This window comes from Plecotus auritus (assembly GCF_963455305.1).
Source record: "Plecotus auritus genome assembly, chromosome: 4".
NCBI classification, from domain to species: Eukaryota; Metazoa; Chordata; class Mammalia; order Chiroptera; family Vespertilionidae; genus Plecotus; species Plecotus auritus.
The window spans coordinates 136,217,596-136,278,543 of record NC_137775.1 but is presented as its reverse complement, the minus strand read 5'-3'; the positions used below and the strand labels follow the sequence as shown (position 1 = coordinate 136,278,543).

Here is a 60,948-nt window from a genome sequence, read left to right as displayed (position 1 = left end):
GGGGGGGCAGGCCTGCAGGGGAGAGCAGTTGGGGGAAACCAGGCCTGCAGGGGAGGGCAGTTAGGGGTGACCAGGCTGGAAGGGGAGTGGTTAGGGGGTGATCAGGCTAGCAGGCAGAAGCGGTTAGGGGCAATCAGGAAGGCAGGCAGGTGAGCAGTTGGGAGCCAGCAGTCCTGGATTGTGAGAGGGATGTCCGACTGCCCGTTTAGGCCTGATCCTACTGGGATTGGGCCTAAACGGGCAGTCGGACATCCCTCGAGGGGTCCCAGATTGGAGAGGGTGCAGGCTGGGCTGAAGGACAACCCCCCCATGCACGAATTTCGTGCACCTGGCTTCTAGTATATTTATAATGACTAAATAGTTTGTGGCTAGTCTCACAGCTCAGGAATGTTTCCTCCAGGACCTGGCAACCATCTTTGAAATGCAAACAACCAGGAAGATAGTGTCCCTAACACCCAGTTCCTGTGTAAGTGTAGGAGCCTAACTTTTTTTTAAGGGATTATAATGTTATTAAATTATCTGCAAACCAGATGGGCTGCCCAAAATGGCGTCAGCTTAAGACCCTAACTTTTGTGGGCACCTTGCTCCAATCTGTAAGACTATTTCCTCTCCTAAAGGTGTGGAAATTTGTTTCTCCTCTGGATAAGCCAACACAGATTTTGTCTCCCCAGTTACCCTGATAAAGTTAGGATGTGTGACCTTGTCAAGTCCTTGTCAAGTCCTCTCATTTGAGAATATGCTTTTTAATGGGTTGTCCTGGCTTGACGATATAAAGGGGAGATTCCTTTCTGTCTTTGCAATCTTAGTGCATTGCCTGTAAAGTGCATCACATTCTGGATTAAAGCTTATTTAATAACAAAGCTGTTTCCTAATCTGCTACTTTTGTGGAAAGACTTCTGGGTTGGGAGTTTTTTGTTTTTTCCTCCTAATTATATTTCCCCAATAGTTGAAAGCAGCCCAGAAGGACAGAGACCCTTGTTCAATGTTGAGTGTTGTAAGACCTTTAATTTTTGCTTGAGGCCGCCAGGATCTGAACATTCATTTATTTGAGTAGGTGGGGTGCGACATAGAACAGTGATTGATACTGGTAGACTATGGGCAACTGTATTTAATTAACCAATCTAAAGCCTATGCCTTCGTGGCAGGTTAGTAGCACACTTAGAAACACGTTGCTTTCTATAAAAACAAAGAGCGATAAAGCTTTTTGAAAAAAAGGTGATGTATACATCATATCAAATTATATCTTATCTCTCCACTGCTTTTTTTCCTAACAATCTTGGGCCATATACTGCTCCCCTTACCGCCGCCCTCGCAGCGCCCCGCCCCTAATCCCCTGTCCCAGCTCCTCCCAGCAGCCGGGTCCACGGAGACCTCCGCCCGCTGCTAGAAGCAGCTCCCGCCTACCCAGTCCCCGGGCCTTCGCGGTCAGACTACAACTCCCAACATGCCACGGGGACCGCGCGGGTCACGTGGGCGTCCGGAAACCCTGGCCGCAGCACTGGGGGTGAGGTGGCGGCGGAGGCGGGCAGCGGGCAACGGGACCAAGCGGAGTGAGCGGAGCAGCTGGTCGGAGAGCAGCGATTACTGCAGGTTTCGGGTGCGCGAGCCGCGGCTGCAGGGCGCAATCCTAGAAGGGGCAGACGGCGGGGTGGGGGCGCCGCACGGGAGGGCAAGTCCCAGGGGTTTCCAGGAGTCGGAGGGCGAGGCGGAGATGCCGATGGTGGCGGCCGGTGGGTGTGGCGCCGCGGGCCGGCCGCGCACTCCTTCCACCGCGGTGCCTGGCTCCTCGGCCCCCCTACCCTCGCCCCCGTGCTGCGGGCCTGGCGGGGCGGGCGAGGACGGCAGCGGGAGGTCCGGGAGGCCCGAGGGCCGCGCGGCGGGGGCTCCCGTGCGCCTCGCACTTTGCCCGGTGAAGGTGTCCTGTCCAGGCAGGACGGGGAAGCTTTTGGAAAGGGTGTACAGAGGCCAAAGAGGGAGAAGGGTGTTAGCGGGAGACCTGGGTTTTGTTTTTTGGTGACATGGTCTCAGTCAAGGAATCTGGTGGTATTACGTATTCGTCATTCCCTCGGTATTCTTATTTGCAGATGTGGTCTGTTTATTCTCACTTTTGACAAGAGGACAATGGGAATGTGTCCGCGAGGCTTTCTGAAATACGAGATTGTGGGTGAAGTCATGGCAGCTTTTACTGAAATGTTTATAGGGAGGAGAATATGTTCCTGGGATGAGCAAAATCTCATTCGTAATTCCAACCTTCTTTCTTCAGTGTCTTGGTACTTGAATTATTTCTTTCCCATTCTTTGGCTGATTACTGTGTGTCCGACTCTGTACTAGTCTATACTTACCTCATGTGATCTTTTTTTCTTTTATTTTTTCATGTGATCTTTAAATGAGAAATTTGAGGCTCAAAGAATTTAATTAAGTGGAGGGTCTTGGGTTCCAACTCGAACTTTATGCTTTTTTGTGGGTCACACGTGGCTTCAGGTGACGTCATTCTTCTGTTACTTTTTGATTTCCACCAAAATACCCAGAAACAGCACTCTAAAAGTAAAGTCAGTGCAATATTTGTTGCTCTCTCGCTGTTAGGATCAAGTATCACTGAAGGTTTTATTTTGTCTCTATTCATTTGTGATAATGAAATGCCACAGCAATGACCATTAACTAGAGTATAAGTCATTTGCCTAGGAGAGGGAAATATTTTATCTTGAAAACTTGTTGTCTTTGGAATGTGTTCAAAATAGGTGGGAAGAATGTGGTTTGGGGAACCTAGGATAAGATGAGAGAATTTACAGATAAGTGCTAGGTATTTCACATTTGTGGTAATGAAACAATTTGAGAAGAGAGAACAATTACAGGAAGACTTGAGTTTTGAATGAAAGGATTTATGTGTTACAGGTAAACGGCTTCAAATGAGATAATGTGGGATAAAAAGACACTTGTATAAATGTTGAGCATTGGGGTGCTAAATTACAGCATATACAATACTGTCAAAATAGGTGAACTCAACTATCCATTTAAAAGTTTTTCACCTATCTCTCTATACTTTGAATTCACATAATATTTGTACTTTGCACATGTAAAAACCGAAGTCTAGAAAGTGAAGTAATTTCTCATCTAATGTCCTCATTTGAGAGTAGTGTGTAAGAGAACCACTATTACTAACAAGGTGTATTTTTTTTCCCATCCTGGATTTATAGGTTTTAAGTTTAAGGTGAGATATGTTATATTTTAAGGTTTTCCTCGTATACAGTATAACCTAGGGGCTAGGGTCAGGTCTAGGTTTGATTATTCGTGTCATCTTTTGAGAGAAAGATTACTTTCTTTTTTTTAAAAAATATATTTTATTGATTTTTTACAGAGAGGAAAGGAGAGGGATAGAGAGTTAGAAACATCGATGAGAGAGAAACATCGATCAGCTGCCTCCTGCACACCCCCCACTGGGGACGTGCCCGCAACCAAGGTACATGCCCTTGACCGGAATCGAACCCGGGACCTTTCAGTCCGCAGGCCGACGCTCTATCCACTGAGCCAAACCGGTTTCGGCGAGAAAGATTACTTTCTAAAAATCTGTTTTCTCATCTGTGCGATGTTATGAGAACTAAATGCATTAATGCATGGCAAGTGCCTAGCACAGTGCCTGGTACTTTGAAAGCCTTCAGTGTTGGCCCTCAGTGAAAGAATCATTCATGCAACACATCTTTACTTATCGTTCTAAATGTTCTGCTAGGTGCTGGGGATAATAGCCTCGGACTTAAGACAGATAAGGCCCCTGCTTTGATAGAACTTACGGATGAACAATAAAGGGGTAAACAAACCAGGTAATGAGATTGGGAGAAATGTTATGAAGGGAAGAAACAGATGAGATAGGTAGCAGTAACTGAGGGAAACCATTTTTTTTCTTTTTTTGATGAAAGTTCAAATCAATTTTTAAAATTGATTTTTAGAGAGAGTGGAAAGGAAAGGGAGAGAGAGAAACACTGATATGAGAGGGAAACATCAATCTGCTGCTTCCTGCATGCCCCCTTGGGGGTGGGGGGAATGGAGCCCGCAACCTGGGCATATGCCCTGACCAGGCATTGAACTGGCAACCTTTTGGTGAATGGGAGGTCGCCCAGCCTACTGAGTCACATTGGCCAGGGCTGAGGGAGGCCATTTAAAATAGAGTGATCAGGATAGGTCACTTGAGAAGATTACTTTTGAGGACAAGCCAAGAAAAGGAAAGAGCAAGCCATTTGCAAAGAACCAGGAGAAAAACATTTCAGGCTGTGAAACAGCAAATGCAAAGACCCAAAGCAAGAAGGGAGCTTGGTGGATTTAGGGCCAAGAAAGGGATGAGTGTGGGGAGATGCGAGTGAGTGTGGAGGCAAGGTGCTGGCGAGGGTGGAGAGCGAGGTGGGCAAGGAGTAGGCAGGGAGTGTGCAGCACCTCCCTGGCTACTGGTGAAGGGTTGGGATGTCCTGTAGACTGGAATGTGGCAGCTTTGTAGATGAGGATGTGGATAGACCCCCCAACCTCTGATAAGTGAAGGAGAAAATGGTGCAGAATAGTGTGTGTCACATGCCATCTGTGTATGTGTGAATGTGAAGGCCTATGCTGCAATGTGTAGGATGCAGAAGCAACGGTGACGAGAACAGGGAGCGAAATGTCACTGTTATACCCTTTGCTGTCTTTTTTATTTTTTAACCTTTTTTTTTTTTAAATCCCTTTGCTGTCTTTTGAACTTTCCACCTTATGCATATAGAACCTATTGAAAACTAATACGATAAAATAAAAAATAAGCCCAATCTCTCAGTCATTGCTTAGACAGCCCCCTCCTTTATCCTTGGGCTCTTTCTGTCAACCCCAGCTGTCAACTCTACTGCCCTCCATCCCTTAATCTTCCTACTATTCAGGCTTGATGGCCATGGCAAAGAGGTTTGTGTTTTTATCTGAGTCTTGGAAAACCATCAAAGTGTGTTAAGCAGAGGAATGACAGCTAACGTATACTTGAAGATGTATTTCTGGCCGATGTGTGGAAAATGATAGTGGGGGCAGGGTAGATGTAGAAACAATGAAACCCACACAGGAGGCTGTGTGGTTGGCTTGGTGGGGGATATGGTGGTTTATCTTACCGATAACAGGGGATGGAGAGGAAAGGTTGGACTTGGGATGTATTTTGGAGGTCATAGGGACTGAGCTTAGTAATGTGGAAGCTGAGAGAAAAGGAGAAATGAAGGACATGGAGCAATGGTGACACCGTTTGTTGAAGTGGGGCATACTGGGGGAGGAATTGGTTTGGAGGGAGGATGAAGAATGATGTTTCAGGTGCAGGGAGGGGTATCACGTGGTTGGTTGCTGTACTGTCGGGAACCCTGGAGTGTCTGAGTTAGAGCTATAGATCTGGGAGTCATTGACCGAAACCCTGGTACTCAGTGGAGGAGGAGAGAGAGAATGTTGGAAGTTTAAAGGGAGAAGTGTGACTTCGCTGTCTTCGAGGGTGAGAAAGCAAAATGATTAGGGAAGTGTAGGCTTGCTGGGCAGTATTGCATGTCCTTTGAGGTTTGTGGTTTTGAATCTAAAAAGTGAAACCAGCCAGAATGTGTGATTTTCTTCTGGCAAAACTCAACTGCTTGGGTGCAGGGAAGGAGCACAGAGGCAAGCAAGAAAAAGAGAGTCCCATAGGGAGATGGTTCAGATTCTAAGTTGGTAAAGAGGAAGGTATTGGATAATGGAAAAAATGATGTCGTGACCGAATTGGGAGCCTTGCTGAGGTAAGACGACTGTTGGAGTGGGCAGTATGAAAGAAAGCAGTTTTCTGGAAGGAAGGTGTTTGAAATCCAGTTGGGGAGGTGACTCAGTTACTGGCCATGGCAGGGACCAGGTTTGATCATGGGGTAGGTTTTCATTGTGGGGTAGAGGCAGAAGTTGGTGGTGAACAGGACAGGAATGTGATGGATTAGCTCCTGGATGTTGAAATGAGACGCAGGCGGTGGTGGGAGGAAGCGCAAGGCAGGAGCCATCTGCAGGGACAGGGCAGTGGTAGGAGATCAGACGATGACAGCTGTCAGCACAGTGGGCAGTAAAGCCCAGGGCATGAGTTTCAAAGAAGCTGGGGTTTCACAAGGAGGAAAAGAGGGTATGAGAAAAAGATTGCTTCTCCTTGAGAGACCTCAGAGGAGGCAGGGTTATCTAGGGCAGGCAGGAGTTGGCTATGATATAACAAAGTTTATTAACCGCATATCTATATTCCTAGAGAGCATGGTAACAGGTTGGGGTTGGGTGAAGACGGAGCCACATGAGATGTATGCTGGATGCTTCAGGTCTGTTATCTCCTTTCCTGCCAATCTTTCCCCTTTCCACTCTGTAATCCCATAGTCTTATTAATACAAGACAACTTTAAATTTTGTTGTTTGGGTTGGAATGGACTCTAAACATCAACAGAAAGTGAAAATTTTAGAAGCTTTTATATTCCAAGGCAGTCTTTATAAGGGAGAGCTTGCCTTCTATCTGGACATGTTACATGTGAAGCCATATTTTATTATGCATTGAAATATGTTCCATTCTGGAAAATACCTTGTATGGGTGATATGCTAGAACCCAAAACAAGCTTCATTATAAATCAGATGAGTTAGTGATATGAACTTGCTTTGAAAAGTGAAACATGTTCAGTGGTTGTGGATCCTCTGTGATGGGAAGGATCTTATTTTTAATAAGGTTTTTTTTTTTTTTTAAAAGATAATTCTTTTTTTTTTTTAATATATTTTATTGATTTTTTTTACAGAGAGGAAGGAAGAGGGATAGAGAGTTAGAAACATCGATGAGAGAGAAACATTGATCAGCTGCCCCCTGCACACCTCCCACTGGGGATGTGCCCGCAACCAAGTCACACGCCCGTGACCGGAATCGAACCTGGGACCCCCCAGTCCGCAGGCTGACGCTCTATCCACTGAGCCAAACCGGTTTTGGCGTAAAAGATAATTCTTATTCTCACATGATAGTTGTATCAATTGACTATTCAGTGTCCATTGAGAAAATACTAAATGACAACCTACTGTGAATTCAGAAACACTGAAATGAGTTTTGATTGTATTATAACAGCATTTACATACACTTGAAAAATTTAGACATCTGTTTATATTTAGAGCAGGAAAGAAAGTGGTTTTCAGAAAGTAGGATGTGCTTGATGGATTCAGATTTGGCAAAAACTCTGTGTGCTTCCCTAGAACTCATAGATTATTAGAAATCACTGCTGTGATGTAGGGTATAGAAGTGCAAGGTATTATAATTACGTAGGACCGGATGTTATAGTAATATTCATTTTAAAAGTCATTCTGCCAGTAGCAGGTGAATATTTAAAACCACTTTCTCCATGTACTTATTAACCCTTTTCTCCCCCATCACTGTAGCCAAGGAAAAGGTGGTTTATTTAGAAAGTAAATCTAGCCGAAACCGGTTTGGCTCAGTGGATAGAGCATCGGCCTGCGGACTGAAAGGTCCCGGGTTCGATTCCGGTCAAGGGCATGTACCTTGGTTGTGGGCATATCCTCAGTGGGAGGTGTGCAGGAGGCAGCTGATCGATGTCTCTCTCTCATCGATGTTCCTAGCTCTCTATCCCTCTCTCTTCCTCTCCGTGAGATATCAATAAGATATATTTAAAAAAAAAAAAAAGAAAAAAAAAGAAAGTAAATCTAGATGGTCCAAAACAGCTTGTTAGTCATTAAAGCTATTAATGTAACTGTACACAACCTGAAATATACAACCATTATTGCCGAAGTGATGTAATCCTAACTTGTTGGAGTGTATATTTTTGGAATTATTTTCCCTGATAAATTATTGAATTTCATAACCCATAACCTTTCCTGAAATACTCAGCACAGTGTTTTGAGGGGTGAATGTGTTCAAAGAGCTATTCTTTATGAAGAATGGCTGAAGTTCCCAGTTGTGCCACTTGGGTCGCATGTTTAATTTTGGGAGTGGAGATAAATTTAGCAGTAACGCTAATAGCTCTGGTTTGGTAACTTTCTGGAATTACAGACAGCAGGTTTATTTGTTACATTTTGTAAATGGAATTTTACAGTCTTACTCAACTCATAATTTTGTTAAAAATTTTCAGGGACAATGGTTAAATGAAGTTAGTTACATTCTGCTGATGTGGGATTAATCCTGGGCTGATCAGTGACTAAAATAATTACATTAATTCTTTGCATAAATTGTTTATTTTAGTTTCATAACTACTAGAGATAGGCCATCTGCAATTCATAGAGATTAACTTGTCAAAGGACTCACAGCCAGTAATTGAAACAGTTATAATGTTTATCAAGAATGGCCTTTGGCCTTAGCCAGGTGGCTCAGTTGGTTGGAGCATCATCCTGTGCTCCAAAAGGTTTCGGGTTCGATTCCCGGTCAGGGAACATACCTAGGTTGTGGGTTTGATCTCCAGTCGGGAGTGTACTGGTTGATATTTTTCTCTCCCTTCCTCTCTCTAAAAAATCAACCAAAAAAATATACTCAGGTGAGGATTAAAAAAAATAAAGAAAGGACTTTCGCCTGGGTCTTGCAGCATTTAAACTTTGGATACAGCACCAAGCTGTGACTAGTGAAAACGGGAGTATAATAGCAGTTACAGGGAGCACAGCTTGAAAGCAATGCCCTGTGATTTGCTAATTTAAGTATTGGGAACTTTTGAGTTTGTCTTCTACCTTGACTATTGTAGTGCATTTATCATTCAAGTCATTTTGTTAATTTAATTTTTCCTAATATGCAGGTCAATTATAGGACTTTTTCAGTGCTGTTGGATGTTTCCCTCTTGATTATAAAAGTGATATACACATTTATTGTAGAATTTTTAGGGAAGTATATAAAAAATTAAAATTAATCCTAATCCCACTACTTAAGAAGAACTAGTATATTCCCTACTTATTTGTAAATAGTATGTAAATATGAATGGGGGGAAAAGGGGACATATGTAATACTTCCAACAATAAAGAATTATTAAAAAATAGTATGTAAATACGGAGTTCATTATATTTATACTTTTCATTTGACATTTTCTCATGTTATTAAAAAAAGTTAATTCATCATGTTAAATGATTATAAAATATATATATTTTAAATTTCTTTATTGATTAAGGTATCACATATTTGTCCTCATCCCCCCATTCCCATCCCAAACCCCTCCCCACGCATGCCCCCGCCCCCCTGTTGTCCATGACCTCTGGTTAGGCTTATATGCATGCATACAAGTCCTTTGGTTGATCACTCCCCCTTACCCCCACCCTCGCCTACCTTCCCTCTGAGGTTTGACAGTCTGATCGATGCTTCCCTGTCTCCGGGTCTGTTTTTGTTCATCAGTTTATGTTGTTCATTATTTCCCCTAGATGAGTGAGATCATGTGATACTAGAAATACACTAATAGGAACCGAAAATGAGACAAGCAATAATGGTTATGCTGAGAGGCAAATGAATCAGTCTGTAGTGAGTTTCTTTCTGGGCCAACAGTTCTTTTGAGTCCCAATTTCAATGTCAAACAGTTCCTTATGTGTACATGTCAGCATTGATATTTCAGTTCTGGATGGTGGACAAATGGTGGTAATGCAGGTCCGACCCTCTCTGGTTTAGTCCTGGGCAACCTGCAGCAACGCACAGCTGCTGACTGCTAGTATGGCAAGGCGTCGTCAGCATCTTCCATCTCTGGACTGTTTCTCTTCTGTCTTCATTGCTGGAGCAGTCCTGTCAATTCCTCTCTGTTGCAGGAATCCACATGGTCTTAGAGTTGTTTTCTGAAAATATACAAACATATTCTCGACCAAAAGTTAATAAAGGAATCTTTTCTATAAATTTGACTTGGGATCCTTTTTCATTTTTTGCCCAAACAATTTTCCTTTGGCTTGTTTTGACACCATGTGTGTTTTTCATGGGTGTCTTGCTGTTAGCATTACAAATGAAAGTTAATTTTCTAAAGTAAAAATTTTCTAGATGTAATTTACTTACAGGGTATTTTTCCTTACATGATATTCTTCTACTGTCCCCCCTTTTTTGATTTAAATATTAGGAGGCTTTTGGAAATTTTATAATGTAGTCTTGATAGCTTTTAAATTTTAATTTTTTGCACTAAAATATGACTGCTTTAGGTTCATTACATGTTATGCAATTTTACCATGAGATGAACTACCAATAAAAATTTTACTTAACACTTTAGGAACAGCTTTTTGTCCAGTACCATTAATTTTTCTAGAATATTCGCTTATTTCACTTAGCCAATTTAAATTAGTCTGAGAACTTGACTACTATTTTACTGTCAAATTTAATACTCTAACAACAATCTTATTTTACCCTGTAAATATTAGTGGAAAGGATTATTTGCCTTCTTGAGTAGGCCCTGAGCATTCCTGGTGCTAGGTTGGATTTAGATATTAAAAACCCACTTCCCCACACCATGGGTACAAGACAACTCAAACAAGTCTTGTTGCAGTGAGAGGGCAGCTGCTGTTGGCCAAGTCTCTGTCTGTTATCTGGGTCCCAATTTGAGCTGGGCATGGGAAGCGAAGCAGCCATGGGTGCAGGAGACCTCCCTCAGAAGGGGGATTATAAAATATTTGGCCACATGGATATACTGTAATTTAATCATTCCATTTTTTTTTCTGATCAAAGTTCTTTTTTTTTAAATTTAATAAATCTTTATTGTTCAGATTATTACAATTGTTCCTCTTTTTTCCCCCATTGCTCCCCTCCACCCGGTTCCCACCCCACCCTCTGCTCTTACCCCCCCCCCCCGCCCCCCACTGTCCTCATCCATAGGTGTATGATTTTTGTCAATCATTCCATTCTTATTGCATATTTAGGTTGTTTCTGCAGACTCATAACTGGAGACATTAAGTTAAGATGCTAACTTTATGCTTCATTAACTTTGGTTGTGACAGCATGAATGCAGCTTTTATTTTCTAATTTATTTTATTTTATTATTATTTTAAATATATTTTTATTGATTTCAGAGAGGAACGGAGAGGGAGAGAGAGAGAGAGAAACATCAATGATGAGAGAATCATTGATTGGCTGCCTCCTGCATGCCCCCTACTGGGGATTGAGCCCCCAACTGGGGATTGAGCCCCCAACCCAGGTATGTGCCCTTGACTGGAATCGAACCTGGGACCCTTTAGTCCGCAGGCCGATGTTCTGTTCAACTGAGCCAAACTAGCCAGGGCATGGATGCAGCTTTTATTTTTATTTTTATTTTTTTTTTATTATTTTTTTTTTTTATATATTTTATTGATATTTCACAGAGAGGAAGGGAGAGTGATAGAGAGCTAGAAACATCGATGAGAGAGAAACATCGATCAGCTGCTTCCTGCACACCTCCCACTGGGGATGTGCCCGCAACCAAGGTACATGCCCTTGACCGGAATCGAACCCGGGACCTTTCAGTCCGCAGGCCGACGCTCTATCCACTGAGCCAAACCGGTTTCGGCATGGATGCAGCTTTTAGAGATGACTTTTCCTTTGAAGTAGTGGAGAGATGGCATAGGAGTGGCCCTGCGTCTTTCCCCTATTCTCTAAGATCAGGGGTGGGCAAACTTTTTACTCGAGGGCCACAATGGGTTCTTAAACTGGACCAAAAGCATGGATGGAGTGTTTGTGTGAACTAATATAAATTCAAAGTAAACATCATTACATAAAAGGGTACGGTCTTTTTTTATTTCAATAGTTTTATTCATTTCAAACATTTTAACAAGAAGAATGTAAACACTAATTATTATAATTTGAAACTTCAAAAAATGGAGGAATCATTGCACAATAACATACCTTATATTGAAGATGGCAAAGGCAAAATAAAATTGCCTAACAAAGGAAAGGTACAAAAGCCTTTCAAATTAAACTTAAATATAATAAAATAATTTAAAACTAAAACAAATAGAAAAGAACAAAATGTGTAAACAATAAATTAAACATTTTCTTTAGTGCAACTTCCAAATTATGCCCGGGACGTAGATGTAGATGGCAATGTAGACTGGGTTGAAAGGTTTTTGGTCTTTAAAACATCAACTTCAGTGGGAACAGTGTTGTTGGTCTCCTTTTTAGCTAATGCTCTGATACTGTGCTCTCCAGGGGCGTGTCTCCCTACATCACCACGATAACGTGTCTACGCAATCCCAGGGTGATGTCGGGAGACGCGTCCGCGGGCATTACAAGGAGCCTCTGGAAGATTGAGAGGTTGTTCCTTCTACTGAATGGGCGGATATAAATCCGCCCACTCAGAAGAAGGAGCTGTGGCCGTGTTTCCCGACGTTGCCATGTTAACACTGCTGCTGGTGAAGGAGCGGAGGGGAGAGCAAGAGAACCCTCCGCTCTTTCGGCTCTGCGGACGGGATAGAACAGCCGAACGGGCCGGATGCGGCCCGCGGGCTGTAGTTTGCCCAGGGCTGTCTAAGATGGACACAATTTCATTTCTTTAAAATAAAGTAGATCCTTGCCATGACCAGGTGGTTCAGTTGGTTGGAGCATTGTCCTGTATAGCAAGGGGTTGTGGGTTCAATTCCAGGTCAGGTTCGGGTGCATATGGGGGGCAACTGATCGATGTTTCTCTCTGTCTCTTTCACCCTCCCTCCCTCCCTTTCTTTCTCTCTAAAAACACCAATAAAGCATATCCTTAGGTGAGGATTAAAATTAAACAAACAAATAAATAAAATAAAAAAGTTCCTTTGACACTTGGTAAAAACTAACTTTGTTTATTAGACCTGAATGCATCTTGTATTTCTTTAGGAATAGATCCCTGGAAATTATTTTTGTGTCAAAGACACTTTTTTGTTGCTGTTGTTTTTAAATATATGTATTTTTATTTCATAGAGGAAGGGAGAGGGGGAACATCAGTGATGAGAGAGAATCATTGATTGGCTACCGCCTGCACACCCCCTACTGGGGACCAGGCCCACAACCCATGCACATGCCTGACCGGGAATTGAACCGTGACTTCCTGGTTCATAGCTCAACCACTGAGCCTTGCTGGCTGGACTGTGTCAAAGACTCTTTTTAAAAAAATATATTTTATTGATTTTTTACAGAGAGGAAGGGAGATGGATAGAGAGTTAGAAACATCGATCAGCTGCCTCCTGCACACCCCCTTCTGATGTGCCTGCAACCGAGGTACATGCCCTTAATTGGAATCGAACCCAGGACCCTTCAGTCCCCAGGCTGACGCTCTATCCACTGAGCCAAACCGGTCAGGGCTGTCAAAGACTCTTGATGAACTTGGCCAGATTGTCTTCCTGTAATACTGTACTAATTTTCACTTCCATCAACAACATATGAGAGTTCAGAAATCATTGGACTTTGAGCTGCATTGGCCACAATCTATTGTGTTTTTTAAAATGTATTTATCTTTATTGTTGAGAGTATTACAGATGTCCCCCAGGCCACAGTCTGTTTTAACTATGCAAACATTTTCTTGCCTTTATTAGCATTTTTTATATTCCTAGTGAGATATTATTTGGTAAGTTTAATAGCCATTTCATTTCTTTTGAATTGTCTATTCATTTCCTTTGCTCATTTTTTTTTCTGTTAAAGTGGGTGATTTTCTTATCAGTTTGTATGAGAGTTCTTCCTATTAGGGTGTAACCTTTGGTCAGGGATTCCTTTTTTTTAAAGGACTAGCTAACTGCTGTAAAACGTAATTATCCATCTGGTTTTCTGGTGTCAGCTAGCCCACATGATTTTTCTTTCGAGGCCTGGCTGACTGTAAGCCTAAATAATTCAGTTTTTGGATAAACTGATTAATGTTAATAACGTTTTGCCTTTCCAGAAAGAAGAAATGGTGTAAGCCATTCACTATCCAAATTTTAAGGTCAAAGACTGGAAGGAAGGTCAGGAAGAACATGGCCTGGCCAAGTATTTTTCAGAGAGGAACTCTGCTGTCCCGGTTCAGCCATCATCATGTTGTCGTGTTCCTGCTCACCTTCTTCAGGTAAGCGGTTTGCTGGAACTGTTGCTGTTTTTTCCTTTCGAGGGAGATACTTACTGCATGGCGAGTGTCTCATGCAGGAACTTGTATGGACTTATCATGAAATAGACTAGTTACTCCTCTTGTACTTCTTGATAGCTCTAATAAAGTAGTTCTTGGGGGCTCTTTTGCCTGTATTTGGCAATGTCTGGAGACATTTTTGGTTGCCATGCTATTTGCATTTAGTGGGTAGAGACCAGGGGTGCTGCTAAACATCCTACAATGCACAAGACAACCCCCCACAAATAGAGAATTTTGGGGCCTAAAATGTCAGTGGTGCTGTGGTTGAGAAACCCTGATCTAATATAAAGTCCTATATTTGTTAAAATGAGGAGCTTGAGAACAAAGGGTGTGCATGTTCAGGGACCGCCCTATGCCCCCTTGAGTAGTAAAAATGGTATGAGACAGTTGTGAGAAACTCTGGTAACTCATGTGAGGTCCTTGACAAGTCAGTGTGACTAAAGAATTGTCCAGCCGAAACCAGTTTGGCTCAGTGGATAGAGCGTCAGCTTGCGGACTGAAAGGTCCCAGGTTTGATTTCGGTCAAGGGCACGTACCTTGGTTGCGGGCACATCCCCAGTAGGAGGTGTGCAGGAGGCAGCTGATCGATGTTTCTCTCTCATCGATGTTTCTAACTCTCTATCCCTCTCCCTTCCTCTCTGTAAAATATCGATAAAATATATTAAAAAAAAAAAAGAATTGTCCATGTTTGTGATTCTGTGGCCCTCAGTGGCCCTCTGTAGTGGTCTGTTGATGACACAAAGCAGGCCTTTTGGTGTTAAGGGCATGTTACTCATAACCCTGTGACTCAACTATTTTGATTATTTTTTCTGAATAGATTTTTTTCTTTATTGAATGTACCACAAATGAGGATGACGGTTTTTTTGTTTTATTTTCAAGTAGAAATTAGGAAAATGGTTCTCTAATTATGTAAGAGTTGATAGGTAGTTTTAGATGCTTGGTTTAGGGGATATCCATTTGTGAGGGGTGGGAGGAAGCAGTAGTATGAGGAAATGCAGGACCCAAAGAAAAAGCTACTGCCCTGGCCAGTGTTGGTCAGTGGTAGGAGCGTCAGCCCTTGTCCCTAATGGTTGTGGGTTCGATTCCCGGTCAAAAACACAGTACTTGGGTTGTAGATTCCCTCCCCACCCCTGGTTGTGACATGTGGTAGGCAACCAGTCGATATGTCTCTCTCATATTGATGTTTCTCTCCCTTCTCCTCCCTTCCACTCTCTCTGAAAAGCAATGGAAAAATATCTTCCTGTGAGGATTAACAAATAAAAAATAAAAAAACAAAAAGCTACTGAATGGCTAGTGCAATGAGCAGCCAGTGTTTGTTAAAGACTTAAAATTTTTTACAGAACTACAACCATAATTTATTTTAAAATATATTTTTATTCATTTCAGAGAGGAAGGGAGAGAGATAGAAACATCAATGATGAGAGAGAATCACTGATCGACTGCCTCCTGCATGCCTCCTACTAGGGATGGAGCCCACAAACCAGGCATGTGCCCTGACTGGGAATTGAACCATGACCTCCTGGATCATAGGTCGATGCTCAATCACTGAGCCATACTGGCTGGGCCAGAACTGAACATAATTTAAAGTGGGTTGGGATCAGTCACATCTCCATCTTCTAGAACCAGGGATAGATTATGAGTGAACATGGGGGCTCATATTGAAGAAGACTAGTTAATTATTTCTTTTGCTTAGCAGAGACTATTTCAGTTGATAGTCCTTATAAAGCAGTATTTCTCTTTTTCTAAAACTGAAAGAACAAAGAGGAATATGTCTGTGATTTTATTTATTTTTTGTTCGTGATTTTATTTTATTTTACTTTATTTTAAATATATTTTATTGATATTTTACAGAGAGGAAGGGAGAGGGGTAGAGAGCTAGAAACATCTATGAGAGAGAAACATTGATCAGCTGCCTCCTGCACACCTCCCACCGGGGATGTGCCCGCAACCAAGGTATATGCCCTTGACCGGAATCGAACCCGGGACCCTTCAGTCCGCAGGCCGACGCTCTATCCACTGAGCCAAACCGGTTTCGGCTGTTCGTGATTTTATTAAAGGACGTTTTCTTTGCTATTCATTCAGCTGTATTTCTTCTCTTTTGTAGTTATTCGTTGCTCCATGCATCAAGAAAAACATTTAGCAATGTCAAAGTCAGCATCTCTAAGCAGTGGACCCCGAGTGCTTTTAACAGATCGATTGAACCTGTGGAGGTTAGTAGACCAAAGTGCTGGGATGGATTTAAGGGAACCGTTCCTACCTCTTAATTCTTCCTAAGGTCTCTTATTTGTTTCATTTGCTTAGGACTCTGAAATGGCTTACAATTTCCTGTGGCATACAATCCAAATTCTTCTGTCTAATTTCTTAGCTTGCCCTGATTCAATACCACTTCAATCAGCTTATTTCTCACTGTTTTGAAATCACACAATTCTGGCTAGGCCATTTTTTCATTGAGTTTCACAAGTACTATGCTTATTTCTGTGATTTTGCTTATGTTCTTTTTTAAGTTCATTTACCTTCTTTCCACTTATCAAAATTGTGCTTTTCTCTTTGTGTGAGGATAAAATGTCACTTTTTAAAAAATAGAGTTTTTTTCTTGCTTCTGCTGTGTTTTTTTCTAAACTGTGCACACTATGTATTGCATAGTTTAATGTCTCAGTATTTGCATACTCTCTGATTGATTCATTTTTTTATTTGTATCTTGCTTAAGTTCAGAGAGTATGCAGCCCAGTTCCTTGTACTCACATGGGCCAAGAACATTCTTTGATGACGGGGACAGAGATGCTGTCTTTTACCGCACCCTATCTCAATACACAATTCCGTTACACTCAGTCTTTACCACGTTATTTGAGTTCTGCTTATGTAGAATTATAGCTACTTATTTATATTCTTAGCATGTTATATTTCTTAAGAATTATTTCCCTGATTTGGACCAATTTAAAGTTGACAGATCTAAAGGTTATATACTGCCCCCCAAATGTAAATGAGTTATTCAGGCAATTGCTTATTGTGGGTCTGTCTTGCATAACCCTGTTCTAGGCACTGAGGACACAAAGAGTAAAAGCCTAGAGGACAAAACAGAGAGCCTGTCCTCATGGAGCTGATGTTCTAGTGGAGAGGCTCCCGAACAGTTTTCCTGAATTTAACTTGATAAGTTCCTGGTAGGAACTTCTATTATTATTCTTTAAATGCATTTTTATTGATTTCAGAGAGGAAGAGAGAAAGAGAAACATCCGTGATGAGAGAGAATCATTGATCAGCTGCCTCCTGCACGCTCCCCACTGGGGATCAGGCCCGCAACCCAGGCATGTGCTCTTGACCAGAATCAAACCTGGGACCCTACAGTCTACAGGCCAACGCTCTATCCACTGAGCCAAACCGGCTCGGGCCTGATAGGAACTTTTAAAAGGAAAGGTGTTCAGAATAGAGAGCTGGATTTCTGATGGATGCTTGACTTGTGCTGTGTGCACAGCGAATCCCTCTAAATCAGTGATTCTCAACCTTTCTAATGCTGCGACCCTTTAATACAGTTCCTCATGTTGTGGTGACCCCAACCATAAAATTATTTTCGTTGCTACTTCATAACTGTAATTTTGCTACTGTTAATGAATCGTAATGTAAATATATGTGTTTTCCGATGGTCTTAGGCTCTACAGCAGCGGTTCTCAACCTGTGGGTCGGAACCCACAGGTTGAGAACCGCTAGCAGGGTTCTCAAGAACCTGCTGGGTTCTCTTAGAACCTGCTGTAGAGCCTAAGACCATCGGAAAACACAGATATTTACATTACGATTCAAAACAGCAAAATTACAGTTATGAAGTAGCAACGAAAATAATTTTATGGTTGGGGTCACCACAACATGAGGAACTGTATTAAAGGGTCGCGGCATTAGAAAGGTTGAGAATCACTGCTCTAAATGATCATTGACTGACTCATCACAAACCTTCAGGATGGACTGGCCTCAGAGAGGTCATGCGCCCTAACCTCCCAGACAGGATGGCGTCTTTCTTTGTGGTTATTGAAGATGACCACCTAGCTTCTGTTGAAACCTGTAGGGAGAAGAACCTCCCTATTTTTCTGAGATGCACAATTTTTTTTTTTATCAACTTTCATTATTAGGAAGTTCTTACTCCTATTGACATAAAAATGTTCTGCTGTTTAGTTTTGAGCCATGTACACGAAGTCTATCCCCACTGCATGAGGCCTGTTGAATATCTGATGAAAGCCTGTCTTCTTAAGTTCTTCTTGTTTAGGTAAAACATTCCTGGCTCCTTCAACTGTAGTTTAGTGACACTGAACACTAAATGTGGTATTTCAAGTACAGTCTGTATAAACACAGAACAATAGGGTTTGATTGAGGCACTACATTTCTGGTTGTACTGCCTAAGGCTGCCTTTGTGTTTTATATAACTGGGTTGGGGGTCCCTAAGACCACTCCCAGGTTTGATGATTCGCTAAGAAGATTGACAGGACTTAGCATATAGTTGTATTCAAAGCTGTGGTTCATTACAGGTGAGGGAATACAGAGCCAAGTCAGCAAAGGGGGAAAAAAAAGCGCATAGGGTGAGGCCTGGAGGAAACGGCACAGGCCTCCGAGAGCCCTTTTCCAGTACTCACACAGGGTGTGCTTAATTCTTCCAGCACAAGTTGTGACAACACAGGTGAAAAGTTGTCTACTAGGAAAGCCCGATAGAGACAGGGTGCCCACGATTTTTATTGGAGCTGGTCGTGGAGGCACTCTGCTTGGCACATACGAAAATCCCACACTCTCAGAAGGAAAGCAGGTGTTACGCATAAACCACATTGTTTGAACAGTAAGCCAGTCTTAGCAGGGAATTATGGGAACCCTCTGGGGATCCAAGTTTCCAGGTGCCAGGCAAGGGCCACCAGCCTTGCAAGTAGGTCTTTTTAAGGATAGCAGTCTCAGGCGTGTTAACTCTTTCCTGCCAGGAACCATGTTACATTATTAGCTTGTTTAGAACTGGCATTAACTTTTCTGCTTAGATATTTACTTACTCTGCTGCTAAGATAGGTTTCACTGTGGTGCTGTTTTAGAACTGTGGATTAAGTAGTTTGGATGGGTTGGTTATGTAGAAGTCAGGTGCTGACTCATCCAGGAGAGCTGTGTGCATGTGGACCTGCCTCATGGAGAGCAGTGCTGACTTTCCATTCTTTCTTTTTTCCCCCAATTTTTATTTTATTGTTTAAGGTATTACAAATAGTAGTACATATGTCTCCTTTTTTCTCCCCATTGACCCTCCCCCGGCCTCCCCTACCCCCTGTCTCATGCCCTCATCCTGCCCCCACAGTGTCTTGTGTCCATTGGTTGTGCTTATATGCATGCATACAAGTCAGTCGGTTGATCTCTTTCCCCCCCTCTCCCCAACACTCCCCAGCCTTCCCGCTGTAATTTGACAGTCTCTTCGATGTTTCACTGCCTCTGTATCTATCTTTTTATTCATCAGGCTATAATGTTCTTTATTAGCCATAAATGAGTGAGATCATGTGGTATTTTTCTTTCATTGCCTGGCTTATTTCACTTAGCATAATGCTCTCCAGTTCCATCCATGCTGCTGCAAATGGTAAGAATTTTTTCTTTTTATAGCAGCATAGTATTCCATTGTGTAGATGTACCATAGTTTTCTAATCCACTCATCTGCTGATGGGCATTTAGGCTGTTTCCAAATCTTAGCTATTGTAAATTGTGCTGCTGTGAACATAGGGGTGCATATATCCTTTCTGATTCGTGTTTCTAGTTTCTCGGGATATATTCCTAGAAGTGGGATCACTGGGTCAAATGGGAGTTCCATTTTTAGTTTTTTGAGGAAACTCCATACTGTTTTCCACAGTGTCTGCACCAGTCTGCATTCCCACCAGCAGTGCACGAGGGTTCCTTTTTCTCTGCATCCTCGCCAACACTTGTCGTTTGTTGATTTGTTGATGATAGCCATTCTGACAGGTGTGAGATGGTACCGCATTGTCGTTTTGATTTGCATCTCTCGGATAATTAGTGACTTTGAGCATGTTTTCATATGTCTCTTGGCCTTCCTTCTGTCTTCTTTTGAAAAGTATCTATTTAGATCTGTTGCCCATTTTTTTTATTGGATCGTTTATCTTCCTTTTGTTAAGTTGTATGAGTTCCCTGTAAATGTTGGAGATTAAACCTTTATCGGTGATAACATTGGCAAATATGTTCTCCCATACAGTGGGCTTTCTTGTTGTTTTGTTGATGGTTTCTTTTGCTGTGCAAAAGCTTTTTATTTTGATGTAGTTCAATTTGTTTATTTTCTCTTTAGTTTCTATTGCCTTAGGAGCGGTATCAGTGAAGAAGTTGCTTCGGCATATGTCTGAGATTTCGCTGCCTGTGGATTCCTCTATTATTTTTATGGAGGAAACGCCATACTGTTTTCCACAGTGGCTGCACCAGTCTGCATTCCCACCAGCAGTGCACGAGGGTTCCTTTTTCTCTGCATCCTCTCCAGCACTTGTCGTTTGTTGATTTGTTAACGATAGCCATTCTGATAGGTGTGAGATGGTACCTCATTGTCGTTTTGATTTGCATCTCTCGTATGATTAGTGACTTAGAGCATGTTTTCATGTCTCTTGGCTTTCTGAATGTCCTCTTTCGAAAAGTGTCTATTTAGATCCTTTGCCCATTTTTTGATTGGATTGTTTATCTTCCTTTTGTTAAGTTGTATGAGTTCCCTGTAAATGTTGGAGATTAAACCCTTATCAGAGATAACATTGGCAAATATGTTCTCCCATGCAGTGGGCTTTCTTGTTTTGTTGATAGTTTCTTTTGCTGTGCAGAAGCTTTTTATTTTGATGAAGTCCCATTTGTTTATTTTCTCCTTAGTCTCCAAAGCCCTAGGAGCTGTGTCTGTAAAGATATTGCTATGACATATGTCTGCAATTTTTGCTGCCTATGGAGTCTTATAGGAATTTTATAGTTTCCCGTCTTACATTCAAGTCCTTTAGCCATTTTGAGTTTGTTTTTGTGTATGGTGATTTAGTTTCATTTTTTTACATGTATCTGACCAAATTTCCCAGCACCATTTATTAAAGAGACTGTTTTGACTCCATTGTATGCTCTTGCCTCCTTTGTCAAATATTAATTGAGTATAATGGCTTGGGTCAATTTCTGGGTTCTCTATTCTATTCCATTAGTCTATATAACTGTTCTTGTGCCAGTACCAGGCAGTTTTGAGAACCTTGCCTTGGTAATATAGCTTGATGTCTAGTATTGTGATCCCTCCAATTTTGTTCTTCTTTTATCATGATAACTGTGGCTAGTCGGGGTCTTTTTTTTTATTTTTTATTCCAGATGAATTTTTGGAGAGTTTGTTCTAGATCTTTGAAATATGCCATTGGTATTTTTATAGGCATTGCATTGAGTCTATAGATTGCTTTAGGTAGTATGGACATTTTAAGAATGTTGATTGTACCAATCCATGAACATGGTATGTTCTTCCATTTGTTTATATCTTCCTCTATCTCTTTTTTCAATGTCCTGTAGTTTTCTTAGTACAGGTCTTTTAAGTCCTTAGTTAAGTTTATTCCTAGGTATCTTAATTTTTTTGGTGCAATGGTAAATGGGATTTTTTTTTTAATTTCTCTTTCTGTGAGTTCATTATTGGTGTATAAAAAGGCCATAGATTTCTGGGTGTTAATTTTGTATCTTGCTACATTGCCAAATTCATTTATTAGGTCTAGTAGTTTTTTGATGGATTCTTTGGGGTTCTCTATGTATAGTATCATGTTATTTGCGAATAAGGACAGTTTTACTTCTTCTTTTCCAATTTGTATGCCTTTAATTTCTTCTTCTTGTCTGATTGCTATGGCTAGTATTTCTAGTACTATGTCGAACAGGAGTTGTGAAAGTGGGTATCCTTGTCTTGTTCGTGTTCTTAGGGGAAATGGGTTTAGTTTTTGCCCATTGAGTATGATGTTGGCTGTAGGTTTATCATATAGGGCTTTTATTATGTTGAGGTATGATCCCTCTATTCCCACTTTGCTGAGAGTTTTTATCAAGAAAGGGTGTTGGATTTTGTCAAATGCTTTTTCTGCATCAATTGATATGATTTTGTGATTTTTGTCCATTTTTTCTTTAGACTTTCAAACCCAGGGTTTTTTTTCCTGAAGACTACTGCCGGGAGTGCAGAGGTGGCATGTACCCTTCACTCTTCCTGTGCTTGAGTCTATAACACCTTTACTCCAGCTTCCCTTTGAGACTCTTTCTTGTCTGAAGTGGAAAGGAACTTAGTGGCAGAAGTATATGTAAAATGAGTATGCACTCTAAAAAATATTTTGTTTACATATATTGTTAAACATTTCTTAAATGCCTTAAATAGCATCATCAAAAAGTATTTATTATAGCTTTTATTTTCATTTTTTCCCCCCATTGATTTTTTTTAGAGAGAGTGGAAGGGAGGGAGGGAGGGGCGGGGGGGGGGGGAAGAGAGAGAGAGAGAGAGAGAGAGAGAGAGAGAGAGAGAGAGAGAGAGACATGGATGTGAGTGAGACACATTTTTGGTTGCCTTCTGCATGTGACCTGACCAGGGCCAGGGATTGAACCTGGAACCCAGGTACGTGCCCTTGATGTGGAATCGAACTGGAGAGCCTTTGGTGTGAGGGCTGACACCCTAACTTCTGACCATACCAGCCTGGGTACTTTTTTATTTTGTTTTGTTTTTTTACAAACCCTTGTGTCGAGGGCTGACTTTCAATAGGTCGCAGCGAGGGAGCTGCTCTGCTACGTACGAAACCCCGACCCAGAAGCAGGTCGTCTACGAATGGTTTAGCGCCAGGTTCCCCACGAACATGGGTGCTTTTGTTTTCATGCATAGCTATCTTAGGTGCTTTACAGAAAATTAAGCAGACGCAGTCTCTATACCTTGAGAATTTATAATGGATTCCACTGACATGGACAAACATTGGAAATGCCAAGTGAAACTAGCATGAAACCTATGTTTATAGATAATAAAGAGGTAATGGCTAAATCTAATATTTGAGGACAACTTGACTGAAAATTGTAAACAAAAATTTGTTCTATTAAATTAAAAAGTCTTACCTCTTTAGACAGTATAGTCCTTCCTTGAGAATGGTGTAAGAGCCCTGGCCAGTGTGGCTCAGTTGGTTGGGCATCATCCTGTGCACTGAAAGGTCACTCACTGGTTCGATTCCTGGTCAGGGCACATTCCCAGATTTCTAGCTCAGTCTCCTGTAGGGGACGTGCAGGAGGCAGCCAATTGATGTTTCTCTCTTTCTCTCCCTTCCTCTCTCTGTAAAATCAATGAAAACATGTTTTTAAAAAAAGATAAAGAAAGAGAGAATAGCGAAAGAGATTCTAGAGTTCTCTTCAGGAGAAGGATGCAGGGTTCAGGATGTCCTCAACATTCCATCTCAATCACATTCAGAGTTCCTGTCCCTCAGATTCTTACCTTAGACGGAGAACAAACCCCTGAACTCAGGTCGCTTGAGCTCACCTTCTGTGCACCAGGAAGCTCTTTCATGTCAGTGGTTCCCCCACCTCCGTGCACAGCCCTTACTCTGTGACAAACATTCTCACTGTGACCTTTTGAATGTGCCCACAATGTCATGCTTCCAGGAAGTGTCTCAACATGTAGCAATTATAGTGACTTAGCACGGCGCCTGCCCCCACAACACAAGAAAACCTTACGTATAGGCCGGTACATTCACATAGTAATTGTACATGCTTGTAGGACAGCTTGAATCACTGGAGCATTTGAAGATTGAACTGGATCTTCATTAAACATTGGACGATTCACTAAGTGCACTTGGACCATTTCTCGCCTACTGGTATAATCATCTTAATCGGAGAGCTATATTATGGACCTAAACTTTCTTCATTAGGCTTTTTCTGTTAACCTATTTTCTGACTCTTTTTGTTAGTCCTACTTTGTTGTTTTAGTTTTTGGTTCTGTTTTGTTTACACTTGTTAGTAGGCAAACAGAAGTGTACTATTTCGGCTGAATTCTGGCAGTGAAACAGAAAAAAAGCTGTTTGCAGTCTGTCAGTTCCTGGGAAAGCCACGTCTTCGGGAGTTTGATGGCTTCCCCCAAGAGTAAAGAAAATCCTGAAACTTGCAGCAGCTACTTGAGACCTGGGTCTCTAGGTCACCTGGGTGTGTGCCCAAGAGGGCTTAATCCTGGGTCCTATTGAGCCCAGATGGCATCAGGGATCAAAGATTGTGGTTAGAGGGGAAATGTGGCAAAATAACTAATTGGAGATATTTAGGGCCCCAATTGGCACGCTGAAATACTGATTGATCTAGGTGTGAGCTGGTTTCTTATCAATCATGAAAGCAGTGTGTGTTGTTAAAGTAAAAAAATGGTGCCATAAGCCACTCAGAAACGAGTCCCAGTACTTTAGAATTACACTTTATATATTTTCTTATAATTTCAGATTTTACTTTATGTTGAAGATATATGTTTTTTAATTGTTCATTGTGATTTTTCTTTTTACTATTCTTAAGTCAAAATTTTTCTTCTTGTCCTGGCCAGTGTGGCTCAGTGGGTTGGAATATCCTCCTATACACCAAAAGGTTGTGGGTTTGATTCCCACTCACAGCACATGACTAGGTTTCAAGTTTGATCACTGGTCAGGGCATGTAATAGAGGCAACTGATTGATGTTTCTCTCTCTCTCTCTTCTTCCCTTCCTCCCTCCCTCCCTCTCTCCTTCTCCCCCTTACCTCCTTCCCCTCTCTAAAATCAGTAAACATATCCTTGGGTGAGGATTAAAATTTTTTTTTCCCTTCTTTAATAACCATCTCAGAAATCATTTAGTCCAGCAGTTCTTGAACTTTTTGGTTATGTGGATTTATATTTATATTTATAGATATTTACTGTTTTAGAAATTAAAACAGAAATTAAAAAATACATGATTAGGTTATTTTCAAATGAATTAATCTACAACATGTTAACATGAATGACATTTAAAAAAATATATTTTTATTGATTTCAGAGAGGAATGGAGAAGGAGGGAGAGATAGAAACATCAATGATGAGAGAGAGTCATTGATTGGCTGCCTCCTGTATGCCCCACAATTGGGATTGAGCCCACAGCCCGGGTGGGCATGTGCGCTGACCAGGAATTGAATTGTGACCTCCTGGTTCATAGGTTGACGCTCAGCCACTGAGCCATGCTGGCTGGGCAACATGAATGACATTTTATGAAAATTGACTTTTTCAAGACAAAAAAAATTCACTTAGTGAGGAGAGTGGCATTGATTGACACATTCTTGCAAATCTCTTCCTGTCTGGTTGAATAGAATACAATGGGTCTTCATGTCTGCTTCTGAATTTCAAGTCTCTGAAGAGTTTGTCTTCCACAGATACGTGGTGGAAAGGGGGGAAGTATTTTAATAGTCTTTTCAGTTAATTGTGGGTATTTGTCTTTGATATTATACCAGAATTTGACAAGTAGCAATTTCTTAAAGGGTAGTTGCAATGTGGAATCTGAAACTGTATTAATTAACTTTTTATAACCTTACATTAACATCCATTTGCCTATCTTGTACTTTAAATGAATCTTTAAGTGACAGGCTGGTTTCATTCTTTTTTGAGGAAATATCTGCCAGATACTCAAATCTGCCAAATATAGTACTCAACTACTCAAAACTGGGCACTAAGTCTGTCAGTCATTCTTTCAAGTAAAAATAACATACCAGCTTGCTGCTCACATAGTTGCACAGTGCTTTCCTCCAGGACAGCCATCTGACTCTGGTATGCAGGGTCTGTATGTGTATTTTCCACTTCATCACACGGAATAGTAAAAATAAGTATACTCAGGGGCCAGATTTAATACAATTAATTATTTTTACTGCTTCATTAAGAACATTCTTTTTTTTTTTTTTTTTTTTAAATATTTTTTTATTGATTTTTTTACAGAGAGGAAGGGAGAGGGATAGAGAGCCAGAAACATCGATGAGAGAGAAACATCGATCAGCTGCCTCCTGCACAACCCCCACTGAGGATGTGCCCGCAACCAGGGCACATGCCCCTGACCGGAATCGAACCCGGAACCCTTGAGTCCGCAGGCCGACGCTCTATCCACTGAGCCAAACCGGTCAGGGCAAGAACATTCTTAAGTGAAATTGACCTTTTTTATATTGTTAGTGTGGCAATAAAGAATACAGTAATTAATATAGAACAGTTTGGTGTAACTGCTCGATTCATGCCAAAGCACAGCAGTTTTACCCACTACAGCATGATCAATGTTAAAGTTAAAGGGGAAAAAGAAAATAACTACAGTATGACTAGAGGCCTGGTGCGTGGATTCATGCACTGGTGGGGTCCCCTCGGCCTGGCCTGAGCCCTCTCACAATCCGGGATCCCTCAGGGGATGTCGTACTGCTGGTTTGGGCCCGATCCCCACAGGCCAGGCTGAGGGACCCCACTGGTGCGTGAATCCGTGCACCGGGCCTCTAGTATACATATAAGATCTTTGGTTAATCTCTTCCTGCCCTCCCCCCACCCTTCCCTTTGAGATTCATCAGTCTATTCCATGTTTCCATGCCTGTGCGTTGAGCATCTGCCCCCTGGTGGTCAGTGTGAGTCATAACTACCAGTCGAATGGTCGCTTAGGCTTTTATGTATATAGATAGTCTCCCCTTATCCATAGGGGATACATTCTAAGACCCCAGTGGATGCCTGAAACTCTGGATAGTACCAAACCCTGTATGTTCTATCCTTTTTCCTATACATACATATCTCTAATAACGATTAATTATAAATTAGGCACAATAACAGATTAACAACAATAACTAATTATAAAATACAACAATTATAATAATATCTGATATAATAAAACCCTAATATGTAAATTGGCCCCTCAGGCAGTCATTCAACTGGGAGTTCGACCGCTTGCTATGACGTGCACTGACCACCAGGGGGCGGTGTGGAAAATGACGAGTGATGTGGTGCCTGGGCAGGGGGCTGTGACCTCTTGCTGGCTGCCTGGGAGCAGGGGTGATGGGGATGGAGGTGCAGTGAGAATGTGGGGTGTCTGCCGAGCTCACTCTCACTCCCCCTGCTAACCTCCCCTGGGATGCCAGGGCTCGCACACTGGCGAAGCCCCTGCACTCAGGTACCGGGTGCCTGTGAGGAGCATGCTCTGCACCTGTATGACCTCTTCCAGGTGAACTGGGCCGCAGCCGCTGGGACCGCAGGGGCCGGTCAGGCTCCCCATGGGTTCGCGCAGGAGCTGGTCTGTGAGGCCAGCCAGAAGAGAGCGCACTGCCCGCCAGCTTCCGTGCGGTGCTGCTGGGTGGACCAGAGGCCCACACTGTGCCCTGGCCTGCGGCGTCTGGTTGCACTCACCGCATCTCCGCATGGGGACTTGGGCGCCGTGACTCAGGTGGAGGAGGGTGTGTGGGGGCCAGATGCTTCCCAGGGCCCTTCCACACTAGACGCTTGAGCTTTGATTGCTGGCCAGGCCTAGGGACCGCACCTGTGCACGAATTTTGTGCACTGGGCCTCTAGTATTGTAATAAAAGTTATGTGAATGTAGACTCTCTCTCTTTTTCTTTCCCTTTCTCCCACTCTCCTGTTCTCGAATGTGCATACTCTCCCTCTCCCCCTCAATATACTGAAATTTTTTGGAGCTTGGTTTATCTTAGGTAACTGGAAAGCAAAACCTTGGATAAGTGGGGGGGGCTCCTGTATTAAGTGAATAGTTTTGACTGAGGGTAAGGGGGACGAGCTACTGTATTATGCAAATAGTTTGACTTTCTGTGCTCTTTTCAGCATCACCAGGTCTCTGAGAGTGGGGGAGGTTGTACGTGAAGGTGCCTTGAGGAATAAAAAGCATTGGCAGATACCAGTGGGACTGACCTGCTCTTGTTGTGTTCCTGTAGATCTGGAGCAGCAACCATTTGTTCCCCAGTGCGGAGGAAGCCACTCTTTTCCTCGGAACACTGGATACTATTTTTCTCTTCTCCTATGCTGTGGTAAGTTTTAGAATTCCAGTGTTTTAAAGAAAGATGTAAAAGGAAATGACTCCAAGTTTTATGAAGTTCATAAGATATTTTGAATTTGCTGACTGAGGAGTGTCCAGAAGTTTATATTTTGTGTCTTTCTCATCCATCCATTCTTTTAACAAATTGAGCACCTAGCATGTGCCAGGGACTGTTCCAGTCAATGAGAATTCATCAGTGGACAACATAGGAAAAAGGCTACCTTTATAAAGCTTCTATCTTGGAGCGGGAGCTCAGAGAGACAGTCACAAAATGCTACAAAGAAGTAAATTATAAAGTATATTTAAAGGTGGTAAGTGCTGTGGAGAAAAATAAAGCATGGAAAGGGGAATAGATAGCTCAGGGTGGGGTAATTTAAGCAGGTGGCTGGGGAAAACCTCACAAAGTAGGTGTTATTTGAACAAAGACCTGAAGTGGGTAAATGAGGTCAGACATTTAGGCTGGAGGCACAAATTTCAGAGTCCTTTTTGTGTACATGATTTTTAAAATTATGAGACTGAGTGAAATCATCAAGAGAATTGGTGAGACCCTGGCCGGTGTGACTCAGTTGGTTGAGCATCGTCCCATGCACTGAAGGTTGCCGTTTCAATTCCTGGTCAGGGCACATGCCCAGGGTTGTGGGCTCAGTTTCTAGTAGAGGGTGTGCAGGAGGCAACTGATTGATGTTTCACTGTCACATCGATGTTTCTCTCCCTCCCTTCCCCTCTCTCTCTCTCAAAATCAATTTAAAAAAATCTTAAAAAAAAAAAAAGAGTTGGTGAAGATAAAGAAGTGTGAAGACTGAGCCATGGGATTTCCAGCATTTAGAGTAGGAGTGGGGAAAGATCTTGGGCCATATAAGGCCTTGCCAAGGCATTAGGGGTGAGTTAATTAAATGTTTGACCAAATATAGCAGGCTAATTTTTTAAAAAATAATTCTGACAATCTTTTTAAAAAATACATTTTTATTGATTTCAGAGAGGAAGGGAGAGGGAGAGAGATATAGAAACATTAATGATGAGAGAGAATCATTGATCCGCTGCCTCCTACATGTCCTACACTGGGGATCGAGCCTGCAACCTGGGCATGTGCCCTTGACCACAATCGAACCCCAGACCCTTTAGTCCCCAGGCTGGTGCTCTATCCACTGAGCCAAACCCGCCAGGGCTAGCAGGCTAATTTTTAAGTCGATAATTTATGGCCCCTGAATAATGTTGTAAATATCCTTGGCAGAAAGAAGGTTCCCCACCCCTGAAGTGAGGTAGGGAAGATGAGGAACAGGCAGGGAGGCTGAGACGGAGTTGTGGGGAGCAGGAGTACCGAGAGAGGGTGGAGTCCTGGGAGCCATCCAGGGTGGCAGGGGCTGACTCTGTCTGAGGTCGTCCTCGGATTGGGCAGCCAGGGGGTCTGGTCGTAGAGAACGTCAGTGGGTGGCTGCCAAGTTAGAGCTGTGGGGCCAGGGGTGGCAACGGCTGGCCCTGGGCACTATGGGAGCAGTCTGACCTTTTCTCCCAGCATCTTTTTTCCTGTCTTGCAAATGTGTCCAGTGATGTGAAATACTGGGTGAAAGTCCCAAAGTAATCTCTAAATGTGTATTTGGGTAATTATTAGAATATCTTCAAAGAGGACAGTTATAAAATTGGAACAGAAATTAGATCATGTAGCCTAGCTCCTCACCCTGGGCATATATGGTCATTCCGAGTGAGGCTTCTCTATGAGCCTTTTATGAAGTGTGTTTTTTTTATTTTTATTAAAGATTTTAAAATTGATTTTTAGGGAGAAAGGAAGGGAGAAGGGGAGAGGGAGAGAAGCATCGATGTGAGAGCAAAACATCTGTCGATCAGTTGCATCCTGGGCATGTGCCTTGTCCGGAATCGAGGTCCCCCACCCCAGGCATGTGCACCAACCTCTCAGGGAACCAGTAACCCTGAGTGCACAAGACGACGCCCAACCACACCAGCCAAGGCCTTTTATGAAGTATTTTAAGAATCAATAGAGTCTAGTGGAAAAACCAGTTCTACCACTATCAACTAGCTGTGTTAAACTTGGTTTCACAGTGGCGTTTAACTTTTTTTTTTTAAATCCTCACCTGAAGATATGTTTGTTTATTGATTTGAGAGAGAGAGGGGAAGGAGGGAGAGAGCCCGAGAGAGAAACATTGATTCAAGAGAGAAATATCATTGGTTGCCTCCTGTACACGTCCTGACCGGGAATTGAATCTGGAACCTTTCGGTATATGGGATGATGCTCCAACTAACTGAGCCACCTGGCCAGGGTTAACCTTTTAATTGATATGTAGTTTCCTCATCTGTAGAGTTGTGATAGTACCTGTCTATAGGGTAAAATAGATTTAGGAGGTAAAAGGTAAGTGCCATGGAAAATTGGTGATTTTGGTTCTTCCATTGAGCTGTGTTTTCTTCTATAACTTCCAGGTTTTGTGCAGGCACTTGGAGCAGCACAGAATAAATTGATTCCCTAATCTGAAACATAACAGAAATTTTCTTCATCCCCATTATTCTCTATAGCATAAGACCATGTGATGAGTGGCAGCTATAGAACATAGAATCTTCTACAGTGTTTGCAGGTGCCTCTTTCAAGTTAGTGAAAGCTTGTCCATAGGAGGGAGAAACATTTATTATGGTATTTGTCATCTACATTTTCTCTAATACAGATGGTCAGTTTATCAGAAACACTTGTATCAAAATTTAGGTTTTTAGTAGGGACTTTTATTCATTTTACATATTTATGGAAGAAACCTAAAGTGTGTTGCCCTTAGCTCTTTAGTCTGCTTGCTGCTATGCTCTGAGCATTTTAACTTCTGCTACTCCGTGGCAGGAGAGCAGAAGGCAGAACATTTGTACCTCTGATCAACTTATTGTCTCTGCCTCCCTAGCTCCTGGCCTTGTGGTGTCATGAAACCCCAGGGTCAGATTAAAGAGGCAGCACCTGTGCTCCAGAAGCTTCTGCTCTGCGGGGAGTGTAGCACACCTTCATTCAGAATGCAGATGGCCAAGAGGAGTGCCTTTGGGAAAGCAGATAACTGATGGTTAGGAGTTAATCTCCTGGAAAATGAAATGGAGTTGTCTGCTTGTGTTACTGGAAGAATTTTTGTTTGTTTGTTTTTTTCCAGTCTCCTTTTAGGCAGTTAGGGGATGGGATCAAGTAGAACATAAGTTTTTGCACTGAATTACGATGTCCCAGTGCATGGGGTGTGCAGAAGCTGTGTCATTTCATGAAACATTTATGAAACTGTTATAGACAGCTCACCTGGGCATGAGAATGAGATTTAATTTGAAGTAATCTCAGTGTATTGCTTGCCTCATTTGCTTTGCAGTGCCTCTTTTTTTTTAGGCTGTGTTGTAATTCAGGGCTGAAAAATAAAATGCTTTGTTTTTCAGGGCCTTTTCATCAGCGGTATTGTTGGGGATCGGCTTAATTTACGATATGTTCTATCTTTTGGCATGTGCTCTTCTGCATTAGTGGTAAGTTTGAACGTTTTTAAAAAATGATGATGATGATGATGATTGTCAGGTTTTTAGGATCCAAGCAATCCCCCTACTTCTGTATGTAGAAGAGAATAAATTAATCTTCAGTTGTTGAATCCCTTGCCTGCCTTTTCAGTTTGGGGAGTCTTTTATAAGTATGATTTGGGTCACGCCCCTTCCTTGACTCTCATCCACCAAAGTCAGTGCATAAATGGCATGCCGTTCAGTGCTGCCCAGAACCTGGTCCCAGCCGCCTGCAGTCGCATCTGTCACTGTGCTTCACTGCTCTGCTTGGTCAGACTACTTTCCGTGGCCCTGACATGTCCGGCTGCTTTCTGCCTCACGCCTGTTGTTCCTGCTGTTCTGCCTCGCCTTGATGGCCCTCTGTTCAGCTCTCCAGTCTCACTCAACGTCTCCTGCAAGTCACTGGCTAAGTGATACTTCCTTCATAATGCCTTACTTTACTAACACCACCCCCCCCAGAAGTCATTGTTCCTCCTTGGAGCTCCCTGCCTGCATTTCTTTGAAGGCATGAATATTGTCTATTGTGTAGCCTACTTGGTCTGTGTCAGTCCTGCTTTCCCTGGGAGGGTGGAGCCCAGTGGTTAAGATCACAGACTTCCTGAGATGGCAGTGCCTGTTTCCAGTCCCTCCTCTGCAATTTCCTGGCTGTGATTTCTCTGGGTTTCAGCTTCCTCACGTGAATCCCTCTGCCTAGGGCTGTAGTGAGGGTTAGATGAGTTGCTGTGTGTGTGAGGCATTTGGAACAGTGCCTGGCGCAGTACATGGGCAAGATCCCTGTGAGTCATCTTGATTTGCTTACAAGGGTCTGGTGAGAAATTTTTGTTGATTGAATAAAGGCATGGAGTTTAGTTAGACTAAACTAGTTTAGTTTATTATTGTTTTTCAATGTCTGCCATTTGTGTACAGGGGAAAATGTATTTTCCTTGGAAATTTTAGAGATTGAACCATTTTATTTATTCACAAGCTGCTCACCACACATATGTACATACTGTTTCAAAACCTGTTTTGAAACACATGTAAACAATTAAAAAAATTTGAAGTGTGTACATAAACTCACCCTTTTTAGTTTATAGTCCTGAATTTTGACCAGCGAGTATACTAGTAGTCATGTAACTGCCATCTCTCCTTCTTCCCCTGGTCTCTTACCATCACTGACCATTTTCCTGTCCTTAGAGTTTTGCTCATTTCAGAATGCCATGTGACTGGCATCATACATTATTCTATGTACCCATGCCAGGTATTCCCAAAAGAGACTTCATCCGCAAATAAAATGTCCACTTGAGCAAAATGCCTGGGAAAGAAAGCAGAGACATGAATGCTACTAAATGACTGAGCCTATCAAACGTTACTCAGATTCACTTAGTAGTGACACTAGTAGTGATAGCTGGCGCTTCCCAGTCCCCACAACAGTCTTCCACAAACACAGCTTGAGGAAGAGGAAACAGAAACACAGGTGACCCTTGAACAACATGGGTTTGACTTGCGTGGGTCCACTTGTATGGGAATTTTTTTCAATAAATACTGTAAATGTATTTTCTCCTCTTGCGATTTTCTTTTTTTTTCCAAATATGTTTTTATGTATTTTTATATATTCAGAGAGGAAGGGAGAAGAAGAAGAGAGAGAGAGAAACCTCAATGATAAGAGAGAATCATTGATCGGCTGCCTCCAGCACCCCCACACTGGGAATTGAGCCTGCAACTTGGGCATGTGCCCCAACCGGGAATTGAACCGTGACCTCCTGGTTCATAGGTTGATGCTCAACCACCAAGCCATGCCTGCTGGACTCTTCTTATGATTTTCTTAATAACATTTTCTCTAGCTTATTTATTGTAAGAATACAGCCTATAATACAAAAACATACAAAATATGTATTAGTCGACTGTTCAATATATTGGTAAGGCTTCCTGTCAACAGTAGGCTATTAGAAGTTAAGTTTTAGGGGAATGAAAAGTTAAACATGGACTTGTGACTGCTTGGGGGTCAGCAGCCCTGGCCTCCATGTTGTTCAAGGGTCCACTCTCATGTGCCATCCCATCAGGTATCCTCTTATGGGTTTTGCCTTCCTTTCCCTTTTTTGAAACTACATATAAAAGGAGGTCAAACAATGAGGCCTTAACTTTTTAGAGTTGAAGATAACAGTTGGAGGGATGATCACTAATGAGTTTTATGCCTTTGGCTTCTTTGCCTCTTTGGTTGGCAGTGGTTTGGTGGTGTGTCACTCACTCAGTGCTGCTTTGAGGAGCATCCCAAGAGTTGGCCACATGTCTCGTAGGTCGAGACATTGAAAGTCTCCTTCCTCTAGTCTCTTCCCGTAGAAACAGTGTGCTTGGCAGTTGAGTGTACTCCAGGTGTCCACATGGATGATACATGTCCCTCTTTCTTCCCTCTTCTCCAAGGTGTTTATCTTTGGCACTGTCACAGAATGGCTGCATTTCTACAACAAGTGGCTGTACTGCTGCCTGTGGATTGTGAATGGCCTGCTGCAGTCCACTGGGTGGCCCTGTGTGGTTGCTGTCATGGGCAACTGGTTTGGGAAAGCTGGGTATGCCTCCTCCTTCCTCTTTAATTTTTCTTTTTAAGTGGTTTTAATACCGGATTATTCAGACTTGTCAATTAACTCGGTCCCTTCGACACTACCCATGTTCTCCCTTCATTTAGAAAGTTAGAATCGCTCAGGGAGAGGTTTCACATCAAAATATATTGGAAATAGTGTCGACCTTAGTGATGATCCACCCCTGCCCATCATGTCTACAACGCTCTCTGACCATAGTAAGATTTTGAGTGTGGCTATGGCAACGTGTCTCCATTTTTTCTTTAATCTTCCCTTGGGAGAGCGTAAATATCTCAGGTGCAGTCCCATCAGGATCTTCCTGTGGGTTTTGCCTTCCTTTTCCTTTTTTGAGACTTAGTGATCTTCTTTAGCCTTCTTTCATTAAATGTAAGGAAACCGAGGCCAGGGAGATCCATGGGACTTGCCTAAGGTCACGTAGCAAAGGCTCTAATGAGATGCAATGGAGAATGCCAAACTTTGCGGCATTTTCCCGTACACCTTTAAGTAATTATTAGATTGTATTTGAGTTTGTGTGTGTGGTGTGGGCCAAGGATGTGAGGATAGGCACACGCTAAAGTATCTTCTAGGCCACCAGGAAGAAGAGCCACGCTTAATTTACAGGATGGAAATAAGTTCAGACACCCCAAGACTTGGCTTTGTTGTATGCCATTCTATGTGACACTCCAATTTCAGGAATATTATTAATTTGAATTCCTATAATTTTTATAGGTAAGTATTTGTGTTGTGAGATACACATTTATCTTATCGATGGCTCTATCTTTTCTGGTTGTTTATACTTTTATGTCGGGGCCATTTGTGCACCAGACATTGTCCACCAGCTCAGTGATCTGCGCATGCTTCACAATGGGGAATGCTTGCTGGCTATAACGTTGTGAAAGTTCACCTATAAAATGTCTGTGGTCAGAATAAGCACCACTTAATGAGAATGCTCTGATTATATTTCAGTGTGCTGGTAATTTCTATTTCTAACTCTAGCATCACTGGTTTAACAGAATTGATTTTGAGAGGCTCTTGTTCTCCCTGTCATACTTCCGTTTTCTTTTGGAATGGATGATGTGGTCTGCTCATGTGCTATTTATTGTTATTAAGACTTTTAAGGTAATTTTTTTTCATTTATGATTTTTGGAAATTATACAGATGCTACTTGTTTATTGTAGACAGACTGGATAATATAAATGAGCAAAGAGAAATAAAAACAAAACCACCTGAAATCCTATCAACTAAAGATAATTACTTTGACATCTCTCAGTTTGAGATAATTTTTATCCGAGTTTTTATAAATTGGATGACACTGGGTGTTTGATAGCAGTGACTGGGCAGGCTGATCATTTCCTTATTTCTTTGGATCAGTTACAAAGAAACAAAAATTCAAGAAAGTCGTCACAGTTTCTTTTTGAAAGTAAGATAATTTGTTTTTAAACAAGTAACATTAGTGAAATTGACAATGCACTGCTTGAGACATAGTGATTTTTCCTATGAAACATAACAAGAAACCACAAAGTGCTAATAATCTATGACAACTTAAAGTCACAGTTATTTTCAGCCAGCTTTTTGTAAAAGCATGTCTTTGGCCAGCAGGTTGTCTGGCCTTCTGATTCTTTCCTCCAGAACACTCTTGACAGATCTTAATATTTAAGAGGATTGGGCATTTTAGCACAGGGGAGGAGCATAGAGATCATCTGGTTCAAGTCATTTGTTTCCAAGTGAAAAAAGTTGGGGCTCAACAGAATGCAGTGATCTATTGAGGCCATTGCCCACAAAAGCTGTTACCTTGGATGAGTCAGGCCCCTTCTGGTTGTCAGGGTCAGAGTTAGTCACACAAATTCGTGTGCAGCACCGAGCCCTTTCCTGTACGTCACTACACTCAGTCCTTGCAGAGCACAGGCTCTCCCAGTTGAGAACACTGAGCCTTCGCTGTAACTTAACTTAAATTAACAGCTGGAGGTAGCAGCCTCATGCTTGTGAACAGCCTTTATTTTTCACAATGTGGCTTCCTGTTCATTTCTAAGATTCCTTCTGTTCATGGATGAGATTATAAAAATGTTTAAGGAGTTAGATAATCTAATACAGTGTGTTACTAATATGTATCAAATAGATAAAATGCAAATGTGACCTTTTCAAAAATGAACTTTTTAACCCCTTTTTTCCCACCAGCCTTTCTGCCAGTGGCTATGTTCAGAGTTAATTCGTTTTTCTCCAAGACGTGTGTAAAAGCTAGTTTCCTTCCACCAGACTCTTGCTCTCCCCATCCATCTTTTAAAAGTGGCTTTATTGAGTTGTGCAATAAGTTGCATGTTTTTAAAATGTATTATTTGATGAGTTTTGACAAGAATACACTGTAAAACCATCATCACAGTTAAAATAATAGACAGTCCACCCCCAAAAAAGTTTCCTTGTGCTCCTTGGCAATTCCTCCTCCCAACACCACCCCCCTCCTTCACTGCCATCTCCAGGCAACTACTGATCTACTTTCTGTCACTCTAGGTTAATTAGGATTTTCTAAAATTGTGTATAAATGGAGTCACACACTATGTACGCTTTCTTGTTTGTTTTCCTTTACACACGATAATTAATTTGAGATTCATTCATGTTGCGTATATTGATAGTCCATTCCTTTTCATAGCTGAATAGTAATCCATTGTACCACAGTTTGGTGATCTGTCCACCTGCTGATGAACATTTGGGGTGTTTTCAGTTTTTGGCTATCATAAATAAAGCCACTGTGAACATTTGTGTACAAATTCTTGTATGGACAAATGTTTTCATTTCCCTTGGGTAAATACCTTGAATAGATTGGCTGGATCATACGATAGGTATTTTTATACCTTTTTAAGAAATTGGTAGTCTCTTCCATGTGGTTGTGCCATTTTACATTTCTACCAGCGGAGTGGCAGTGGTTCTCAACCTTTCTAATGCCGCGACCCTTTAATACAGTTCCTCATGTTGTGGTGACCCCCAACCATAAAATTATTTTTGTTGCTACTTCATAACTGTAATTTTGCTACTGTTATGAATCGTAATGTAAGTATCTGTGTTTTCCGATGGTCTTAGGCTCTACAGCAGCGGTTCTCAATTACAGTTATGAAGTAGCAACGAAAATAATTTTATGGTTGGGGGTCACCACAACATGAGGAACTGTATTAAAGGGTCACGGCATTAGCAAGGTTGAGAACCACTGGTGTAAAGTGTTCTAGTTACTGTATATCTTTGCCAACACTTGGTATGCTCAGTCTTTTTTATTTTAGCTATTCTGTAGCTGAATAGTGATACCTCATTGTGGTTTTAATTTGCATTTCCCTAATGTCTGATGTTGAGCATCTTTATATATATCCACCAGGAGAGGAACGGAGAGGGAGAGAGAGAAACATCAATGATGAGAGAGAATCATTGATCGGCTGCCTCCTGCACGCCCCCTACTGGAGATTGAGCTTGCAGCCTGGGCATGTGCCCTTGACTGGGATTGAACCTGGGACCTTTCAGTCTGCAGGCCTATACTCTATCCACTGTGCCAAACCAGCTAGGGCTGTTGAGCATCTTTTCATGTGCTATTTACATCATATTTTTTATATGTGAAGTATCTATTACAATATTTTGTCCCTTCTCAAAAAATTTTTATTTTGAGATGATTGAAGATTCATACTCTTTAACATTTTATTGCATTGTCTTGTTTTCATATTATTGAGTTTTGAGGGTTCTTTATATGTCAGATACAAATCTTATCAGATACGTGATATATAATATTTTCTCTTCCAGTCTGTAGCTTGTCTTTTTAAATTCTCTGAATAGTTTTTTTCAATGAGCCCCAAATTAAACTTTAGTATAATAAAGTCAAAGAGTTGGAAGAGACGTGATGCACTTAAAAAAATCTAAAAATAGATTGTTGATTCTTTGTGTGTGAACCTTCTTTGTTTTGGCAATTTTGTATTTGAACCTTGAATCAAATCGCTTCTTATTCTGTTGTCTTCTGTGTTCTGCTGTCTCCATCTTAGCCGAGGCGTTGTTTTTGGTCTCTGGAGTGCCTGTGCTTCGGTGGGCAACATTTTGGGAGCGTGCCTGGCCTCTTCCGTTCTGCAGTATGGTTATGAGGTAGGTATTTCTAGCTATTTCTCGAGGAAATAAATGTGTGTTGTTTTTTTTAGGAAATAATACTGTGGCCATTTAAAACCACATTGAGCTGTGTCTGGGTAAGACAAGGCTTGTGATAAAAGTGTACAAACTTGCACAGCCAGAGTGGCTCAGTGGTTGAATGTTGACCCATGCACCAGGAGGTCACGGTTTGATTCTGGGTCAGGGCATATGCCCAGTTTGTGGGCTTGATCCCCAGTAGGGGGTGTGCAGGAGGCAGTTGATCAGTGATTCTCTCTCATCACTGATGTTTCTATCCCTGTCTCCCTCTCCCTTCCTCTCTGAAACCAATAAAATTATATTTTAAAAAATTATATAAAAAAGAAAACTTGACAAATGGAAACATATAGCAACAGTAATCCTGAAGAATACCCAAGTCTAAAGACATATAATCAGGAAAAGGTATTTGCAACTCGTTAAAGATAAAGAGCTGATCTTCCTATCCTAATATAAAAAAGCACCCACAGATTGATAAGAAAAAGACCAACAACACAGGAAAAATGGTAAAGGACTTGAACGTCTAGTTGGTAAAAAGGGAATAGAAACACCTTAAAAACATATGAAAAGAAATTCCACTTCACTTATAACTTTATTCCATTAATATTTATAAAGCTACTCTAAGGGCCTCTAGGCAGTAGAGAATGGACATTGGCCTAAAACTCTTTGCCCTTTATGGAGCTAGGTAGTAGTCTGAGGAGAAATGCAAATTAAAGAAACGCACTGTACGTGTGTTTTTTTTCATGTCATTCTCACATGTCCCAAAATATTATTTTTTTTAAATTTAATAAATCTTTATTGTTCAGATTATTACAATTGTTCCTCTCCCCCCCCCCCCATATCTCCCCTCCACCCAGTTCCCACCCCACCCTCTGCCCTTATCTCCCCCGCAATGTCCTTATCCATAGGTGTACGATTTTTGTCCAGTCTCTTCCCGCACCTCCCACACCCCTTTCCCCCCGAGAATTGTCAGTCCACTCCCTTTCTATGCCCCTGATTCTATTATATTCACCAGTTTATTCTCTTCATCAGATTTATTATTCACTTGATTTTTAGATTCACTTGTTGATAGACATGTATTAGTTGTTCATAATTTTTATCTTTACCTTTTTCTTCTTTCTCTTCTTAAAGAATACCTTTCAGCATTTCAAATAATACTGGTTTGGTGGTGATGAACTCCTTTAGCTTTTTCTTATCTGTGAAGCTCTTTATCTGATCTTCAATTCTGAATGATAGCTTTGCTGGGTAGAGTAATCTTGGTTGTAGGTTCTTGCTATTTATCACATTGAAAATTTCTTGCCACTCCCGTCTGGCCTGCATAGTTTCTGTTGAGAAATCAGCTGACAATTGTATGGGTACTCCCTTGTAGGTAATTAACTGTTTTTCTCTTGCTGCTTTTAATATTCTCTCTTTGTCTTTTGCTCTTGGCATTTTAATTATGATGTGTTTTGGTGTGGTCCTCTTTGGATTCCTTTTGTTTGGGGTTCTGTGCACTTCTAGGACTTGTAAGTCTATTTCTTTCACCAGGTGGGGGAAGTTTTCTGTCATTATTTCTTCAAATAGGTTTTCAGTATCTTGCTCTCTCTCTTCTTCTGGCACCCCCATAATTCTGATGTTGGTACGCTTGAAGTTGTCCCAGAGGCTCCTTACACTATCTTCAAATTTTTGGATTCTTTTTTCTTTTTGCTTTTCCGGCTGAGTGTTTTTTGCTTCTTTGTATTTCAACTCTTTGACTTGATTCTTGCGGTCCTCTAGTCTGCTGTTAGGTCTCTGTATAATATTTTTTATTTCAGACAGTGTATGTTTAATTTCTAGTTGGTCCTTTTTCATATCCTTGAGGGTCTTGTTAAATTTATTGGCCTTTTCTAGGAAATTCTTGAAAAACCTTAAAACCGTGGTTTTGAACTCTATATCCAGTTGTTTGCTTTCCTCCATTTCTTTCATTTGTGATCTGTTTCTTTGTCTCCACATTTTTGCTGCTTCCCTGAGTTGGTAGAGTAGCTTTGTGTGGTAGGTGTTCTATAGGGCCCAGTGGCTCAGCCTCCCCCAGTTACCTGAGGTGGACACTTTCGGTGCACCCCTTTGTGGACTGTGTGCACAGCCTTGTTGCAGTTAAGCCTTGATTGTTGTTGGTATCACTGGGAGGAATTGACCTCCAGGCCAATTGGCTGTGAGGATCATCTGTGTACGCTGGGAGAACTTCTGTGCTGGAGACACCCTTATGAGACAAGACTTGCAAAATTGCAAAAGCCTCTGTGCTCAGCTTGGATGGGGCGGAGTCTCAGGGCGGAGCAGACAGCCTTGGTTTCCCGTCAGCCCTGCCCTATGAGGCCCCTGGGTCTCAGTGTTCCTCGGTAATCGCTGTAAGCACCTCTGAGAGAAAGCCGCCCTCGAGTTTCGCCCGCTGCCAGACAGTCCAGTTTCTCCCCAAATGAGTCTGGGTTCCTAGAAACTCCTGGAACTGGAGTTCAGCGCAGTTGGAAGCTTCTGTCTCCCTCCTGCTTTAGAAAGCCAGCCGCGCACTCAGCCGCCCTTGCACACAGCCGCCCGTCCTCTCCACGTGCGCGTCTCCATACCTCAGCCTTTTGCAGCTCCTCTGAGTCTCAATGTGCTTTCCTCTTTCCTTCTAGTTGTAGAATTTCCACTCAGCCAGCTTTCCTGTGGTTCTGGATGGTGTCCGTTTTGTCTTTTAGTTGTAGTTTTGATATTGTTGTGCGAGGCAGCAGTTTAGGTGTTTACCTATGCAGACACGTAAGGAGCATCTGCCCTCTTCCCTCTAGTACTCCTTCCTGGTGACGGCGGCTGTGCAGTTTGCTGGTTTCTCTCTCTGAATGTTTATTAGATTGTTAAAATCCAAAAGTGTGATAATACGCTGTGTTTATGAGGATGTGGAAAAACAGGCATTGTAGTTCACAAAGTGAGTAACTCCCCTTGGGGTCAGTATGGGACAGTCTATCAAAACAGCAGCTGCTCTGCCCGAGGAGGTGCTCTCTAGCCCCAGGAATGAACCCCGCAGGTGAATATGCTTCAGCAGGCGCGGTGATATATGCAGGTGAATAAGCTTCAGCAGGCGCAGTGATATATGACAAGGTTACTTATTTCAGTGTTGTGTGTCACAGCAAAACGTTGGTAGCGAATGTCAACCAAAAGGGAAATAGTTACCTTGGGATACACCTGTTTAGTGGAATGCTGTGCAGCTGTGAAATAGGGTTGCAAAGCTCTCTCTGTACCTATAGGGAACTATGTCAATGGTGTATATTAAGTGAAAAAAGCAGGGATGCTAAACTGTGTGTATTGAATGACGCCATTGGTGTAAAATGGAGGAAGAAGTCAAGAGTACATATTTGTATTGGCTTGTATGTTTTTAAAGCAATCTCTGGAAAGTAAAAATACAGTAACAATAATGGTTATATGATGGGAAAATGAGGATTGAGTGGACGGGAGAGAGGTGTGGGGAGAGTTTTTACATCTTTTTGTTGCTTAAGTCATGTAAATGTGTTGTCTATTCAGAAACCTAAATAATTAAAAGTAGGTAAGTTGCTCTTTTTATTTTTTATTGGTTTCAGAGAGAAAGGAAGTGGGGGAGAGAGAGAGAAACACAAGTAAATCATAGCTCAGTGCCTGCACAGGCTAAGCACTCAGCACTCATTTTCTTCCCAGTGTCCCGTCCTTCCCGCCCCATTCCTCACCCGCCACCTCCCACCTTGCACACATGTCTCTGATGAATGTCCCAGACACGTAAGGAGCATCTGCCCTCTTCCCTCTAGTACGCCTTCCTGGTGACGGCGGCTGTGCAGTTTGCTGGTGGGATCATCATCTTCTTTGGACTCCTGGTGTCACCTGAAGAAATTGGTGAGGACAAGCTGTTGCTTCTGTTACTATTATGGGCGAAGAGAAATCTGAGGCCAGGACAGTTAGTCTCTTTTTCCCTGGGAGAGCTGTGAGCTCCTTTCAGTGGGTTAAAGGTGCAGTATTGCTGTTGTGTCTTGGGTCCAGCTAAGCCCATCGTAGCTGCACGTGTTTGAGGGGAGTGAGGCTCACCTATTACAGATATAGGGAACACTCATTTGCAAATGAGTTTTATAATTGAGACACTGGTTAGAAGTTAGCATGGATGTAAACAGAGTGTCTAATTACAGCGGTAAGGTTAGGGAGAGGTGGGGGAAATAAGAGATCAATTGAAGGACTTGTATGCATGCATATAAGAGTAACCAACGGATGCAAAACATTGGGGGGTGAGGGCAGGTATGGGAGTGGGGTGGGGGTGGGGCAATGGTAAGATATGTACACATATAATACCTTAATAAAAATTTGAAAAAAAAAAAAAAGAAAAGTTAGCATGGATGTGTTTCTAATTTCACTTCTTGAGACAGATTTCTTTCATAAAAATAATTTAGTGTGATATTTGTCTCTTGTTAAATACAGAATCTGTACAAGTGAAACCACAGAAGCAAATACATGTATGATTCTATCCTTTGAATATTATTAAAGAGGCACATCAGCTTAATAGTATGTAATTGACTCCTTTTTGTATATGAGAGAGCTAGCGTAATTTAGTTGAGAACACATTGCTTTGAAGCCAGATAAAGTAGAATTAGAATCCAAGGTTTGTTGTGATGTTTATCTTAATTGACCTTGGCCTGTGAACCTTGTTGCTTCTTCTATAAAGTGCAAATAAAATAATATTGTCCCCATAAGTAATGATACATGCAAATCACTTAGCACAATGCCAGGCACCTAAAAGGCGCTCTGTAAATGATGCTGTTACTGTGGTTTTAGGTCTCCCAGGTATCGAGGCAGAAGAAAACGTCGAAGAAGACTCACACAGGCCGTTAATTAATGGTGCTGAAAATGAAGATGAATATGAGCCTAATTATTCAGTCCAAGAAGGCAGTACCATCACCCAAGTCAAGGCTATAAGCTTTTATCAGGCTTGTTGCCTTCCTGGAGTTATACCGGTAAGGATCATTCAAATCTCCTTGCCACAGCCAGTGAGCTATTAGAGCTGGAGATGACCTCTGCCTGGGACAAAGCATTGTTAAGTATTTAGATTCTCTTGGATACTTTATTTTAGAAATGCATTCAGAGGAATATTGGATAGTGCCCCTCAACTTATTTTTATATTGGCAACACTGGAAATTTTTTCTAACATTACGCAGAGGTCGGCAAACCTTATATATGAAGAGCCAGAGAGTAATGTTTTTAGCTTGTGGGGACCGCACAGTCTCTGCTACTACTTAACTCCAGAACAAAAGAAATGAATGAATGGGCATGCCAGATTTGGCCCTGAGCCCTAGTTTGCTGACCCTGACCTAGCATTTGAATTAGTCCTGATTCACAATCATACCACTCATTGTTCAGGGGACCTTGATTATCCTCTCTGAGCCTCATAGAGTCATTGGGAAAATCAAAGAGAAAACAAAGAAGGCAAAGTTGGTATTTTTAAATATATACTTTATGTCCTGTTGCAGTATTATAAAATTATATGTCAACCAAGAGGGGTTATGAATGGGTCGTTAAATCTGCCCTATTTGCTGATACTCTTATTCTAGGAAGAAACAGTTGTTTGCCCTTTTATGAAAAGGCCCAGAGCAGAATACTCCACAGTATTTCTTGGTAATGCATTCCAGTGTTTCCACAACCTTTACAGTCAGGAGAATTTTCTAACGTCTAAACTAAATCCCTTCTGCTGCAGTTTTTCTGTCTTGATGTTTCGGGCGCTCTAGCACGGGAGTGGAAGTTAAGAGGCCTAGGTTATGTTTCCAGCTTACCCACTAACTGTCTGTGAGGCCTGGGGTAAGTCACTCAGCCCAACCTTGTGTCTCAGTTCCCCTTCCTGTGGAACACACCAGTCCTCCCTGGGTATAGAACGGGTTATGGCATTGTGAACACGCACTGGCTCTTATTTAATTGCTCAGTGGTGCTTTCTGAATGTAGCCCCTGAGCTAGATTGAGTCTGTAGGTTGTCATATTTCATGCTTATCAGTTCCCTTCTGCCTATGCCCCAAGCTCAGTAAGAGAACTGACATTTGTGAACGGATTGTTAAGTATAAGTTAAAATGTAAGTTCCCACGATTTTTAAAAAGATGATGTATAAGGTTTATGCAAGTTCCTTTAGTCCTGTTCTTATGCTAAAGATTAGTATTTTTAACTAGTTATTAAAATAGTAATAGATTAACTTCTGAGACAGACCTCAAAAATTTGTTGTGATTAAATACGGAATCTTTCACTATACCTTTGTATTTCCCAAGCTGTTTTTTCCTGACATGGATAGGGATGTAAAGGAAATCTAGTTAACCTAATTCCTTTGTCTCTGTAACAGGCTGTCTGGACAAAATGCACTCATGGCTGGGACTTGGCTCTCTAGGGGGTGGCTGTGCCCGGGTAGGGAAGCTGTTTTAAAACAAGTGATACCTAGGGAATAACTGGCAGCTCCAGGGAAAAGAATATACTAGCCAGACACCCTTTGAAGTCAGTCTCTCTGTTCCTCCCCCTTTTTCCTTTGATGCTAAATGTCAGGATTTCCTGGTAATAATGTGTTGAATATAGGAGTCTTAGCGCCACTGCCATCATAAGGCAGCTGCACCTTTTATTCCTCAAAGTAGAACCACAAGGCCCATGGCAATCAAGCTCCTTTCTTTTTGACTCACTAAAGATACTCTTTTTTTTTTTTTTTTTAAGATATTCTTTGCTTTTCCACTGGATGTGGGAATGTAAAGCTTTTGGAAACTATAATGTGAAAGTAGTTATAATGTTGATGTTTTTCTTAGACCTTGAAACTATAGTTTAGTCATGTTATTCTCCATGGTTCATAATATTAACTTTGCAGGAAATAGAAGAACCAAAATAGTTTGGCTGCTTGTAATAGAAGCTGTGATGTTTACTGGATTTATTTGCTATGGTTAATGCTAGTTGGTGGCATGAATACCTTTAATCTTTGTCTAAATAAAGAAATAGGAGTATGTGCCCTGCCTTGCAGGAGGTTCAAAACACTGGTTTGCTTCTACCAGAGAACTGAAAGGAGAAAAAAAGGGAGGATTTAGGAGATGGTCATCTGTGTTTTCTGTTCCAAAGGCCTGCTGTAAATGCCTTTCTAGAAGTTAATGGGGATAAAGAGAAGAGGGAGACTAGGTAAAGTCAGGCCAATAGGAATTTGTAGAAAAGTTTAATTTTACACTAAGGCTATCCATACCAAACTTCTCCATTTTTTGCTGTTTAATGACATTTAGAAATTGTGGCCCTGCTGTTCTGTTTGTTCCTTACTGATAGTTGAATGTGTTTCTTGCAGTACTCACTCGCCTATGCCTGCTTGAAGTTAGTGAATTACTCCTTCTTCTTCTGGTTGCCCTTTTACCTGAGTAACAACTTTGGGTGGAAGGAGGCTGAAGCTGACAAGCTGTCCATTTGGTACGATGTTGGAGGGATTATAGGTAATGCCTGTGATGCATCTTTTTCTATAGAAGTTATGAAATCTGACATCATTTCAAGTTTTATTACTTATTCTACAGCCATTTTTCCTAAACTGTCCTACTAGTAAACAGCCAAACTCTTAAAAAAAAGTTTGTATAAAAGACCCAGCCTATGGCAGCCTGTGATTTATGGGGCTCTTACTCTCAGACCTTTGTTGATGGATCTGTTCTCTTGTCTTGGGATGTTTCCCTCTATGACCTCTTTTAATGTAACCCTTGCATACACTTTTGGTAAATCTTAGCTCTTAGCTATACACATTAGTTAGTGTCTAGATTGTCAGATCATAGAGGTGGGAATAATAGCAGGGATTGATATTTGTGAATAGTTTGTAGCTGCTTTGTACACAGATTTTAGTAATGACTTTTAATTATAGCTGGAAGTATAAACAGGCAAGTAAGAAACTTTAAGACAAGCGTTCAGAATGCATTTTAGTGGGTGTGACTTAAATGGCTATGACAAAGCCTTAACATCCTTTCTGTAATGTTTACATTTAGAATGGTGGTAAGACTGAACTGCCCTGAGCGCATGAAAGCACCTGGTGTAGCCTTAGGTGATATACTACTATTGTATTTGAACTTGTTTGCCCTCTTCTTAGATCCAGAGTCAAAGGTGAGGTTGCCACCTTTAGACCTGACAATACTGTGTTCTACTATCTGATGAAGATGTACCAGATGTCCCGTAGCGCCTAGAACTTAACATGGGACTGTATCTAAATGCAATTGTGTTGCTTGAAGAATTCATATCACCTCTTTTTATTTTTATTATTTGTTTTACTACTCGCCAGAGGATACACTCACTGATTCCAGAGAGAGGCGAAGGGAGAGAAGGAGGAAAACTGGAAGGGAGGAAAAAAGAGAGAGAGATGGGGGCAGGTAGAGTAGGGGTAGGGGAGGAAGAGAGAAAGAGAAACATTGATGTAGCACATTGATCAGTTGCCTTCTGTACGTGCAATATAGGTATGTGCCCTGATCAAGAATCAAACCTGCAAACCTTTTCATACATGGGACGATGCTCCAGCTAACTGAGCCACCGGGCCAGGGCAACATGTCACCTCTTTTTAAACATCAGGACCTGGTAGTTATTATTAAGCCATAATTGCTGCATTTAATTGTAGTGAATATTTATTGGCTGCTGCTAATAGCCTATGAGGCATGGTCCTTAATCATCTTTTAAATAAAAAGCAAAAAAATCCGGAAAAACCTTCACAGCTGGTTAGAGAAAACAAGGGACAGTGGGTGGCTTTGGTGATTTTCCTTTTTTCCTTATTTTGGTGTCTGATTTGTGGTGCCCTGTCCCCGTCAGCCATCGTGAGTAATCTTCCTGAAAGGAAATTATGGAGGAGACTTAGGAGAGTCAGCCATCTCTCTGGATAGACCAGTGTTAGGCTCTGGATAGTGGGTGGAGGGTACCTGATGGGCATGTTTCAGGTAACCGAGCTAAATTATAAATGGTTTTGATTATGATGCACTCTTTGTGCCTAAAGGTGGAACTCTGCAAGGCTTCATCTCTGATGTGTTACAGAAGAGAGCACCCGTTTTAGCTCTGAGTCTCTTTCTGGCAATTGGGTCCCTGGTTGGATACAGTCGTGAGTATTCCCTTGCAATTAAATGTCCCGATCTCTTAGGACTAAGGCATTTGCCTTGAGTCCGTGACCAGCCCAGGGGAGACCCTGGAGCCCAGCTACAAAGGCATGCTAGATAGACCTTTGTATTGTCCTGTGAATACCTGGTGAAAGTAGCATCACATAGTTTTATTTGTGTCGGGGAGGAAACTGGCATCTCTTCTGCTTTGTTCGTTTGTTTAAAAGGTTGCTTGGGAGTGTACATGCTTTGTTTGAGGGTAGGCTCCAGAGGAACAGCATTAGAGCCAATAAAACAATAAAAGGGAAAAGGTTTCAAAAGAGGAAAGATGGTAATTAGTGAGTTTGGTATATGTCCCTTAAGATGCTGCTGAGATTGGAGTAGGGTTTTTCTGTAGCTTTTAGAAGTCTCATTAGCTTGAGCACCAGCAAGAGACAGACGTTACAAATAAAAGTTGGAAGAGGCCGTGAAAGAGTCGTATCCCTTTGTTTTGTCTGGGTGTGATCTGCGAGGTCACAGAGACCCAGGTCTTTGTGGACTGTCCCGTGGAGGCACTCGTGATGCGCTTTTAAAGTCAGCATGTCTTTCCTCACAGGTTCTCCAAACGACAAGTCCATTAATGCACTTCTGATGGCTGTTACAGGTATGGCATCTGGCTCCATTTCACTGTTGTATTTCCTCTATAAGTAAGAAGGGAAAAAGGAAACGATTTCTCTCAGTTTGAGTTACACTAAAACCTTAATTACAGAGAATTCAAATGGTGAAGGAAAGACAGACACAGCAGATTCTGTTTCTCTGCTGTTCTGTGACCTCCTCAGTCCTTCAGTTACAGAACCACCTTTGGACAGAGGTGACCTAACAGTTTTGATCGCTGCCCCAGCTTCTCACATCACTTCTGGAAGTGGCCTAGGAAGCTGCCACCTTGGAAACCAATTCACGAGCTTTCATAAAGCCCAGTATAGCTAGTTTTTCCTCCTGTGTTGGAATTGGTCAGTATTTCTTCACTTCAGCCCCAGATGAAACAATTGAGTGCAATTAGGGGCCATGTTACAGAAAAATTCCTTATTTTTAAACTTTAGATTGTACTCGGCATAGTGAGAGCGGCTCATGCCCCCCGAGGCTCATGGAGCTGATTGCAGCCATGTTAAGGGATTCACACGGGCCAACCCCTGCACGGTCCTTGGACAGCTTCCCTGAGAGCAGTGCAGATAGATACAGGGGTGGGCAAACTTTTTGACTCGAGGGCCACAATGGGTTCTTAAACTGGACCGGAGGGCCGGAACAAAAGCATGGATGGAGTGTTTGTGTGAACTAATATAAATTCAAAGTAAAGGAGCGGAGGGGAGAGCAAGAGAACCAGATAGAACAGCTGGATCTGGCCCACGGGCCATAGTTTGCCCAAGGCTGAGATAGAACCACCTGCACAGTTTAAATAGCTTTTTCTCTTCTCTCTCCTTTTTTTATTATGTTTGATTGACTTTGGTAGTCAGATACTCTATGACCCACCTCTACTATGACAGAACTTGATAAGCTAGTGCAACTAGTTATTAATGAATGCACACTTCACAGGATTAGAAAGACTGTGTGTTCACTATATTTTTTATATGTTTGGTTTCTATAAAATATACTAGTGTGTCATGTAATTCAAAAAGGGATTTCAGAAAAGTGGATGGTAATTAATTTGAAGATGGTACTACTTGGGAGAGTTTTCATTTTTACTGGTTATTTTTCCCTTTTTTGTCTATTTCTCTGCAACATACTGACTAAAATTGTGGGATAAGTGTTTGCCTTATTCATTAGATTCCTAGTGGAGTTATGAGTAGTGTTTTAATAAGAACCTCTCTGTGTATGACTTCAGGATTTTTTATTGGTGGACCTTCTAATATGATTAGCTCTGCTATTTCTGCTGACTTGGGTCGCCAAGAGCTCATCCAAGGCAGCAGTGAGGCTTTGGCGACTGTCACAGGAATTGTTGACGGAACTGGGAGCATTGGAGCTGCGGTGGGCCAGGTAAGTGAGCAGGAGAGGGGTCGAAATTGAGTGTTAAGTAGTCCTTCAACCCGTGGAAGAATTTGTAACTGCCTGCTGGGCCACAGTAGGTGGCACTCTTGTGCTGTAGTGTGATGTGCTGAGATCCCGGGGTTGAGAGCCTGGAGGTTTGGTTTTCTCTAAGGGCCAGTTGTACTGGGAGCTGGGTTGAGTCCTTTCTAAGGTCCATCTGGAAGGTGCCTCTACATTTTTAGTTGCTTTTTTCCACTTTTACTTCCAGATTCTTCCTGGAAATAAGCTCACACCTCATCAGATAGATCCTGCAGTCCAAGCCTGTACCCCCTGCTTTCTAGCCTGAACTTGGCACTCCAAGGAGGCCATGAGACACATGCTTCTCATTATTCCCCACCTGACATGTGTAAACCCTACCAAACACACACGTACACGTGCTCATTACATGGGTCCATCCCCACCGAAGTGGCCAGGGATCTGCAGCTGCTCTGAGTCACTTTCTCCGCTTCCTACAACATTCTAAGTCATTAGGGAAGTGCAGATAAAAACAAGAGTGAGATACCACTTCATACCTATTAGGATAGGTATAATTTAAAAAAAACACAACAAAATAACAAGTATTGATGAAGACATGGAGAAATTGGAGTTTTCATACATTGCTGGTGAAAATGTAAAATGTTAAAGCTATTATAGAAAACTGGTGGTTCTAAAAAAAGTTAAACATTAGAATTACTGAACAGCCCAGCAATTTCACTCTGAGGTATATATTCCTAGGAGTGGAATTTCAGTGAATTGAAAACAGGGTTTCAGATATTCGTATGCCAACATTCATTGCAGCACTATAGTAGTCAAAAGGTGGAAACAACTCGTGTTGACCAATAGGTGACTGAAGAAACAAAATGTGGTATCTATACTAATAAAAGGGGTAATATGCTAATTAGGGTGGATGTCTTCTGGATGTCAATCCAGACAAAGCCACAGTGGCTGCGAGGCCTGGGGCTCAGGCAGCCATGGGCTCAGGCAGCCATGAGCCCCGGCGGCTGCAAGGCCTGGGGCTCAGTCAGTCGTGAGCTCTGGCGGCTGCAAAGCCCGGGGCTCAGGCCTTGCAGCCGCCGCAGCCGGCAGTGGCAGCAGCAGCGGGGTGATGGAGGCGGCACCTTCCCCTGATAAGCCCGGTCGCCTCCCACAGAGGTCAGTAGGACATCCCCTGAGGGCTCCTGGACTATGAGAAGCGGCAGGCTGGGCTGAGGAACCCGCCTTCAGTGCATGAATCTTTGTGCACCAGCCCTCTAGTCTATAATAATAAAAGCACAATATGCTAATTAGACCAGACAGCCGAACGACCGGATGGCCTTCTGGACGAAGCTGCGGCTGCGAGGGCCAAGGCAAGCCACCGTGGCTACAAGTGCCAAGCCCCTTGCACAAATTTTGTGCATTGGGCCTCTAGTATCTACATAATGGAAAATTATTCAGCCACAAAAAGGAATGAAGTTCTGATAGGTAGTACAACATGGTTGAACCTTAAAAACAGTATTCTAAGTGAAATAAGCCAGACACAGAGGGTAAATACTATGTGATTCCACTTAACCTGAAATATCCAGAATAGGCAAATTCAGAGGCAGAAAGCACATTAGAGGTTACCAGGGACTGGGGAAAAGTGGTGATGGGGATTTATTGTTTAATGGGTATAGAGGTTCTGTCTGGGGTGCTGAAAAATTTTGGCAACAGATGGTGGTGATGGTTATGCAACATTGTGAATGTATTTGATGCCACTGAGTCGTACACCAAAAAATGGTTAAAATGGCAAATTTTATGTTATATATTTTACCATAATAAAAAAAGTAAAGGGGTTAAATGCTACCAGATCCTTTTTATTAATTGAAAGTAAATTAAAAGAATATGTTGTAAAATGTTAAAGATACAGTAATCCTATGAGCAAACAGCATAATTGTAAAGTGAGTGATACACTTAGAAGACAAAGCATTTTTGAAAACACCAACCATAATACCTTCCACTGGAAGGAAGAACGATTAAACGGAAGTGACTTGAGGATGTTCATCTTCCTCTCTCATAGCAAAGGGAATAGAGAGAAACCTTCTGAATGCATGTCTTCTGTTGTGCAGTTTTGGACTCTGCGAGCTTACAAAGTGAAGGCCATTAATACAGCTCACATAGGAACATGTATGTGAAAGGGCTTTGTAAACTGCAAAACACTATGCAAATCCTAACTCCCTCCTTATTTTGTAGAAGAGCCATGTTTAATTTACTTATAGGTACTTGATTTTATTAATTTATGAAGGATTATATAGGAATTTCTTTTTCTCCGTTTCAGTATTTAGTGTCTTTGATCCAGGACAACCTCGGATGGATGTGGGTTTTCTACTTTTTCATTCTCATGGTAAGTGTGTGCCCCCCTTTTTTTGAACTAGTAAGTTTTCTTACTGATTTACTTCAAAGCATCTACTTAAATCACTTCTTAAACCAGAAAAATTGCTGATTGCTTTTAAAACCCTTTTGTAAAAAATAAGATTTTGTCAATCTGAAAGACATTCTTTTTTCAAGGCAGGAAAGGGCCCTTAGTTTGCCCTTGACCCGAGTCAAATGAGTATTGTCATTTATAAAACCAGAAAAAATGACAAGAGACTTATTTAAAGTATCACCAATCATTAATCGGTGTGCTCTTCCAGGGTACTCTCCGGCTGCTGAATATAATTGGGGAATTCTGAAGGAAATTACAGTGGGGGCACCAAGCCACAGAGGGTTAAAAAAGAAGCTGTGATTAACACTGTGTCGTGTGGGTTCTAAAAAGAACCCGCGTCTCTTGAGAAAATATCTGTTGTGCCGTAGGCCTTCTTGGCTGGAATTTTATACTGTCTGGGAAATAGCCAATACAGAATAAGGCCTGTGCTTTTGAAATATTGTTTTCTGTTGAATACGCATGTGATATAGTCTGTCCCATTATTGGTGAGACAGTGCTCAAGACAGGTCTGTTTGAGAGAGTCTGTGACAGCTTCGTCCACCAGGGGATGCATTCAGTTTGCTGTCCCTAAATCTAGGGCGTCCTAATTGAAGGCAGCCTCAGCCGTCCCAAGTCCAGACACCGCAGTCTTGTCCAGGGAGTCGGGGAGTTCAGCACTGGAGTTCCCTGGTGCTGCCAGAAGGCTTACGTTCTCTGCTGTCACAGAGGAAGCTTCCTTCTGCCCAGCTGCTTTCTAGCTTTCAGAGACTGGGGTCATGGAACTCTGTCCACTTCTGACACCCATGCTAAGTAGAGGGCAATATCTCCTATGAACTTGCTGCTATGATCATACTAGAAATTCTAATTTAAAAAAACGACCTATTATAAGAAACACATTTTAAAAATATTTTTATTGTTTTCAGAGAGGAAGGGAGAGGGAGAGAGAGATGGAAACATCAATAATGAGAGAGAATCACTGATCAGTTGCCTCCTGCACACACCACACTGGGGATCAAACCTGCAATCCAGGCATATGCCCTGACAGGGAATTGAATTGTGACCTCCCGGTTCATAGGTTGACGCTCAACCACTGAGCCACACGGGCCAGGGAAGAAACACTTTTTATTTATTTTATTTATTTATTTATTTATTTATTTTTTAAAATATATTTTATTGATTTTTTTACAGAGAGGAAGGGAGAGGGATAGAGAGTCAGAAACATTGATAAGAGAGAAACATCGATCAGCCGCCTCCTGCACACCTCCCACTGGGGATGTGCCTGCAACCAAGGTACACGCCCTCGACCGGAATCGAACCTGGGACCTTTCAGTCCACAGGCCGACGCTCTATCCACTGAGCCAAACCGGCCAGGGCAAGAAACACTTTTTAAAATTTGAGCCCCAGTATCGATTTTCTGTTCCACCCGTCACAAATTATTTAATTTGTGTACCTTAGTTCTTTTATTTGGAGACTATAATGTAACATTAAGTATTTTTTAATATTAACTGTAATTTTCAAAGTTATTTTTTAATTCATTGAAGATTAGATTTATTTTTGTATGAAGTCAGAATGAATGTAATTTTTCAAAGCCATTATGTTCAAAACATGATGCTCTAACAGAATTAATTAAATTGTTACTGCACATTTAATGCTCTTCTTCTCTTCACAGACAAGTTGTACAATTGTATTTATTTCGCCATTAATAGTGAGGGAAATGTGCTCTCTTATGCAAAGACGACAAGTTCGCATACTGAGTGAATGACTGGTGCCCCAGAGGAACAAGAATAATAGGAGACACATTAGGACTATAATTTCTTTTAATTCATCCCATTTTGGGGTTGTCTTAAGAACTCCAAAATAACCTCAGATGGCCAAGCCTCTTTCACCAGTGTCAGCCTCTTGCAATGCTGACCAGAGCGAGGTGGGCTGTTTTGCTACACTACAGGAATGATTGCTGATTGTTTTGTTGTTGTTTCATGAATGTTCAAGTGGCCTGTGAATCTTCGTTGGGCCTGTTGAGGTTTATCCCTTTAACCTTAAAGGCTACATTGGACGTGGACCTTTGTTCTCCAGCCTGGGAAGCTGAGTGAACACAAGCAGCCGTGCATGGTTTCTATCAGAGTCAGGCTCCGTGAATAGAAAGGCTCATTGCATTTTGCTTTGGAAATGAGTTTGCAGAGGGTAGCTCATCTTCGAAGCATCACATCCTGAGAAGGTGCTCCAGCTGGATCCAGAATATGCCTGCCTTGGACCAAGAATGCCTTTGTTAACCACGGTGGGGAAAATCATGCTACATGCAGAAGCAGATGGTCTCCAAATTGCTGTCAACTTGTTCTCCACCTTCATTCAGAACTAACTCTGGCTCCTGGCAGTATTGAGTCACCTTTTCAAGGACCATAAGGTGTATCAGTTGTGAACATTCCAACGAGTCACCCACAACAAGTACTCAAGCTCAGGTTTGCTGTCGGATCCACAAGGAAGCTAATCTGCTTAGCCCTGTTTTCAGAGGACTGACCTCTGTCACAACCGGCTGCCTTGAGTAGCCTCAGCAGGAGCCTAGAATTAGAAAGGAAGGAAGGAAGGACCTTTGTCCTAGTAAGCGGTAGCGTGTGACATGGAATCGCACTAAGGGACCAATAGGGCCTGGGGGACTTACATATCTATTCTTCAGAAGTTTGTGGAGTATCGGTCTTCAAGGCATGAATTCTAGACTAATTAGCAATATTTTAAGGCCATTCTGGATAAATATTCTAAATTATGTAAGCAAACTAGGGGGAAATGTGCAATTTTGAGGCCTGCCTAATTTGCGTTGGGTTAGGGAATATTTTTCAGCCTCCTGCTTTATACTCCGAAATGTGGTATGTTTGTGAACTTAATGTTATTTAATCAAGCAGATTTCCAATCAGTTAATTGCTCATTACTGACAAAAAGGGAAAATATGAAACACAGGAAGGGAAAATAAACTGACTTTTATAATAAATGTCTGTCCATCTGGTTATTTAAATTTATACTCTGAGCTCCATGTTTTAGGATGTGACTCATGCCTTATGATTTCCTGCTGTTGAGTGTTTCCTCGTGACCATTCACCGGCCCTACAGTGTTGGCAGATCGTACAGTTTCTCCCCTGTGGGTGCGGGGCCAGCCCATTTCTATGCTCTTCCCTTTGTGTGAGGTGCTGCTGTGTTTGGATGAGTTGCCTGGTTGTAATTTAAGAATATTGTCTAGATCCGTGGTCGGCAAACTGCGGCTCGCGAGTCACATGCGGCTCTTTGGCCTCTTGAATGTGGCTCTTCCACAAAATACTACGGCCTGGGCAAGTCTATTTTGAAGAAGTGGCGTTAGAAGAAGTTTAAGTTTAAAAAATTTGGCTCTCAAAAGAAATTTCAATCGTTGTACTGTTGATATTTGGCTCTGTTGACTAATGAGTTTGCCGACCACTGGTCTAGATGAACCCCATTCTGATTATTTACCCTCTTCCTGGAATTTGAGAGAGTATGGAAAATTCATGTGTTTGAATCACTTCAGAGAGTAGCAAAGTTTTCCATTGGCAGATTGGAGTTGTTAGAGCTATTCAAGTGGAGACAGGTGGCAGTCTAGGCCTCTGATCGCCTCAGGTGCACGAGTTCTCTGGCTGAGGTGTGCTGATCAGAACAGTGCAGTCATTTGGGTTTTTCTCTACATGTTGGGAGTGACACCAAAAACAGAGTGGGGAAGGTGTTCACTGAATTCCCGGCGGGTGGTTAGAAGATGGATGAGAAATGTTGGGACAAGAAGAGGAAGAGCCCAGCGGATGAGGAGGTCAGATGGGCATCCCAAGGGCACTGGCGGTGCAGCATACGTCGTGTTCTGCCGTCACCCGGTGCAGTTGCCGGCAGCAGAACTGTCCCAGAAGCAAGAACTTGTGTGTGGAATCCTGCTCCCTTCTGTAGTTGGATGGTTACAATGTATTAAAATGGTTTTCCCAGCTGGTGAGTTGGCTTCAAGTTTGTTCTACTGCACTTGTGGTGCACTAATTCGCTTTGCTGTGCTGCTCGGCATTGCCACTGATGGCACTTGCTGTAGCCTCTTTTATAACGTTGCTCACTTCCTCAACAAAAGCAGTCTCTCCCGAAACCTGGTAGTCTTCCTTCTTTCCCGCCCGCGCGTCCCCTCCGCCTCTCCTGGTATGGTCACATCTTTCTATCCCAACACCAACTATTGTTTTCTTACCCAGTTTAAACTTAGACACACCTGAAATGAAATTACAAATAACTGCCCAGCATGTATAGGTCATTATACGTTGCACTATGGACATATTTCCTTATTCTAGTTCTGACCATCTACTTAGGGATTAGTGTTAAAGAACTCCCAAGAGGTACCTTCACTTTCTTACTGACTGTTTTTACCATGAAGAAGAGGCCATAGTGAGGCTGATTCGGAAATAGAAATGCATTCTTCGCTGACAGCTTGCTCTCTGATGTTCACTAGGTTGAAGTAAAATGCTCTGGCTTGCCTTTTCTTATTATACATTTTCCCCTTCCATGTAGTTTCAAAGGAAGGAAGGCCCCTCTCCCTTACTGCTTATTCAGTTCCTTCCTGCTTCTTGGAGGACCAGAGCCCCACAGTGAACTTTCATGCAAGAGATGTCTGCATCCCTCCATGTGGGGGATGAAGGATGCAAGATGCTCCCATCTGCTCCTTCCCTTCTCCTTTAAAACCTCCAGAAGTCCTACTTGCCTCCCACATAAGTGACTGATGAAGCCTTCTCTTATCTCTACTAGTTATTCTGACTCACGTCCTGTTTATCTTTGCACGACCAAATCCTTTGAGTTGGTGTCTGCTGCCTTCCTGGCTGTACTACTACCTTCCTCCTTAACTAGGTAACTAACTAGATCTGTTTGCCCGGGATGTTCTGGCTTCTGCCTGATCTTTTGACATAATTATCAATAGCACTTCTCTTTGCTCTTCAACTTGGACACCTTATCCTTAACCTTATTTCATCATCCCACCGAGACTGACAGAAACTGTGCATCTGAAGGTCATAGAATTTAGAGATCTTTTTTTAAAGATTATATATATAATCTTTATTATATATATTGGGTCATTTGTAGAGCCAATTGATTGGCTGCCTCCTGCACACCCTCCACTGGGGACCGAACCCACAACCTGGATATGTGCCCTGACCTGGAATCGAACCATGACCTTCTGATTCATAGGTCAGTGCTCAACCTCTGAGCCACAAGAGCTGGGCTAGAGATCTTTTTTGGACATTTCCTTATCTTAATCCTGCTCTTGTACTTGACACTGGACTTTCCCCCTTTGACTTCTATGGCCTTCTAATTTATTGAACCTTCTTACCTCCTCCCTTTTACTGGGTTCTCTTCTCCGCTCACCCTCTGCTAGTTTTCTTACTACAGTAGGTGTCACCAACTTTTCTGTTGAGCTGTTCTCATAATCTGCCATTAGCTCTGCTAAATAGTAAGAAACCACTAAAGAGAGGTATAGCATCCGCTTGTTAAATACCACCTGGCATAGGTTTTTCCATCTAGTTTCCATCTACTTTACTGAATTTCCCATTGCTGCTACACAAACCCGCTACAAAATCAGACCAGTCAGCTTATTACTTGCTACCAATGGCAGCTTATTTTCATATCTTGTCTTTATTTTTATTTAACAAAAAAAAAAATACTGACTTCAGAGAGGAAGGGAGAGGGAGAGAAAGAAACATTGACGAGAGAGACACATCAACTAGCTGCCTCCTGCATGCTTCCTACTGGGAATTGAGCCCGCAACCTGGGCGTGTGCCCTTGGGAATGGAACTCGAGACCTCTTGGTCCATGGGACGACACTCAATCCACTGAGCCACACCAGCTGGGCATATCTTGTCTTTAAATTTTTTTTTTTTTTAGAAAGCACCTGTTATTTTAAAAATTGAAAAAAAATAGTGGTAAAATATGCATAAAATTTACCATCTTAACCATTTTAAGTGTATGGTCAAGTAGTGTAATTATATTCACATTGTGGTGCACACCTTTTTGTCTATGATACCCCTTTTAATGCTCAGCTTTCTGAATCTTAATTTTCCTTCAAGGCTTGGCCAAGCTCCATCTAATCCGAGAAACCTTTCCCAGCCAGCCTTATTAGCCCTCCACTTACTAGCCGTTTCATCAAGACAGCAGGCTTTCCTCCCCACGTGGCCTCCACTGTCTCACCTTGCTTTGGTAGCAGTAGCAATATTACTTGTTTAGTGCTTAGCTGTTTCTGTCTTACCTAGTTTTATATCTAATTCCCCAGGGACCATGTTGCTCTTTTTCTCCAGCCCCTAGTTCCTTGTGTGGTAGATCCTGAGTAAATGTTGATCATGCTGGAAAAGGTGAAAAGAAATTGAGAGAGTGGAGGGTGGGAAAAGCGGGCTGTGACTCCCTGACTCTACAAATGACCCTTTGCCTTGCATAACACAGGACACGGCCTCCTGATGCAACAAATGGCCCCGTTACCCCGCTGTCCACGGTTCAGACTGCCGTCTTTGTTCCCACTGCACAGTCTCAGAGCCGTTCCAGGTAGAACACAGTAGATTTTACTGCCTTGTTTTGTTCTTGGGTTGTTTCTGGGTACGTTGTCATTTATCAGTTAAGTTGTGAGCATCCAAGAGTCAGTTCCACGTCCAAGGACTCTGTAGCTGTTTCATCCAGACAGCAGGCTTACCTTCTCACGTGGCATCTGGACTTTTAGCTTCAGGGTCATCTTCCTTGTGCTTTTCCTGAAATGCCCTGAGCATTTCTGGTGACCAAGTTTGTTTCAGCATATATCCAGAGTAAATCAGATTAAATGTGAAATGCAGCTGTTTATATATGCGATGATACAAATCACTTAAATGACTTTATATGCCTGTGTATTTTTATAGGTAACTCATGTGACTACATGTTATACGTATGTTATGTAACTTTATGTATACAAGTACCACTTCAGCATATAAGTATATGCACACACACATACATATGTATGTACGTATTTCTCAAGCCTAATACTTGAGAAGGAATTCTGTACCTGAGCACCAGTGGTGTGGTCTTCCCATCAGCACTGGATGCAATACTTCATATGCACACACCTCTCTTAAAACGCCATCCCACTCACTACTCTATCCCACCACGTTTTTGTAAGGTAGGCAGGGCAGCTGGTTCTGTTCCTTGGATGTGAGAACAGGCTCAGAGATGTTAAGTGGTCTGCCCAGGGTCACACAATCTGACAAGTGACAGTACAAGGACTGAGTCACAACCCAGGCCTTTCGATTTAACACCAGTGCTTTTTCCCTTATGCCATGCGGCCTCGTCTCATTTAACTTAATCTTATCCTAGGTTTACTTCCAAGCTATCAACTGTGCAACTGCTCTCCTCTTTTCCGAGGGCCAGTTTCCTGGAGGATGATCAGGCCTGCCTGACCCTGTGAGGATTTGCAGGGCAGCTGCCCCCAGCTCCGCGCCTGCTGCTTGACCAAGCGCCCCCAGAGCCTGTCAGAGCCATCCTGCACCCACACCTTAGGGTCTCTGCAGTGCCTTCTGCTCCAGGTTTGCTTTTTAGAAAACACTTCTTCCCTCTTTTTCCTGGTCCTTCTGTCTGAAGCTCAGGAGGAGTGCACTGTGTAATCTCTTTCTTCCTCCCGGACCCTTGAATAGGGCGGGTCCCACCTTTGCCAAGTCTGACTCGTTCCTTGTTACCAAGATCCCGCTCTTCCCCATCCTTCTAATGAATGTTTCATTTGCTTTGAATGAGGCTCTAAGATGCCATTAGTCAGCTTTTTACTGCCTGCTGTTGCCCGCTGATTAAAGAAACAATTTTTTTCCGTTTGCCCTTTTGGAAATTAGATATGAAGTAGCAAAATCACTTAAGACTATTCTAAACCCCCTTTATCGCATGGAAGTTGTCATCTCATAACTTCATCATCAGCGAAATGCTTATAAAAGGGCCACCCTGTGTGATGGGAATGTTGTTGTGGATTTTAATGGGATAATTGTATTTAGGTAAAACCTTTCATCTGAGGACTTCAAAGGCCTTCACTTTATTTAATAGTTATTATCATGCCCTAAAAAGTGACATCAGGATACCATAGGCCTAGGTTTTGTGTGTGTGTGTGCATTTGCTGATTTATTTAGCATTTTGTTTGCTTTCCTAGCCTCACCCTAGGAAGTTTCATGAATCAAAAAGTTTTGCACTTGATTTCCATTAAAAAATTGTACCTAATGAATAGCATACATGACATGCCTTTGTTTCATGGAATGAAGATGTTCAAGGGCTTATCAAATAAAGAACAACCCCTGTGGAGCCAGGAGGGGGGAGCTGGGAGGGGAAGCAGCAGGGAGCTCCTTCCCCAGGTCCCGCATAATCATGAAATAGTCTGATCATTGTTCGCACTAGTTGGGCCCACATAGAAGATGATTCTGTGAACAAGCTCTTGGAGGGAGTATAAGTGCTGCATGATCACCCAGATTGTCACTTAACAGGACTTTTGAGAAACAAGCCCGTGTTATGACTGAAGGATAGTTTACTCACTAAGTTAAAACAAGACCAAAGCTGCCCCCCTTCCCCCAAGTTACTGCCCCCACCCCTGGTCCCTGCCCAGCGCGCGCGTGCACACACACACACACACACACACACACACATACCCATCTGCAGTGTGGCTTTGGCACAGTCTGTATAACAAGCTCATTTGATGCTACAGGATCATGGTGATTCTAATTTATAAGATTTTAGGTCAACATTTATGTTTTCCTTCTCCTACCCCACAAAGAAACAGCTCACTATTACACCTTTTTCCGTATCTCCGGCCACATGTACCTCTTGACTCAGCAGGGGGAGACAAAGTTGCAAAGACTGTGCCTTCTGTACTTTTTAGCACCAGCCGCATGTTCTTTATTTCATTATTACTTTATATCCGTTTGTTTTGAAACCCTCCTGGCTAGTTGTTCTCTTTGAAGTTCTCAGTTCCCCCTGCCCCAGCCTCCTAATCATCTGAGGACTGAAGACAGCCTGTTTTACTGAAAGATCAAGATTATCTGGAGCTTCTCCACTTGGACAGTTCTCTGTCTCTCAGAGGAATTAACTTCACTCTAAATCCCACTTGCTTTGATTAGTTTCTCTCCACCGTTTTGTGTGTTTTTTTCAGTCTTTTTTTTTTTTTTTTTCATCTTCACCTGAGGATATTTTTTCCATTGATTTCCAGAGACAGTGGAAAGAAGGGGGCAGGGGAAGAGAGAGAAAGAGAAACACTGATGTGAGAGAGATACATTGATCGGCTGGTTG

General features: G+C 42.1%; 1 protein-coding gene across 2 annotated transcripts; it reads left to right on the top strand.

The window, feature by feature from the left end:
• Window positions 1-1,492: 1,492 nt before the first annotated feature.
• SLC37A3 (solute carrier family 37 member 3) lies at window positions 1,493-54,651 on the top strand. 2 transcript variants are annotated; one of them, XM_080664998.1, is made up of 16 exons: window positions 5,679-5,747; window positions 6,230-6,296; window positions 13,769-13,930; window positions 16,092-16,197; window positions 27,862-27,954; window positions 31,359-31,442; window positions 33,867-34,012; window positions 38,032-38,128; window positions 41,932-42,016; window positions 42,944-43,122; window positions 45,453-45,594; window positions 47,118-47,219; window positions 47,810-47,857; window positions 49,073-49,224; window positions 51,548-51,613; window positions 53,343-54,651. In XM_080664998.1, exons 2-16 carry the CDS (start codon window positions 6,235-6,237, stop codon window positions 53,433-53,435), a joined length of 1,617 nt encoding a protein of 538 aa, XP_080521124.1. In that variant the 5' UTR covers window positions 5,679-5,747; window positions 6,230-6,234; the 3' UTR covers window positions 53,436-54,651. The 2 variants fall into 2 exon arrangements, with proteins under 2 accessions (XP_080521125.1, XP_080521124.1); XM_080664999.1 differs by lacking the exons at window positions 5,679-5,747; window positions 6,230-6,296 and adding an exon at window positions 1,493-1,597.
• Window positions 54,652-60,948: the final 6,297 nt, after the last annotated feature.

Bases quoted from the DNA above. Each gene is read 5' to 3' on its own strand.
- SLC37A3 (XM_080664998.1), top strand. From the start codon at position 6,235: ATGGTAACAGGTTGGGGTTGGGTGAAGACGGAGCCACATGAGATGTAT. The intron at 38,129-41,931 runs GTAGGTATTTCT...TCTTCCCTCTAG, and splicing joins TTCTGCAGTATGGTTATGAG to TACGCCTTCCTGGTGACGGC. The intron at 47,858-49,072 runs GTATGGCATCTG...GTATGACTTCAG, and splicing joins ACTTCTGATGGCTGTTACAG to GATTTTTTATTGGTGGACCT.